The sequence below is a fragment of the Scyliorhinus torazame genome, chromosome 11 (genome assembly GCF_047496885.1).
Source record: "Scyliorhinus torazame isolate Kashiwa2021f chromosome 11, sScyTor2.1, whole genome shotgun sequence".
In the NCBI taxonomy this organism is placed as follows: Eukaryota; Metazoa; Chordata; class Chondrichthyes; order Carcharhiniformes; family Scyliorhinidae; genus Scyliorhinus; species Scyliorhinus torazame.
The window spans coordinates 23,752,293-23,824,381 of NC_092717.1; positions in this window are offsets into that span (position 1 = coordinate 23,752,293).

Consider the following 72,089-nt stretch of genomic DNA (forward strand, 5'->3'; position numbering starts at 1 on the left):
TGAAGCCATTCTTTACCTACAAGAAAGAATTGAGTTGTCAGGGTGACATCGCACTCTGGGGAGCGAGAGTAGGCGTTCCTATACCAGGTAGAGAGCTGCTCCTAACTGAATTAAACAGCGCTCATCCCAGCATCCCGGGAATGAAGATGCTTGCCAGGGGTAATGCGCAGTGGCCTGGCATTGATGTTGATATTGAGCAGCTGGTCAAGCACTGTCAACGGTGCCAACTGCAACAAAGGTTGCCTGCTACAGCTTGACTGCACCCCGGGAATGACCTGGCCAGCCATGAGGACAAATCCAGATTGATTTGTTGGTCTATTCCTGGGCACAATGTCTTTGCTCGTGTTCGATGCACACTCTAAACGAATGAGCATTTTTGACGTGAAGTCACCCACAAAGCATTCTACAGTTGAAAGATTACGCCAATGCCTTTCAACTCACCGGTTACCTGAAGTTATGCTATCAGATAATGGAACCATATTCACCAGTGCTGAGTTCCAAAACATCATCGCTCTCAATGGTATCAAATATATTAACCCGAACCAAGGAGTTCCACCAGCAGAACTGTGAATGGAAGGTTGTCTCAGAACGAGACAGCGCCTCGTGGTTCCAAATTTGCCACGGAGGGTAGAAGCCAGCCAAAGTAATCGGAAAGCAAACCTCGATTCATATAGTACAATCATTTATGGTAAATGAAGCCTTATATTTGAGAAACTTCAGTTGTGGATCAAGTCCCCATAATCCCCAGAATTATTGTCTCTTTCATAACACGTGGATATGGAGGAACAGATCGTTCGTAAACACGTGGACCACTTGAGGAGTAGAGAGACGGTCCAGCAGTCAGCGTTGTCATCAAGAGCTTTTTCCAAACCCGTACGCACCAATTGACCTGTTGTCGACATAACTGATGTCTCCGTGGAAGCATATAGTGATGAATTGCCTGTGCAAGAAGAGGAACCCATTATTACAGATCCTGTTAATGTTGATCCTATGGAAGCATCTCAGAATTAAGCCGCTCGACAAGAATCAGAAAAACGCCTCAAAGACTCGCTTATAATTGTCCAACACCACATTCTCCCCGTGTTTCCGTGAGTTCCGTCGCCACAACCCAAAGATGTGCAGGGTAGGTGGATTGGCCACACTAAATTGCCCCTTAATTGTAAAAGATTAATTGGGTACTCTGAATTTTTTTTTTTAATTTTCCAACTCCCATACGTAATGGTTAGTTAACATTTAGGACAGAGTGAATTTGTTATTGATGATTGTCTGAAGGAGTTAAAGGGGGAGGATTATGGTGATTGTCACTTTAAGAGCAACACAGCAGAGTATGGGTCAGCCAGACCAGGTGACCCTTACTCTGCTGTGTTTCTCTTAAAGGGACACTAGCCAACTTCACACTAATCTCCAAGGAAAGAGCCTGAAGAAGAGAGAAAAAAACCATGAACATGGAGCTCCAGTACTGGTTAAAGATCAGGGAAAGGTGTGTGTTCACTGCTGAACAATTGTTATCAAACTCAAGCTACCAGTGCTGTCAAGCATGTCGTAATGCTTTAAAGGTATTTTAAACATTTATGGCCATCCACCAGGTCTATCACAAACACTGGGCACTGTCCCCAAAGAGCAAGGTTTGCATCAGTTGTTGTTTGATTTGAAGTAGTGGTTGGGGTTAACCTGCCCTGTACATATGCGTCTATGACGTGCCCCTTCTCAGGTGCCCTCCTTTCAAGTCTAAAGAGGCTTGGTTTTTCCTAAATGCTAGGGATAAGCCTCACTGCTGTTTGCCAAGGCTTGACTATTTCTCCTGTCTCAGCATCATGGTCCTACAAACAGAACACTGTACAGTTCAAGCATTACTTCCTCCAACGTATATTCTAATCTGCAAAATGATATTTTGCTCCCAATTTTGATTCTTCCTGCTGCGATTAATAAGTGATGGACTCCTTGGGTAGTCTTCATAATCCCCTGAGATGGATTTTGTGATTGATCACATGTCTGAGAACTAAGTGAACTTCACAAATCACTTCAAGTATTCAATCGAACCTGCCCGCTCCTCTAATGACAATTGCTGTTCGAGAACCATTTTCAGCCAGCTTATAAAATCAGACGTTGGTTATTGATTCTTTTCAACAGCTTATAAGTCATTTTGAGTTTTTATAATTGACATGGGAAGCATGGTTCAATAGATTTAAACAATAATATACAGTCCATAGAAATATGAGCACACAGAGTCTCCACTCTTGGAACAGGTAGGAACACGGAGCAACCCTTCAACACCCTTGAGCGTGTTCCACTATTCAATTAGATCAAGGCTGATCTGTATCTGAACTTCACCTATTTGTCTTGCCTTCATCACCCTGCCTAATAAAAACCCATCAGTTTGGAAATTGTCAATTGATTGCGACAGCTTTTTGATGGAGGGAGCTTTAGGCTTCCAATGCCCTATGTGTGAAGAAATGGTACCATCTGAATGGGTTAGCTCCAATTTCAAGGTTCTGACTTGTCCTAGACTTGTCCACCAGAGGAAATAGTTTTTCTCTTGCTATCTTATCAAATCCTTTAATCATCTTAAATTCCTCTGTTAGAGTAATCCTTAATCTTCTACACTCAAAGGAACACAAAGGAGTGACACATAATAATGGAATACAATGTGGAAAAGTGGGACTTTAGTCAGAAGAATGGAGGGATAGACTATTTTCTAAATAGGAAAAGGCATCAGAAATCAGAAGCACACAGGGACTTAGGATGCTTAGTTCAAGATTCTGTTAAATTTAGCAGGTTCAGTCGGCAGTTAGGAAGGCAAATGCATTGATAGCATTCAAGTCGAGAGGGCTTCTGAGGCTGTATAAGGCTCTGGTCAGACCCCATTTGGAGTATTGTGAGCAGTTTTGGGCCCCGTCTTTAAGAAAGAATGTGCTGGCCTTGGAAAGGGTCCAGAGGATGTTCACAAGAATGATCCCTGGAATGAAGAACTTGTTATATGAAGAGCGGTTGAGGACTCTGAGTCTGTACTTATTGGAGTTTAGAAGGATGAGGGGGGGATTATTGAAACTTAGAGGATATTGAGAGACCTAGATCGAGTGAACGTGGAGAGGATGTTTCCACTAGTAGGAGAAACTAGAACCTGAGGGCACAATCTCAGACTAAAGGGACGATCCTTTAAAACTGAGACGAAGAGGAATTTCTTCAGCCAGACGGTGGTGAATCTGTGGAACTCTTTGCCTCAGACGGCTGTGGAGGCCAAATCACTGAGTGTCTTTAAGACAGAGATAGATAGGTTCTTGATTAATAAGGGGATCAGGGATTATGGGGAGAAGGCAGGAGAATGGGGATGAGAAACATATCAGCCATGATTGAGCGGCAGAGCAGACTCAATGGGCCGAGTGGCCTAATTTAAGATAGGATCTTTTTTGTTTGGAAAGTAAAAACCCAAACTTCTCTCCGAGCTGCTCCTGCACCTCCACCGTAACTTCGAAAACGCCAAAGGAAGCTTGCCAAGGAAAGATGCTCAATTAACTCGGGTCAGTGAACGTTCAATAGTCAGGAGTTGCTTTAGGATCATGAGACCGACAACACCTGCTCAGTTAATGCCAAAAAACACAGGCACTACACCTGGATGCACATTCAGCATGAACACTACCAAGAACAGGCAGCAAATGTTCACCAAGCTGTTTCCCGGGACACAGTACAAAATTGGGACTTGGACCTGAAAAGGCCAGGATTATCCATTAGTAACAATCTCTTTGATTTGTACGAGTGCCAGGAAAAAGCTAGTTGGAACAGATTCAGAGGTACACTTAATTAGGATGGTATCCTTCTTAGTGCATTACACAGTTTAATGACCTCAGGCTTCCCTGTCACAATGTGGTCAGTTGCCTACTCATTCCAATGAGTTACTTTTGACATTACAACATAAAACCCAGGCCAGTGTGTAGTCAGGCAGTCAATAGATCTACACCCGTGACAATCGGAGAAATATAGGAACAACGTTACTGTTATAACCTTTAAGAAGACCACAGGGGGTCCCTGATTTATCTCCCCGTGGGCTTCGTAGAATATGGCTTCCTGTATTGAACGGGCAGAGGCCCGATCAATAGGAGATCACCAGCGGGGCCTTAAATATCGGCCTCCAGGGCAGCACGACGGCACAGTGGTTAGCACCGCTGCCTCACGGCGCCGAGGTCCCAGATTCGATCACGGCTCTGGGTCACCATCCGTGTGGAGTTTGCACATTCTCCCCGTGTTTGCGTGGGTTTCGCCCCCACAACCCAAAGATGTGCAGGGTCGGTGGATTGGCCACGCTAAATTGCCCCTTAATTGGAAAAAATGAATTGGGCACTCTAAATTAAAAAAAAAAAAATATCGGCCTCCAGATCCGGGCCGGCAGCTCCTGATAGTGCTGGGCTGGGACACCTGTTTAGTATGCCATGGCTGCTTATTTGTGTTGGAGAATAAACCCGCTATGCCTTTTAGCCTGCTCCTCTTGGGATTATTACATTGGCGATGAGGATCAAGCATGGGATTCTGAGCAGCTTTTTTTTAAACTTCAGAAGACAATGGTAGACGGCACAGTGGTTAGCACGGCTGCCTCGCAGCTTTAGGGACCTGGGTTTGATTCCAGGCTTGCATGACTGTCTGTGTGGAGCTTGCAAATTCCCCCCATGTCTACGTGGGTTTCCCACGGGTGCTCCGGTTTCCTCCCACAATCCAAAGATGCGCAAGCTAGGGGAATTGGCCATGCTAAACTGCCCTTTAGTGTTCAAAGGTTAGGTGGGGTTACGGGGATAGGGTGGGGAAGTGGGCCCGGGGGGGGTGCTTTTTCAGACGGTCGGTGTAGACGCGATGGGCCAAATAGCCTCCTTCTGCACTTTGTAGGTATTCTAGTGAGAAAAACAAACAAATCCAGAAATGTATATTTTTGAAAGACTTGACACGTATGATGCAAACGTAGGGGACTGGGACCAGTTTATTTTTTGTTCAAAGAACAAAGAAAAGTACAGCTCAGGAACAGGCCCTTCGGCCCTCCAGCCTGCGCCGACCATGCTGGCCGTCTAAACTAAAATCTTCTACATTTGCGGGGTCTGTATCCCTCCATTCACATCCTATTCATGTATTTGTCAAGATGTCCCAAACGTCACTACCGTCCCTGCTTCCACCACCTCCTCCGGCAGCGAGTTCCAGGCACCCACTACCCTCTGTGTAAAAAACTTGCCTCGTACATCTCCTCTAAACCTTGCCCCTCGCACCTTAAACTGCTGCCCCCTAGCAATTGATCCCTCTACCCTGGGAAAAAGTCTCTGACTATCCACTCTGTCTATGCCCCTCATAATTTTGTGGACCTCTATCAGGTCGCCCCTCAACCTCTGTCGTTCCAGTGAGAAAAAATGAGTTCATTCAACCTCTCCAACAAGATGGCACTGGTTGCGCTGGAACATACCCATCCCACTGATGGGTCATCTGGGGCCAGAGGGCACCTAGGGGGTGGCGTGGGGAGACACCTATGTGACCCATGGCCCTAAGCTCACAGTGGGCAGTCAGTGGTATGCGCAGCTGCATGGCTGCCTTGCCAACTGCGGCAATGATGTTTCTTGCCCGTCCACCCTGACCCCACAGCCCACCTCCAGCCACCCCCTGCTACTCCCCCGGGGCCTGCCAGAAGCCCCCCTGGCCAGCGGCACAACTGTCAGCAAATTCTGGCAATGTTGGACACTTTCCTCAGCATGGTAGCACAAGTGGATAGCACTGTGGCTTCACAGCGCCAGGGTCCCAGGTTCGATTCCCCGCTGGGTCACTGTCTGTGCGGAGTCTGCACGTTCTCCCCATGTGTGCGTGGGTTTCCTCCGGAGGCTCCGGTTTCCTCCCACATTCCAAAGACGTGCAGGTTAGGTGGTTTGGCCATGCTAAATTGCCCTTAGTGTCCAAAAAAGGTTAGGAGGGGTTATTGGGTTATGGGGATAGGGTGGAAGGGAGGGCTTAAGTGGGTTGGTGCAGACCTGATGGGCCGAATGGCCTCCTTCTGCACTGTATGTTCTATGTTCTCTGTTTCCGTAACCCCCCCCCCCACCTCTCTCCCTCAGAAGCCACAGCGCCTGTTTCCCAATTTTTTAAAGCACAAGTGAACCTCACTGCCGGGAATTCGCCCCAGTGGAAGCAGATAATCGCGGAGGCCCCGGAGAATACCTGGTCAAGCCCGTTAATGATATGCCAATCTCGTTTACTGTGCGTACAGAGTGGAATACATTGACGCCGCTGTCGAGGCAACGGAGAATGGCGATTTGGCGTGAAACCGGCACCCGCAACGATTTTGGCATGGGAACCAATCGCGTTTCCTGATTCCGGCATTGGCCGATGGAGAATCACTCCCATTGTATTTCAGTCCCCCAGTTATAATAGAAGTCAAATATAAAGCCACGTGTATAATGTGAGCACAGTATCCCTTCGCGCGGCAATCACTGCTGTTTCAGAGGTTACTTTTGGACATCTATAAAACAAACAAATGTTAATGCCCTCTGGGAGACAATCAGCAAGTAAGATAACAATGTTTTGTCCAATTCCTCCCCTCTTCCCTCCCTTCTAATAAAAACTCAACACTGCAAACACTATTTTTGTTCTTCTTGGCAATACATGGGATAGAATAGCACAGTAAATTAAACGAGACATCCTACAGCCTTGCTCCCATGAATTTCCAATACCATCATCATACATTCAGTTGAAATGCCCAGTCCAAACCACACAAGCATGTACATGTCTAACCAACACCCATTTTCGTTTTGTTTATACTGTGCTTTGAATACTGCGAAGTTCATGGTTTATCTTGTTGCCATTCCAAACATTACACACTGCAGCCTTTTATTTGAAAGAATTGACTCCCTTCTTGAGCCATGGTTCCATAAGTTCCGACAAATCCCTTGTGTGTTCTTCATGTGTGAGGCCACACGTTGAGTGCTGACAAACTATTGAACTGTGGAAGGCTAAAATTGAGCCCTCTCCTGTCCTCGCCACCCCTCCCCAAACCTTCTGTGCACTTGTTAGTCAGTCATTTGTTAGCAGTTGATAGCAGGATTGAGCGGATCTTTCCCATCCCCAGGTCAGAGCTGCTGGAGTTATTGCAAACCCCCAGGACCTTCCTGTTCAGTCCAGCAGAGGTCCAGACGGTGTATTTACTCACTGAACCACCTGGGGAAGATTATCATAACCGTTTACAAGACGTTTATCATTGTACTGAACAAATATGACCAAACAGGTTTTAATGCATCTTTGTGAAGATGGAGCGGGTGAAATCGGTCTTGGCCTGTACTGCCATTCCTGTCAGATAGAGCCTCAGTAGAACATGTTTCACCCAGTCCCAAATTTCTTTCTAATGGAACAAAACTCAGGAACTTCAGCACTTTACCCCCTCTCAGTCAGGGGCGCAAAGGCCTGGCACACTCGTCTAGACTGCGATCAGCAAACTCTATGCAGACCAGGGGATAAAACCTGCCTCTCCTCTGGTTTGCATGATATTTCTAACATTGGAAAAACCAGCTGAAACATTGGGCAACCTGAGAATGACAATTAGCTAGATCTTGCTGGGAATTATGGCTTGTTCAAAATGCATAACATTATTAGTGTGCAAATTGGCAAGCAATTTAAGACCGTTGATGCGACACACTGCATTGCAAATCTTCGAAGCATCTAGTCAATTTATACCCCTCCACTACTTATTTGGCACACACCCTTTGGCCTCCCGGCGGCATGGCTGCACAGTGGTTAGCACTGCTGCTTCACAGCGCCAGGGTCCAGGATTCGATTCCCGTCTTGGGTCACAGTCTGTGCGGAGTCTACACATTCTCCCCATGTCTGGATTTCCTCGCACAAGTCCCAAAAGACGTGCTTGTTGTTAGACGTTTTAGTTGCTGTGATATGAAGAGTCTAAAGTTCTGTTTCTTCTTCACAAACACACATTTATTTCATTCCAACAGCCTTTGCACAAACCTCTGACTACACATCACCTGGCAGAGGCCACCTGAAGCCCCTTTACATAATCAGTGTCAATTAATGGATACTTAAACATAAATGAAACAACTAATTGCAATGTCTCTTAACCCATTACTTAACAGTCTCCCCTTCCTTGGAGAAAAAAAAAATTAGGTGAAAACAAAATTTCAAGAAACTCAAAAACACACACATGATTTCCCCCCCTTTTTTTTTGTTTGGACGAGAACGAAAAAAAAAAACAGTCACAGAAACAAGTGCCCTTCATTAACAATATCCAAAAGTTTCCGTGAACTCGCCCTCTTTTCGTAAAACAGTCTGACAGTTGATAGCTCCTGTCGGCCCATTTAATTTTTGTTATTTCCCCTCTGTCCAACATCTGCTTCATACTTGCGATGCCTATCCGTAACCTCTTTTCATTGACACTTTTTGTAGAGTGCACATTTTCCCACAGGGATTTATGGTCAATGTGACAGTCAATAGGTCTATTACCCAAATCCCCTAATCCCAAAATTTCTGTCAATATCTGACTGATATAAAAGGCCATATCCACCGCCTCTACAAGGCTTAATGTCTCAGCAGCCAAAGTGCTTTTTACCACTCTCCTTATTTTCTTTGTTTCCCACACAAGCGGGCAACATTTACCATTGTTCCCCAAAATGAAAATTATAAAGCCTCCTGCGCTTGAAACCCCATTACTAAATGGGCTTTCTGCAGCCGTATTCATAACTCTGATATTCATGTTTTCACACATCTCCCTAAACTCATCATGAGCAAATTCTCCCCCATTGTCCGTAAGGAATTTTGCCGGTGGACCCATTCCTGTCCCGATCCATTTTACCACGATTTGATCCAAATTTACTCTCTTTTCTTGACTTCGTACAATCGTTGATTGACTAAATCTGGTTGCTAAATCTACAAAATGCAAAATAAATATATTATTTGCTTTTTCCCAGATCTTAAGGTCCATGGCCACAATGTTATTAAAATCCCTGGCCAAAGGTAGGGTTACCATCGGTCATGCTGGTGTCCTTCTGTACTTCCTACAAACTTCACAGCGGTCACTAACCTGTTCTATCAGTTTTGTATAGTCGTCATCCCTTACCCCTGCATCCTATAATAAATTTGTCAGCCTCCGAGGAGACGGATGTGCAAATTGCCTATGCAGTTTTAATACCACAAGCTTTTTATCAGCTAATGTCCCATTTTCAACTGCCATTAACACATCTTTAACCACTCTACTTGAAATATTATTTGTCAGTAATGGAATACAATAGTGTCCCGACTGTGTAAATTATAAGTCCACCGTCTTCCCAAAAACTGTTGCCTTATCCTGTTCCATATCCAGTTTCATGTGTGCTTTCTTCATCGACGGTCTGCTCAGAAGCAAAGGTATCTCACTTGATACAACATCCGTGCTAATGAAATGATTCACTCCGGCGATATTGCAAGGGATCACCACTCTTTTCAGCGACTTCAGAGTATTATCATCCCCAAACCTGAAACTTGTGGAACTTTCAAATTCCTTAACCTTGTTACGATTTTCAGCATTCAAAGAGTCCAGGTAACATTTTAACCAGCCAATTCCACACACAGTAGATGTGCAGCCACTGTCCAATACAGCACAGTTGAAGGATTCTGCAACTAACACCCTCATTACCGGCATAAAACTGCTTGACAATAGGACAATGCCTTCTTTCTGGTCACTATCCTTTTCCTCTTCTTTCTCTTCCATGTCATGTGTCGCTTCAAACACTCTATCATAATGGTATTGAGCGTCACATCGAAAACATCGATTTATCATGCCCCGTGCATTTCTGGGGTTCATCTTCCTATTGTAGGTTCTAACTGGGTTTCTGTCTTCATAATTTCCTTGTCTCGGTCTCCTTCTATAGTCTTGAGCCCTGTTCGTAGCCATACGATTTCGCCACCCTGTTAGTAGTGTATCTTCCATATTCTGCCTTATTGCAAGCTGACTTATTTGGGTCATCAGAGCCATCGGAATCGAATGTTTCCCCAGAAACTTTTGTACAGCTTTTGTCATCTGTTCGAATAAGGTATCCTTATCAGTAAACTGAACTCCTGTCAAAACCAGGAGTCTATACATGTTGCTCACTCGAGCACAGTCAAGTAATTTAAAGACCAACACAGACTGTGGAAATTCCAGGTTGTGTTTCTGCAGCCTTTTATATAGTCTGCCAAATTCCATTATATAGTCTTCTATGGAGATATCCTCCATTTTCCGGAACTTATCAAAATCCGACCATGCTTCATACGCACTTAACAAGTCATCTTTCTTATCAATCTTATCCATATAATGTAATAAAATCTCCAGATCTTCTGAGTCTAAATCTTCCAATTCCAGCTCAGAAAGCACTTTGTTTCGGATTTTACTGCCATATGGTAGAAAACGAGCCAATACCATACCTTGTTTTCTCTTTCCCAAAGCAGTTACCTTAGTCCACATAACTACTGCACTTCTCCATTGGTCGTACGATTCCCTTTTTTTTTCTCACTCAATCCTTGGTTTGATCTGGAAAAGTTGTATCTTTCAACCCTTCACATTTACACAGCAAACATCCTCTGTTACCAATTGTTAGACATTTTAGTTGCTGTGATATGAAGAGTCTAAAGTTCTGTTCCTTCTTCACAAACACACATTTATTTCATTCCAACAGCCTTTGCACAAAACTCAAACTATACACCACCTGACAGGGGCCACCTGAAGCCCCTTTACATAATCAGTGTCAATTAATGGATACTTAACATAAATGAAACAACTAATTGCAATGTCTCTTAACCCATTACTTAACACTTGTTAGGTAATTTGGACATTCTAAATTCTCCCTCAGTGTAACCAAATGTGGCAACTAGGGGCTTTTCACAGTGTTAATGTAAGCCCACTTGTGACGATAATAAAGATTATTATTATTTTTTAATATTTGTAGGATGCACCGATTGAATGCCCCACAGAAAGTTAACTCTGCAATTAATAAGTATCCTTTTAACAATGTCATCGTTGTTAATGATTGTCAATCAACCTCTCTGGCCCAGAATGGGAACAATTTAAAGTATGGGGTCTCATTCCTTCTGGTACTGAATTACTCTTTTTTAAATGTTGAGTTGTTTCCTTACCGTTTCTTTTTTCTCGCTTTTCCTGTATTCAATCTTTTGTTCCCTCTCTTTGGCCACAATTTTCTAGTCCCAACAGCGGCGGGCATAGTCCCAGGCAAGACGGGAAAACTTGGAGAGTCATTCAAATTTTAGAGCTCTTCACATTTCCTGTCCTGCCACGGCTCTGTTGGGCCAGAAAATCCTGCCCTTTATTTCCGATTTGACTCTAATTCGTCCACTCCATTCACTCTCCATCTCAGTCTTACCTCTGTTTTTTTTTCAAATCTTAAATTCCCTTGGTTAAGCAGACACACTGTTGGTCTCGCCTTTCATTGAGGTTCCAGCTATCCCGTTGCCTTCCCCATGTCAGTGTAAACTCGCAATCCCAGAAGATTAACGCAACAATTGCTTGAGCTGAAGGATGCACAAAAGAAGGCTGCTGGACGTGGGTGATTTTACTTGTTTCTTAAATTCAGACATTGAGAATTACCATTGACACAATCTCGCGCTAAATCCAACAACTTTATTGAGAATTTCAAACAAGATTGTTTCAATTAAATGTTAATGTTACCCCTCAGATGGTCAATATGAGATGACTGAAGATTGCTGAGATGTGATTTTTTTTTTCCGGAGCTCTTCCTGATTGGTTCACTGGGATCCTATCTATATCAACCTTCCGTCATCTTTGTTGAGGAGAACTGCTTTGCAAGACTTTTTTCCAGGGGTTTGCATACAGAATAGAGTTTTGAAAGGCCTCATGTACAATCCTCTTCTGGATGCAGATTGGTTAGTTGGGTGCATGATCAGCTGTTGGTGGTTCATCTATTCCCAAATTGTCTTCTATTGACTTAGTCCGGCTGTGACTAACTACCTGGTTTCAATCAGCCTCCACTGTTTTCAACCAGTTTGCTGTGAATAAGAGTTCTTCCCAATTAAAATTGTTGTGTTCAATTCAGCAGTACTACCTCAATTAACAAGCATCGGTCTAATTAGCAAGTGTTGCACCCATCAAGTTTCTACATTACAAACATTGCTCTGAGCTTGCAGCCATTCCATTAATCCATTACTTACAATAATGAGAGATTCCCCACACCAGAAAGTTCATTTTGAGAGGGCTGGAATACAAAAGCAGGGATGTACTCCTGAGGCTGATTAAGGCTCTGGTCAGACACCATTTGGAGCATTGTGAGCAGTTTTGAGTCGCGTATCTAAGGAAGGATGTGTTGGCCTTGGAAACGGTCCAGAGGAGGTTCAAAAGAATGATCCCTGGAATGAAGAGCTTGTCATATGAGGAGCGGCTGAGGACTCTGGGTCTGGACTCATTGGAGTTTCGAAGGATGAGGGGGGCTCTTATTGAGTGATTTTTCCACTAGTAGGAAAAACTAGAAGCAGAGGACACAATCTCAGACTAAAGGGACAATCCTTTAAAACTGAGATAAGGAGGAATTCCAAAAGCCAGAGGGTGGTGAATCTGTGGAACTCTTTGCCGCAGAAGGCTGTGGACGCCAAGTCACTGAGGGTCTTTAAGACAGAGACAGATAGGTTCTTGATTAATAAGGAGATTAGAGGTTATGGGGAGAGGGCAGGAGAATGGGGATGAGAAACATATCAGCCATGATTGAATGGTGGAGCAGACGCGATGGGCCAAGTGGCCTAATTCTGCTCCTATGTCTCATGGTCTTAATACATCACTGGTATATCAAAGTAACTTACTGACTTTATGATAATGACTTCATCGCATTTATAAGTAAACAATTTATGTCAAAAAAAACCATATATCCTGAGAGTAAACACATTCACAGTTGCTATCATATTTTGGCCACAGTTACTTATTTCAAGTGAATGTATCTGTGTCTCAGGCCAGTTTTCTGCATCCCTATACATAATGATCAGTGTCAGCATCTTCAATAATAGATACATTTCAATTGATTACTGCTTTGCCTTCCTTCCTTCCATTACTCTTCAAAAGGCAATTTGAACAAAATGAAAGGTTTATTTTGCCTTTGAGAATATTCTGGCTCGCATTAATGATTCACAGAATATTCGGCCTGCCCAGGCTGTCATTCATAATTTATTATAAAGAAGGGGTTTCGAGTAACTGCGATTTTAAGCACAGGTAGCTATGACTGCCTTAAGTCTGAGGAACTCTGCGCAGTTATAATAAATTAAATGCACGGGCGCATTGTGGTTTGCACAGTTGCTTCACAGCTCCAGGGTCCCAGGCTCGATTCCCGGCTTGGGTCACTGTCTGTGCGGAGTCTGCACGTTCTCCCCGTGTCTGCGTGGGTTTCCTCCGGGTGCTCCGGTTTCCTCCCACAGTCCAAAGATGTGCAGGTTAGGTGGATTGGCCATGCTAAATTGCCCTTCGTGTCACAAAAGGTTAGGTGGGGGTTACTGGGTTACGGGGATAGGGTAGAGACGCAGGCTTGAGTCAGGTGCTCCTTGTAAGTGTCGGTGCAGACTTGATGGGTCAAATGGCCTCCTTCTGCATGTAAATTCTATGATTCTATGATAAATCTCCACTTCCAATGTTGCTTAAAACCTGTCCTGCCCAAAGTAACACCATTGTATATGAGGACAAAATGTGAGTGGATGTTGGAATACATTCAGGCAAAAAACAAAATCACTTCCACTCTTTGATATCCGTTTCCAAAACGTCTTTTTCCAAGTTTAAATGAATGCAATATGATCTGGGCTGAATGGACACATTCTGATTTCATTTTTAAAAATAACAAATAAAATGAATGGGTTTTGCTGAAACATTGTGCTAATATTGCACTCAAAATTTGCACAGCAGCCATTGGGACCGGGTAGTTCTTTCAGAATGCATCCCATAGGATAGCAGTGGGTAGTTTTTATAGGATTTTGTGTGCTTTCTAGGATGTGATTAAGTTTTATAGGGCACTTTCAGAATCTTACAGGATTTTAATAACTGACTGTACATGGCAAGGCTGGACTGAATGAAGTCCTTTGGGGCATAGCCATGTTTAACCTGGGAACGGGGCCTCAAGCACACAACAACAACCGAGGGTAAGAGATGTGCATGTAAACTCACCTGCAGTCACGGCGCTGGAAGCATCCATTCAAAGTGTGGGGATCGTCCTCAGCCAAATGAGCGATTGGAGGAAATGAGGCACCTTTTTCATTCAGCAGCAGGTGAAGGACGCACAGTTATATCTGCACACATCTTCAGTGCTGGCTTTAGTGCGTCCACAGCAAATTAATCACAGGGTTCTCTTGCCCACTTTATACCATTCCTCTATGATGCTCAAGTACTTGCTGGCACTTTACACAAGGTCAAAGAGGAGTGGTGCGCTGTACGTTGCTGTTACACATGTCCTTGATGCTGAAGTACAAGGGGAACTATATGTACTTATATTAAATCCCCACTTTGTGCTGAATGTAAATATTTGGCAAAAATCTAAATCGCTTTCTCAGACACTCATTTTGATGGGTGATGATCACCCTTATGGTTTGGTATTGAGGCATGGAACGGTGGGATAGTCCACTTGATTGCTACCCCTTCCGCAAATATTTACTCCCTCTACCACCGACGAACAGTGGCAGCCGTGCGTACCATCTACAAGATGCACTGCAGGAACTCACCAAGGCTCCTTAGGCAGAACCTTCCAAATCCAAGGCCACTACCACCTGGAAGGACAAGAGAAGCAGACACCTGGGAACCCCAACATTCAGCCCATCGGATCTGCACCGACCCTCTGTCAGAGAACCCTACCAGGCCCACTTCCTCATCCCATCCCCGTAACCCCACCTAACCTACACATCTTTGGACACGAAGGGGCAATATATTAGCATGGCCAATCCACCTAACCTGCACATCTTTGGACTATGGGAGGAAATTGGAGCACCCGGAGGAAACCCACGCACACACGGGGAGAATGTGCAAACTCCACACGGGCAGTCACCCAAGACCGGAATTGAACCCGGGTCGCTGGCGCTGTGGGGCAACAGTGTTAACCACTGTGCCACCGTGCCGCCAACCCCGTAAATTAATAAAAGAAAATATACAGAGTTAGCTCAATCCTGAATTATGGCAGGTCAAACCTTCAAATGCATTCATATCATTTGCTGGCCTCCACAACACAAAGTTCAAAGGTGAAGGCTCCACCAGCACTAATCAGCTGTCAGAATGAGGTCAAGTCACCATTATGGACACAGAGTATCTGCGGATCAGTCTGAAATGCCTGGTATTCTTTCACCATCCACCCCCCACCCCCCCATTCTTCTCTTGTGACTCAGTGGTCACAATCCCACTCTCTGAAACTTAACAGCAACACGCAGCAGATGCATCACTGCAGGAGCAACTTCACCAAACCGACTACAGCGGCTCAAGATGAACGCTTACTAGGTCCTTGGCAAGGGGAGATGGACAATGAATATGAGCCTTCTTGACATCCAGAGAATTAATTTTTTTATACTTCATGATGGTTCATTATTTGTTTCTGCAAGTACAGACTTGTACTCAGAGTACTATAGCTGCTGATCTGATGTTCCGGTCATCATTTCACATTAACGAGTGCATACTCACATCTGGGTTGCATCCATTGCAATGGAAAAAGAGAGAGAATGTCCCTTAAAGGAGAAAGTTGCCCAGAACCAATAGTTGGGCATGAACCATCCGCCCCCACTGCTTCAGCTTCAACCTCCCACCTTATACAGTAAGGAAACAACATAGAGCAGACATACGAGGGAAGGAACTAGGGGCGCAGAGGCTAGACAATGGCAGAAGCAGATGGATAGCTTCAAAATCTTGAGTTCAGCTGGCAGACATATCCTCTGGTCAATATTATTAACCTCACGTCATATCCTGTACTGAAAGTGGGATGACGAGTGTGCAATTGACCTACTCGTTCTTAGTCCATTAATTGCAACAACAGCGCTGTGACAGACATCTGTACAGCACTAATGTCAACCCTGGAGCAACTCCAGAATCTCCTTCATTCTCAGCCTCCATTGACAGGGAAACTAAAAAAAAGCAGTTGTATCTTTTGACTGGAAGTTGTTGACTCCTGTTAGAGATGCCCTGGTTAAGACAATTGTCTCTTCCTAAGTCAAAGTGACAAAATCCAGGGAAACATCCCTCGGGACTTCAGCGGTCTATAATTCAGCTATGTAATCATTAGGCCGGTCGCACTGGCCATTCCACTCTCTTGTGGAGCAGAATGTTATTGACAATTGGAAATTCTGTTCAACGAGTCGCTTTCCAAATATTCACCTCAAATTCTGGCCAGGACAACTCCTGCTGTGCCCAAAGAGATTTTCAGAGTGGTCTAAATCATATCAATAGGGTAGTTTTCCAGCATTAGAATATTTGATTCCGGATCCAATGGAATGGAAGGATCACCTGATTTTTCAAAGGAATTCTATGGTATGTTGTTGGCTCGGCCAGCATTTATTGCCCATCCCTAATTGTCCTCAAGAAGGTGATGGTGAGCTGACTTCTTGTAACGCTGCAGTCCAAGTGGTGTAGGTACACCCACAGTGCAGTTAGGAAGGGAATTCCATGATTTTGACCCATTCTTTCTAGATGGTGGTGGTTGTGGGTTTGGAGGGTGCTGCCTAAGGATCCATGGTGAGTTCCTTGTCGATGGTACACACGGCTGCCACAGTGCGCGGTGGTGGAGGGTTTCAATGTTTGTGGAAGGGGTGCTACTCAAGTTGGCCGTTTTGTCCTGGATGGTGTTGAGATTCATGAGTGTTGTTGGAGCTGCACTCATCCAGGTAGGAGAGTATTCCATCATACTCCGGACTTGTGCTTTGTAGATGGTGGACTGACAAGTCAAGAGGTGAGCTACTTACTGCAGGACTCCTGGCTTCTGACCTGCTCTTCTAAGTGCAATATTTATGTTAGTCCAATTGAGTGCCGGGTCAATAGTAATCCACACAATGTTGATATGGGGGATTCAGCTAAGGTAATCCCAGTGAATGTAATGATAGCTCTATATTTTCTATTTGTGATCAAAATATTAAAGCTTCTATTCATACTTTATTAAAGATCTCGAACAATGACTCCTCATAATCATTTTTCTATATTTGTCAAACTAAGCCTGGTAGCAGTCATGTGGTTCTTGTTAATTAACTCAGTACCCAAGGATGGCACGGTGGTGCAGGGCTTAGCACTGCTGCCTCACAGTGCTGAGGACCCGGGTTGGACCCTGGCCCCGGGTCACTGTCCGCGTGGCATTCGCACATTCTCCCCGTGTCTGCGGGGGTCTCACTCCCACAACCCAAAGATGGGCAGGGTCGGTGGATTGGCCACGTTAAAATTGCTCTTTCGTTGAAAAAATTAAAAGTAAATTAAAAATTAACTCAGTATCCAATAACCAGTATTGGGAGACCGACCTATTAATTGGGGCAGTAAAGGACAAATCAGATTTGTTGACATATGAATCATGAAGTGATCCTTTGATAATAGATAAATGAAAGAAAAAATAACGTCACAACAAGTAGATATTAATTTTGCTGTATCATTGGAACATTGACTCATTACGCGACATCATAACTCCCGTACTGTTGAAGTATCGTCTGTCCTCCTTCCACTAAAATAATCATTTTAGATATCTGGCTGGTACGTTGAAATTGGTACTAAAATTACATGTCGAACAGTGCCCCCTGCCCACTGCCTAATGATATTGTGGGAGTAATCCTAGAACTGGCACAACATTAAAAAGATTTTCCCCCTGTCTGCCCTCAGCAGTCTCGCTATCAATCACTAATGATTTTCATCCTATAATACAATAAGATGAAAACATCCTTTCATGTGATGTAGGCATCACTGGCAAGGCCAGCATTTGCTGCCCTTCCCTCATTGCCCTTGAGGAGGTGGTAGTGAGCCGCCTACTTGAATCACTTCAGTCCGTGTGATGGACGTACGCTCACAGTCCTGTCAGGAAGGGGGTGACAGGATTTAGAACATAGAACATAGAACATAGAACAATACAGCGCAGTACAGGCCCTTCGGCCCACGCTGTTGCACCGAAACAAAAGCCATCTAACCTACACTATGCCATTATCATCCATATGTTTATCCAATAAACTTTTAAATGCCCTCAATGTTGGCGAGTTCACTACTGTAGCAGGTAGGGCATTCCACGGCCTCACTACTCTTTGCGTAAAGAACCTACCTCTGACCTCTGTCCTATATCTATTACCCCTCAGTTTAAAGTTATGTCCCCTCGTGCCAGCCATATCCATCCGCGGGAGAAGGCTCTCACTGTCCACCCTATCCAACCCCCTGATCATTTTGTATGCCTCTATTAAGTCTCCTCTTAACCTTCTTCTCTCCAACGAAAACAACCTCAAGTCCATCAGCCTTTCCTCATAAGATTTTCCCTCCATACCAGGCAACATCCTGGTAAATCTCCTCTGCACCCGCTCCAAAGCCTCCACGTCCTTCCTATAATGCGGTGACTAGAACTGTACGCAATACTCCAAATGCGGCCGTACCAGAGTTCTGTACAGCTGCAACATGACCTCCCGACTCCGGAACTCAATCCCTCTACCAATAAAGGCCAACACTCCATAGGCCTTCTTCACAGCCCTATCAACCTGGGTGGCAACTTTCAGGGATCTATGTACATGGACACCTAGATCCCTCTGCTCATCCACACTTTCAAGAACTTTACCATTAGCCAAATATTCCGCATTCCTGTTATTCCTTCCAAAGTGAATCACCTCACACTTCTCTACATTAAACTCCATTTGCCACCTCTCAGCCCAGCTCTGCAGCTTATCTATATCCCTCTGTAACCTGCTACATCCTTCCACACTATCGACAACACCACCGACTTTAGTATCGTCTGCAAATTTACTCACCCACCCTTCTGCGCCTTCCTCTAGGTCATTGATAAAAATGACAAACAGCAACGGCCCCAGAACAGATCCTTGTGGTACTCCACTTGTGACTGTACTCCATTCTGAACATTTCCCATCAACCACCACCCTCTGTCTTCTTTCAGCTAGCCAATTTCTGATCCACATCTCTAAATCACCCTCAATCCCCAGCCTCCGTATTTTTTGCAATAGCCTACCGTGGGGAACCTTATCAAACGCTTTGCTGAAATCCATATACACCACATCAACTGCTCTACCCTCGTCTACCTGTTCAGTCACCTTCTCAAAGAACTCAATAAAGTTTGTGAGGCATGACCTACCCTTCACAAAGCCATGCTGACTATCCCTGATCATATTATTCCTATCTAGATGATTATAAATCTTGTCTCTTATAATCCCCTCCAAGACTTTACCCACTACAGACGTGAGGCTCACCGGTCTATAGTTGCCGGGGTTGTCTCTGCTCCCCTTTTTGAACAAAGGGACCACATTTGCTGTCCTCCAGTCCTCTGGCACTATTCCTGTAGCCAATGATGACATAAAAATCAAAGCCAAAGGTCCAGCAATCTCTTCCCTGGCCTCCCAGAGAATCCTAGGAGAAATCCCATCAGGTCCCGGGGACTTATCTATTTTCAGCCTGTCCAGAATTGCCAACACCTCTTCCCTACGTACCTCAATGCCATCTATTCTATTAGCCTGGGGCTCAGCATTCTCCTCCACAACATTATCTTTTTCCTGAGTGAATACTGACGAAAAATATTCATTTAGTATCTCGCCTATCTCTTCAGACTCCACACACAATTTCCCATCCCTGTCCTTGACTGGTCCTACTCTTTCCCTAGTCATTCGCTTATTCCTGACATACCTATAGAAAGCTTTTGGGTTTTCCTTGATCCTTCCTGCCAAATACTTCTCATGTCCCCTCCTTGCTCGTCTTAGCTCTCTCTTTAGATCCTTCCTCGCTACCTTGTAACTATCCATCGCCCCAACCGAAACTTCACACTTCATCTTCACATAGGCCTCCTTCTTCCTCTTAACAAGAGATTCCACTTCCTTGGTAAACCACGGTTCCCTCACTCGACGCCTTCCTCCCTGTCTGACCGGTACATACTTATCAAGAACACGCAGTAGCTGATCCTTGAACAAGCCCCACTTATCCAGTGTGCCCAACACTTGCAGCCTACTTCTCCACCTTATCCCCCCCAAGTCACGTCAAATGGCATCATAATTGCCCTTCCCCCAGCTATAACTCTTGCCCTGCGGTGTATACTTATCCCTTTCCATCATTAACGTAAACGTCACCGAATTGTGGTCACTGTCCCCAAAGTGCTCTCCTACCTCCAAATCCAACACCTGGCCTGGTTCATTACCCAAAACCAAATCCAACGTGGCCTCGCCTCTTGTTGGCCTGTCAACATATTGTTTCAGGAAACCCTCCTGCACACACTGTACAAAAAACGACCCATCTATTGTACTCGAACTATATCTTTTCCAGTCAATATTTGGAAAGTTAAAGTCTCCCATAATAACTACCCTGTTACTTTCGCTCCTATCCAGAATCATCTTCGCCATCCTTTCCTCTACATCCCTAGAACCTTAGGAGGCCTATAAAAAACTCCCAACAGGGTGACCTCTCCTTTCCTGTTTCTAACTTCAGCCCATACTACCTCGGAAGAAGAGTCCGCCACCGTAATACTGCTCTTGACTAGCAGCGCCACACCTCCCCCTCTTTTGCCTCCTTCTCTGAGCTTACTAAAACACCTAAACCCCGGAACCTGCAACATCCATTCCTGTCCCTGCTCTATCCATGTCTCCGAAATGGCCACAACATCGAAGTCCCAGGTACCAACCCATGCTGCCAGTTCCCCTACCTTGTTTCGTATACTCCTGGCATTGAAGTAGACACACTTCAAACCACCTACCTGAACACTGGCCCCCTCCTGCGACATCAAATCTGTGCTCCTGACCTCTATACTCTCATTCTCCCTTACCCAAAAACTACAATCCAGGTTCCCATGCCCCTGCTGCATTAGTTTAAAATTTAGCCCCAAAGAGCACTAACAAATCTCCCCCCCAGGATATTTGTGCCCCTCAGGTTCAGATGTAGACCATCCTGTCTGTAGAGGTCCCACCTTCCCCAGAAAGAGCCCCAGTTATCCAGAAATCTGAATCCCTCCCGCCTGTACCATCCCTGTAGCCACGTGTTTAAATGCTCTCTCTCCCTATTCCTCATCTCACTATCACGTGGCACGGGCAACAACCCAGAGATAACAACTCTGTTTGTTCTAGTTCTGAGCTTCCATCCTAGCTCCCTGAAAGCCTGCCTGACATCCTTGTCCCTTTTCCTACCTATGTCGTTACTGCCAATGTGGACCATGACTTGGGGCTGCTCCCCCTCCCCCTAAAGACCCGGAAAACACGATCCGAGACATCACGTACCCTTGCACCTGGGAGGCAACATACCAAACGTGAGTCTCTCACGCTCCCACAAAATCTCCTATCTGTGCCCCTGACTATAGAGTCCCCAATTACTAATGCTCTGCTCCTCTCCCCCCTTCCCTTCTGAGCAACAGGGACAGACTCCGTGCCAGAGGCCCGTACCCCATGGCTTTCCCCTGGTAAGTCTCCCCCCCCCCCCCCCCCCCCCCACAAGTATCCAAAGCAGTATACTTGTTTCTCAGGGGAACGACCGCAGGGGACCCCTGCACTGACTGCTTTTTCCCAGTCCCTCTTACAGTTACCCACCTATCTCCAATCTTTGGTGTAACTAATTCCCTGAAGCTGCTATCTATGACCCCTTCTGCCTCCCGAATGATCCAAAGTTCTTCCAACTCCAGCTCCAGTTCCCTAACTCGGTCTTGGAGGAGCTGGAGATGGCAGCACTTCCTGCAGGTAAAATCAGCAGGGACACTAACTGCATCCCTCACCTCAAACATCCTGCAGGAGGAACATTGCACTCCCTTCCCTGCCATTCCTCTACCTTTCTACCAAGATCTGGCTAACAACTGAATTAAATTTTTATAAAAAATAATAATAATATAATAAAATATGGTACTTACCTCAGGCCAATGGGTTTTATTATTAGGTTAGAGGAGGAGGGCGGGTGGGAGACACTACACGTGTAGTGTCTCGGGTTTCCTCTCCACCAGAATTTATTGGTGAGGGTCTTCCCAGATGTCCGCGGGTCGACTTCCTGTTCCCGCCTAAAAAACTAATTTAAAAAAAGAAAAATTCTCAGCTCCTGCTGAAATTGACTAACCAGCCAGCTCCACTCCCGCCGAAATCGACTGGCCTGCCCCTGCAAAGACAAGTGCTTTTAAAGGACAGACTTACCTCCCAGCAACCACTTCCGCAATGCTCCCGCTGAAACTGACTCACCAGCTGTTCTCACGCCGAAATCGACTGGCCTGCCCCTGCAAAGACAAGTGCTTTTAAAGGTTGACTTACCTCCCAGCAGCCACTTCCGCAATGCTCCCGCTGAAACTGACTCACCAGCTGATTCTCCCGCCGAAATCGACTGGCCTGCCCCTGCAAAGACAAGTGCTTTTAAAGGTTGACTTACCTCCCAGCAGCCACTTCCGCAATGCTCCCGCTGAAACTGACTCACCAGCTGTTCTCACGCCGAAATCGACTGGCCTGCCCCTGCAAAGACAAGTGCTTTTAAAGGTTGGCTTACCTCCCAGCAGCCACTTCCGCAATGCTCCCGCTGAAACTGACTCACCAGCTGATTCTCCCGCCGAAATCGACTGGCCTGCCTCTGACGTTTAGACCCAGGGTTCCCTGAAAGAACAGTGAAACAGTTCTAAGTCAGGATGATACATGGTTTGGAGGAGACATCGCAGATGATGGTTTTCTCATAGGTCTGCCGCCCTTGCACCCTGAGGTGGTAAAGGTCACAGGTTTGGCACCTTGTAGATTTTTAAAATTTTTTTCCAATTCAGGAGCAATTTAGCGTGGCCAATCCACCTACCCTGCACATCTTTGGGTTGTGTGGGGGTGAGACCCACGCAGACACGGGGAGAACGTGCAAACTCCACATGGGCAGTGACCCGGGGGCGGGATCGATCCCGGGTCCTCAGCGCTGTGAGCAGCAGTGCTAACCACTGCGCCACCATGCTGCCCATCTTGTAGATGATATACTCTGTCGCCATTGTCCGCTAGTGGTGGATTGAATGAATGTTAAAGGTGCCAACCAATTTGCATGGTGGATATACACCAGGTAGTGTGGTCGAGACCCACACAAGACCAAAAACAGTGCCAGGTTCAAGCTAGCTGACCTTAGCCAAACCATACTACAACTAGTCTCAACTTTCCTGCCATCGAAGTAAGAAACAGAAAATTGGGCATTATTTCCTGTTCCATATTGCAACCCAGTCACGACTGGTGGAAAGTGCAAATGTCATGCAAAGGTCGGATTAGGTTCGACTAGAATGACTAGTAATGCCCCGGCCTTCCTCCACCCCCCAGCCCTCATGATCAAATAGGCCGATGATACTTACATGCTACAATTCCGGAAATCCCAGTCTGCCACTGGGAGCACGTCACTGTGGGAACTACATCTGTCTCCTGGATAAGCCCATTCATGGCATTCCAAATCCCAGGAAAGGTGCCATTTTGAATCTTGGGGCAGGTGTCCCACAGTGTGAAGAATAACTGAATTGTCCACCTTGGTCATTAGCCAGGAAATCCAATCAGCACCCTGCCTGTCGAATGGAGGAAAAGAAAGAAAGATTTGTAATACAAGTGGAGTCTTTCATGCTTGGGGGGCATTGCAAAGAGCTACACAACAAATAAATTAACTCTTGTAATGTAGGTAAATGCTGTTGGGTCTGTCCATGTAATTGTCCCTTTTTGTAAGAGGGACAATGTCATAATTTGTTTTTTGTTTTTTAAATTTTCGAGTACCCAATTCATTTTTTCCAATTAAGGGGCAATTTAGCGTGACCAATCCACCTACCCTGCATATTTTTGGGTTGTGGGGGCGAAACCCCTGCAAACGCAGGGAGAATGTGCAAACTCCAGACGGTCAGTGACCTAGCGCCGGGATCGAACCTGGGAGCTCAGCGCCGTGAGGCCGCAGTGCTAACCCACTGCACCACCACGCCGCCCCTATGTCATAATTTGTTAAGCTTCAATATTGGGGAGTACTTTCACCTGGAGGCCCCAGTGTCTGTGCACTTACGGAGCTGAACATGAATTGTTTTTCCATTGTCCAGATAGCTTTTTGTAGAACATGGAACATAGCACAGTACAGGCCCTTCAACCAATGATGTTGTGCCGACCATTTATCCTAATCTAAGATCAACCTAACCTACCCCTTCAATTTACTGCTGTCCATGTGCCTGTCCAAGAGTTGCTTAAATGTCCCTAATGACTCTGACTCCACCACCTCCGCTGGCAGTGCATTCCACACACCCACCACTCTCTGTGTAAAGAACCTACCTCTGACATCTCCCCTATACCTTCCTCCAATCACCTTAAAATTATGTCCCCTCGTGACAGCCATTTCCGCCTTGGGGAAAAGTCTCTAACTATCCACTCTATCCATGCCTCTCATCACCTTGTACACCTCTATCATGCCACCTCTCTTCCTTCGTCACTCCAGTGAGAAAAGCCCTAACTCCCTCAACCTTTCTTCATAAGACATGCCCTCCGGTCCAGGCAGCATCTTGGTAAATCTCCTCTGCACTCTCTCCAAAGCATCCACATCCTTCCTGTGATGGTGCGACCAGAACTGGACACAATATTCCAAGTGTGGTCTAACCAGGGTTAAAGCTGCAGCAAAACCTCGCGGCTCTTAAATTCAATCCTCTGTTAATGAAAGCCAACACACCGTATGCCATCTTAACAACCCTATCAACCTGGGTGGCAACTTTCAGGGATCTATGTACGTGGACCCCAAGATCCCTCTGTTCCTCCACACTTCCAAGAATCCTGCCTTTGATTTGTGATGAATGTTGTCATCACAACATTCCATGTTGTGTCGTGAATGGAGGCATGGCATTACAGTGGTTAGCACTGTTGCTTCACAGCACCAGAGTCCCAGGTTCAATTCCAGCTTGGGTCACTGTCTGTGTGGAGTCTGTATGTTCTCCCCCGTGTCTGTGCAGGTTTCCTCCGGGTGCTCCGGTTTCCTCCCACAAATACCAAAAGACATGTTGTTAGGTAATTTGGACATTCTGAATTCTCCCTCTGTGTACCCGAACAGGCGCCGGAGTGTGGCGACTAGGATCTTTTCACAGTAACTTCATTGCAGTGTTAATGTAAGCCTATTTGTGACACTAATAAAGATTATTATTATTTAACCCTGTATTCAGCAATCAAATTCGACCTTCCAAAATGAATCACTTCACATTTTTTAGGAAAGGAAGGCTTGGAAATTGCGGCCTGGGAGCCCGTTCCCACCAGCCCATCTTCTTTCTCCATCATTGACCTTGAATGGGACGGGCTGCAAGTTTACCTGTCCCAGTGGGAATTGCCAATACTGCATCTCCAGGATCCAGACCGAACACTTAACAGGTCCCACCCGATTCTTCAGCCCTGCTGGATCCCTTTCCACCCCTTTTGCTCCAATGTTACTTTGAGGCCACGAGGAAATTTGGCAACATTCATCACAAATCAATGGGCTGATATTTACAGGGATGCCATGGTCCCCACCTGTCCCGCTAAAATATTGGCAGGGAGTGTGGGAGTGGGGGGTGAGGGGGCGTGGGGGTGGGGGGTGGGGGGGGGGGGGGGGAGATGCCTTCCCATAGCACCAGGAGCACCGTTAATTGTTTGAAGGCAAGATTTCTTTCCCCCTTCTCACAAGGAAGTTCCGCCGAAGAGAACTGGCCGCCAATCAGGTGGCCGGTAGTTCTGCAGTCTCAGTAGCGCCAGCTGGCACACGATGGAACCACAGGCAGTCCTGCCAAGCCTCGGAGCCCAGGGAAGTCTAGAGTCAGGATGACCTTGGGGTGGGGGTGCCTTCAAAGAACAAACAAAGAACAAAGAAATGTACAGCACAGGAACAGGCCCTTCGGCCCTCCAAGCCCGTGCCGACCATGCTGCCCGACTAAACTACAATCTTCTACACTTCCTGGGTCCGTATCCCTCTATTCCCATCCTATTCATGTATTTGTCAAGATGCCCCTTAAATGTCACTATCGTCCCTGCTTCCACCACCTCCTCCGATAGCGAATTCCAGGCACACACTACCCTCTGCGTAAAAAACTTGCCTCGTACATCTACTCTAAACCTTGCCCCTCTCACCTTAAACCTATGCCCCCTAGTAATTGACCCCTCTACCCTGGAGAAAAGCCTCTGACTATCCACTCTGTCTATGCCCCTCATAATTTTGTATACCTCTATCAGGTCTCCACTCAACCTCCTTCGTTCCAGTGAGAACAAACCGAGTTTATTCAACCGCTCCTCATAGCTAATGCCCTCCATACCAGGCAACATTCTGGTAAATCTCTTCTGCACCCTCTCTAAAGCCTCCACATCCTTCTGGTAGTGTGGCGACCAGAATTGAACACTATACTCCAAGTGTGGCCTAACTATGGTTCTATACAGCTGCAACATGACTTGCCAATTCTTATACTCAATGCCCCGGCCAATGAAGGTGTAGCGCACAAAGAATCCGTGAGACGAATAGAGTGAAGTCGATGAGGCTTTATTAAGCGTGTCTGTTCCCCCGCAGCTCGATAGTAAACTGGCCTGCGGGGGAAGACACCGGCTTCTTATACTCCGCCTTCAGGGCGGAGCTAGAGGTCAACGGCCAACCAGGACCTGGGATCTGTCAGCCAATGACATTAGGTCTTCCAGTCCCACATGACCCCAATACATACTACCACATTCACCCCTTGTCAAAAATGAACCCGGCGGGGTGATGACTCGTATGGTGGTAAGGGTTTACAGGGCTGGTCCTGGGAGCAAAAAAAACATTCACAAGGCAATACAGTATTGGACAATTTTGTCCTGTTGCAACTATTTACAGAGGGTATGGGAAGAAAAGCAAAATGTTCTTGTGAAAAGTCCATATTTAGTTTTAGATCGACGCCACGAGTCGGTCGGGTGGTCTGGTCGCCCGTGTCGATCGCCTCGGCCCCGGTGGTGGTGGTGGTGCTTGTACCGGTGTTGTCGCCTCCAGGAGCCTTACGGTTTCAGCTTGGGCTTTATTCTTGGTCGGTGCTGAGGGGAGGGGAACCGATCCTCCTGGGAAGGGGGTGGTCGTGGGGTGCGGTGGTGGCAGGAAGGGGGGGGTTGGGTTGATGGTGTCGGGGGGGTGTGCGTGTTGCCGACGGGCGCCAGATCCCGCAGGGAGACCGTGTCCTGTCGGCCGTCGGGGTACTCCACGTAGGCGTACTGGGGGTTCGCGTGGAGGAGGTGAACCCTTTCGACCAACGGGTCCGCCTTATGTGCCCGCACATGCTTTCGGAGCAGGATGGGTCCTGGGGCCGCCAGCCAGGTCGGCAGCGACGTTCCAGAGGAGGACCTCCTAGGGAAAACAAGGAGACGCTCATGAGGCGTCTGATTAGTGCTCGTACATAATAACGACCGGATGGAATGGAGAGCGTCCGGGAGGACCTCCTGCCACCGTGAAACTGGGAGGTCCCTGGACCGTAGGGCCAGTAGGACGGCCTTCCAGACCGTGCCGTTCTCCTTCTCTACTTGCCCGTTCCCCCGGGGGTTGTAGCTGGTCGTCCTGCTTGAGGCTATGCCCTTGCTGAGCAGGAACTGGCGCAGCTCGTCACTCATGAAAGAGGACCCCCTGTCGCTGTGGATGTATGCGGGGTAACCGAACAGTGTGAAGATGCTGTTCAGGGCTTTAATGACTGTGGCCGCGGTCATGTCAGAACAGGGAATGGCAAAAGGGAAGCGGGAGTATTTGTCCACCACATTAAGAAAATATGCGTTGCGGTCGGTGGAGGGGAGGGGCCCTTTGAAATCGAGACTGAGGCGTTCAAAGGGGCGGGAAGCCTTAATCAGGTGCGCACTATCCGGCCTGAAAAAATGCGGCTTGCATTCCGCGCAGATGTGGCAGTCCCTTGTGACTGTATGGACCTCCTCTAAAGAGTATGGGAGATTGCGGGACTTGATGAAGTGGTAAAACCGAGTGACCCCCGGGTGGCAGAGGTCCTCGTGGAGGGTTTGGAGGCGGTTAATTTGTGCATTGGCACATGTGCCGCGGGATAGGGCATCGGACGGCTCGTTCAGCTTTCCGGGACGATACAAAATCTCATAGTTGAAGGTGGAGAGCTCGATCCTCCACCTTAAGATCTTGTCGTTTTTGATTTTGCCCCGCTGTGCATTATCGAACATGAAGGCTACCGACCGTTGGTCCGTGAGGAGAGTGAATCTCCTGCTGGCCAGGTAATGCCTCCAATGTCGCACAGCTTCCACTATGGCTTGGGCTTCCTTTTTTACTGAAGAGTGGCGGATTTCTGAGGCGTGGAGGGTCCGGGAGAAAAAGGCCACGGGTCTGCCCGCTTGGTTAAGGGTGGCCGCTAGAGCTATGTCGGAGGAGTCGCTCTTGACCTGGAAGGGGAGGGACTCGTCGATGGCGCGCATCGTGGCCTTTGCGATATCCGCTTTGATGCGGCTGAAGGCCTGGCAAGCCTCTGTCGACAGAGGGAAGGTCGTGGTCTGTATTAGGGGGCGGGCCTTGTCTGCGTACTGGGGGACCCACTGGGCGTAGTATGAAAAGAACCCCAGGCAGCGTTTCAGGGCTTTTGGGCAGTGCGGGAGGGGAAATTCCATGAGTGCGCGCATACGTTCGGGGTCGGGGCCTATTATCCCATTGCGCACTACGTAGCCCAGAATGGCTAGCCGATCGGTGCTAAAAACGCACTTGTCCTCGTTGTACGTGAGGTTCAAGGCTTTGGCGGTCTGGAGGAATTTTTGGAGGTTGGCGTCGTGGTCCTGCTGATCGTGGCCGCAGATGGTTACATTGTCGAGATACGGGAACGTGGCCCGCAACCCATGTTGATCAACCATTCGGTCCATCTCCCACTGGAAGACCGAGACCCCGTTTGTGACGCCAAAAGGGACCCATAGGAAATGGTATAATCGCCCGTCTGCCTCGAAGGCTGTGTACTTGCGGTCACTTGGGCGGATGGGGAGCTGATGGTAGGCGGACTTGAGGTCCACAGTGGAGAAGACTTTATATTGGGCAATCCGGTTGACCATGTCGGATATGCGGGGGAGAGGGTACGCGTCTAGTTGTGTGTACCTGTTGATGGTCTGGCTATAGTCAATGACCATCCTTTGTTTCTCCCCTGTCTTCACTACTACCACCTGCGCTCTCCAGGGACTATTGCTGGCCTGGATTATGCCCTCCTTTAGTAGCCGCTGGACTTCGGACCGAATGAAGGTCCGGTCCTGGGTGCTGTACCGTCTGCTCCTAGTGGCGACGGGTTTGCAATCCGGGGTGAGGTTCGCAAACAAGGACGGGGGTTGCACCTTGAGGGTTGCGAGGCCGCAGATAGTGAGTGGGGGTATTGGGCCGCCAAATTTGAACGTAAGGCTCTGTAGATTGCATTGGAAATCTAATCCCAGCAAGGTGGGGGCACAGAGTTGTGGAAGGACGTTTAGTTTGTAGTTTTTGAACTCCCTCCCCTGCACCGTTAGGGTAACTATGCAGAATCCCTGGATCTGTACGGAGTGGGATCCTGCAGCTAGGCAAATCTTTTGTGCGCTGGGCTAGGTGGTCAAGGAACAGCGTCTTACCGTGTCGGGGTGTATAAAACTTTCCGTGCTCCCGGAGTCGGATCCTGCAGCTAGGGAAATCTTTTGTGCGCTGGGATAGGTGGTCAAGGAACAGCGTCTTACCGTGTCGGGGTGTACAAAGCTCTCCGTGCTCCCGGAGTCGACTCGGCATGGCGTCTCGTGGCCGTTTATTAGCACCGTTGTCGTCGTCGTCTGGAGTGTCCAGGGCCGAGCTTGATCGAGCGTGATTGAAGCGAGACGTGGTTGTAGTAGTGGAGTGGGGTCCGTTGTTGCCGTCCAAGATGGCGTCGGGGATGGACAAAATGGCCACCCCCATACATCGCACGTGGCTGGGGGGTCACAAGATGGCGGCGGGGGTGGACAAAATGGCCGCCCCCACGCGTCGTACAGGTCTGGGGCGGTCCAAGATGGCGGTGCCCCTCCTCCCCTCGTGGTGGCCGGGACCCAAAATGGCGGCGTCTGCGGGTCGCACATGATGCGCTGGGGGGGCTGGGGAGCGCTAGGACCGCGAGCGCTAGGACCGCGAGCGCTAGGACCGCGCGGAGCTCTCACACCGGGGACAGCGGTGGTCGGGGCCCAAGTAGGTGGCGCCGGCGGGTCAGGCGTGGGGCGCGGGGTGGGGGTTAGGGGGGCGTTAGGGACGCGCAAAACTCCCTCCTCTCCGTGGAGCGTGTTGGCCGGGACCCAAAGCGGTAGCGCTGGCGGCGGGTCATACATGGGCTGCGGGGAGGGGTGTTGGGGAGCGTAAGCGGCGTGCAGGGCTCCCTGTTCTCCCGGGACCACAGTGGTCGGGACCCAGAGCGGCTGCGCCTGTGGGTCGTACATGGCGTGCTGGGGGGGGGTTGGGGCGCGTAAACGGCTTGCAGGGCTCCCTGTTCTCCCGGGACAGCGGCGACCTTGCGGGACCGGCACACAACCGCATAATGGCCCTTTTTCCCGCAGCTTTTGCAGATAGCTGCGCGGGCCAGGCAGCGCTGTCGGGGGTGTCTCGCCTGGCCGCAGAAATAACAGAGGGCGCCCCCGGTGCGACTCGGCGTTTGGACCGCGCAAGCCTGTGGGGTGTCCGGGGGGGGTAGGGGGTTTGCCGCGACGGGTACGTACGGGGCCCAATGGGCTGCCGCGCGGTCGGGGCCGTAGGCGCGGGTATTACGCGCGGCCACGTCTAGGGAGGCTGCTAGGGCCCGTGCCTCTGAGAGTCCTAGCGACTCTTTTTCTAGAAGTCTTTGGCGGATTTGGGAGGATTGCATACCTGCCACAAAAGCATCGCGCATTAACATGTCCGTGTGTTCGTTTGCGTTCACCGACGGGCAGCTGCAGGCTCGTCCCAAAATCAGCAGCGCGGCGTAGAATTCGTCCATCGATTCTCCGGGAGCTTGCTGTCTCGTCGCGAGCTGGTAGCGAGCGTAGATTTGGTTAACTGGGCGGACATAGAGACTTTTCAGTGCTGCGAACGCCGTCTGGAAATCCTCCGCGTCTTCGATGAGGGAGAAAATCTCCGTGCTCACCCTCGAGTGCAGGACCTGCAGTTTTTGGTCTTCTGTGACCCGGCCGGTGGTCGTTCTGAGGTAGGCATCGAAGCAAGTCTGCCAGTGCTTGAAGGCTGCTGCCGCGTTCACTGCGTGGGGGCAGATCCTCAGGCATTCCGGAATGATCCTGAGCTCCATAGTCCTTTTTAGGCACGCTTAATAAATTGTAGCGCACAAAGACTCCGTGAGACGAATAGAGTGAAGTCGATGAGGCTTTATTAAGCGTGTCTGTTCCCCCGCAGCTCGATAGTAAACTGGCCTGCGGGGGAAGACTCCGGCTTCTAATACTCCGCCTTCAGGGCGGAGCTTGAGGTCAACGGCCAACCAGGACCCGGGATCTGTCAGCCAATGACATTAGGGCTTCCAGTCCCACATGACCCCCAATACATACTACCACAGAAGGCAAGCATGCCTTATGCCTTCTTGACTACCTTCTCCACCTGTGTTGCCCTTTTCAATGACCTGTGGTCCTGTACTCCTAGATCTCTTTGACTTTCAATACTCTTGAGGGTTCTACCATTCACTGTATATTCCCTACCTGCATTAAACCTTCCAAAATGCATTACCTCACATTTGTCCGGATTAAACTCCATCTGCCATCTCTCTGCCCAAGTCTCCAAACAATCTAAATCCTGCTGTATCCTCTGACAGTCCTCATCGCTATCCGCAATTCCACCAACCTTTGTGTCGTCTGCAAACTTACTAATCAGACCAGTTACATTTTCCTCCAACTCATTTATATATACTACAAAGAGCAAAGGTCCCAGCACTGATCCCTGTGGAACACCACCGGTCACAGCCCTCCAATTAGAAAAGCATCCTTCCATTGCTACTCTCTGCCTTCTATGGCCTAGCCAGTTCTGTATCCACCTTGCCAGCTCACCCCTGATCCCGTGTGACTTCACCTTTTGTACTAGTCTACCATGAGGGACCTTGTCAAAGGCCTTACTGAAGTCCATATAGACAACATCCAATGCCCTACCTGCATCAATCATCTTAGTGACCTCCTCGAAAAAGTTAGTGAGACACGACCTTCCCTTCACAAAACGGTGCTGCCTCTCACTAATACGTCCATTTGCTTCCAAATGGGAGTAGATCCTGTCTCAAAGAATTCTCTCCAGTAATTTCCCTACCACTGAAGTAAGGCTCACCGGCCTGTAGTTCCCGGGATTATCCTTGCTACCCTTCTTAGACAGAGGAACAACATTGGCTATTCTCCAGTCCTCCGGGACATCCCCTGAAGACAGCGAGGATCCAAAGATTTCTGTCAAGGCCTCAGCAATTTCCTCTCCAGCCTCCTTCAGTATTCTGGGGTAGATCCCTATTTTTTAAGACACCCAACACCTCGTCTTTTTGGATCTCAATGTGACCCAGGCTATCTACACACCCTTCTCCAGACTCAACATCTACCAATTTCTTCTCTTTGGTGAATACTGATGCAAAGTATTCATTTAGTACCTCGCCCATTTCCTCTGGCTCCACACATAGATTCCCTTGCCTATTCTTCAGTGGGCCAACCCTTTCCCTGGCTACCCTCTTGCTTTTTATGTACGTGTAAAAAGCCTTGGGATTTTCTTAACCCTATTTGCCAATGACTTTTCGGGACCCCTTCTAGCCCTCCTGACTCCTTGCTTAAGTTCCTTCCTACTTTCCTTATATTCCACGCAGGCTTCGTCTGTTCCCAGCCTTTTAGCCCTGACAAATGCCTCCTTTTACTTTTTGACGAGGCCTACAATATCTCTCGTCATCCTAGGTTCCCGAAAATTGCCGTATTTATCCTTCTTCCTCACAGGAACATGCCGGTCCTGAATTCCTTTCAACTGCCACTTGAAAGCCTCCCACATGTCAGATGTTGATTTGCCCTCAAACATCCGCCCCCAATCTATGTTCTTCAGTTCCCGCCTAATATTGTTATAATTAGCCTTCCCCCAATTTAGCACATTCATCCTAGGACCACTCTTATCCTTGTCCACCAGTATTTTAAAACTTACTGAATTGTGGTCACTGTTACCGAAATGCTCCCCTACTGAAACATCTACCACCTGGCCGGGCTCATTCCCCAATACCAGGTCCAGTACCGCCCCTTCCCTAGTTGGACTGTCTACATATTGTTTCAAGAAGCCCTCCTGGATGCTCCTTACAAACTCCGCCCCGTCTAAGCCCCGGCACTAAGTGAGTCCCAGTCAATATTGGGGAAGTTGAAGTTTCCCATCACCACAACCCTGTTGTTTTTACTCTTTTCCAAAATCTGTCTACCTATCTGCTCCTCTATCTCCCGCTGGCTGTTGGGAGGCCTGTAGTATACCCCCAACATTGTGACTGCACCCTTCTTATTCCTGATCTCTACCCATATAGCCTCACTGCCCTCTGAGGTGTCCTCCCGCAGTACAGCTGTGATATTCTCCCGAACCAGTAGCGCAACTCCGCCTCCCCTTTTACATCCCCCTCTATCCCGCCTGAAACATCTAAATCCTGGAACGTTTAGCTGCCAATCCTGCCCTTCCCTCAACCAGGTCTCTGTAATGGCAACAACATCATAGTTCCAAGTACTAATCCAAGCTCTAAGTTCATCTGCCTTACCCGTAATACTTCTTGCATTAAAACATATGCACTTCAGGCCACCAGACCCGCTGTGTTCAGCAACTTCTCCCTGTCTGCTCTGCCTCAGAGCCACACTGTCCCTATTCCCTAGTTCTCCCTCAATGCTCTCACCTTCTGACCTATTGCTCCCGTGCCCACCCCCCTGCCATACTAGTTTAAACCCTCCCGTGTGACACTAGCAAACCTCGCGGCCAGGATATTTATGCTTCTCCGGTTTAGATGCAACCCGTCCTTCTTATACAGGTCACACCTGCCCCGGAAGAGCTCCCAGTGGTCCAGATAACGGAAACCCTCCCTCCTACACCAGCTGTTTAGCCACGTGTTTAGCTGCTCTATCTTCCTATTTCTAGCCTCACTGGCTCGTGGCACAGGGAGTAATCCCGAGTTTACAACCCTCGAGGTCCTGTCTTTTAACTTTCTGCCTAGCTCCCTGAACTCCTGCTGCAGGACCTCATGCCCCTTCCTGCCTATGTCGTTAGTACCAATATGTACAATGACCTCTGCCTGTTTGCCCTCCCCCTTCAGGATGCCCTCTACCCGTTCGGAGACATCCTGGACCCTGGCACCAGGGAGGCAACATACCATCCTGGAGTCTCTTTCACGTCCACAGAAGCGCCTATCTGTGCCCCTGACTATAGAGTCCCCTATTACTATTACTCTTCTGCGCTTTGACCCTCCCTTCTGAACATCAGAGCCAGCCGTGGTGCCACTGCTCTGGCTGCTGCTGTTTTCCCCTGATAGGCTATCCCCCCCGACAGTATCCAAAGGGGTATACCTGTTCGAGAGGGGGACAACCACAGGGGATTCCTGCACTGACTGCCTGCCCTTTCTGGTGGTCACCCATTTCTCTGCCTGCACCTTGGGTGTGACCACATTTACATAACTGCGATCTATGACGCTTTCCGCCACCTGCATGCTCCTAAGTGCATCCAATTGCTGCTCCAACCGAACCATGCGGTCTGTGAGGAGCTCCAGTTGGGTGCACTTTCTGCAGATGAAGCCATCTGGGACGTTGGAAGCCTCCCGGACCTGCCACATCTCACTGTCAGAGCACTGCACCCCTCTAACTGACATTGCGTCAATTAATTAAAATTTAAATTTAAATTTTTTTTAAATATTTTTTTTTAAATTTCAAAGTTAATGTTAACTATCTGTATCCTAGCACTAGATTTCTAATAGAAATGCGAAAGCTAAATACAGTACTCTCCGATCTCTGGCTTAGATATCCCTCTAAATTATAATTAAGTAATTATGTTTAATTAGTTACCAATGCTTAATTTTTTTAATTTAGTTACCAATGCTTAATTTTTTAAATTTAGTGTAGATTCCCAACCAGCCACTCAGGCCACAGCTTTTCTGTGATGTCACTTCAGTTTCCCCCGACACACACAATTTGAAAAAGGTATGAAAGTAAAAATGAGTAAAAATCACTTACTTACCTTCTTACCCTCTGAGTGTCTTCGATGTTCTCAGGTTCTCTCCCTGACAGAGACTGCTCCTCCTCCTCCGAACGGCTCCCGAAACTAGGCCGCGATCTTTTAAAATCTCCGCTCCGACTCGCAGCTCCTTCGCTGGGCCCAGGAGGCTCGCAAAAGGTGCCCCCCCCCACCACCCACTGACACCAGCCTGCACAGCTAAAGCTGACAGGCTTCCCAGGTGGCAAGGACCTCTCCCTGCCATAGATAAGATAGCAACGTGGATGAGACGAGCCCCTTAACGTGGCCAGTAGTTGGCCACTTGAGAGCCTCACTAGGTCCAACGGTGTGCCCGCTGCCTCCCTCGGATAATATCAGGCAGGTTGGCAGGGGGGTGGGTAAGGGGATGGGACGGCTAGCCATGCGATTAAATAGGCTCTCCCCCGCCCCCACCCCCACCCTCCACACCCGCTAGCAAGGGAGCAGATAATCCAGAAATGATAGGAGATCATTCAGGTGGAATGAACATCACAAAATTGCAAAGGAAATAAAAACCTCTGCTAAACACTAATCTGAAGATTCAGCGCCTGATTTACCAACTGATCACTGAAATGAGATTGAAAGGAAGTCTGGAATAATAATAGCAATTCAACCAGAGGATAATGCACTTTAATTTATTTTCGAAGTTCACCATTAGACATTTAAAACGGCCCAGAAAAAGCAAACTGCACATTTGAACTGCGGCAAGATAAGATGGCTGGCAAAAGATACGTTTTTATTAATATTTGATGTTGTCCACTGTTCACTGCAATGTTACTGATGAAGACTTTAATAGAACGGAATCTAATTACACATATACTCCTGAGAGAAATGAAATTTGGCATGCATCGGTTCTGCCTGATAATATTACATTGAAATCAATCAGATTCTGGCAAGCTGCGTCAAAAGGAAGTATTTGATGATATAATTGTGATTCTGGAGCTTATTGTAAATGGTACACACACCCTCAATCGAAATGCCATGGCTCCATCATTTTCCAGGTTGACTACATTCCATGAAGGGGCTGAGAAAGGGGCAGAATGGGGTTGGACTTGGAGAGCTGCTGGATGATCCTGACCATATGGACGTTACAATTTTTGACCAGATGCCCTAAAAGGCAGGTCGAGTGGATTATTCACTTGAATGATTCAAATGAACATACGAAGTAGGAGCAGGAAGTAGGCCACTCGGCCCCTCGAGCCTGCTCATCCGTTCAATGAGGTCATGGCCGGTCTGATCGCGGCCTCAACCCCACATTCCCTCCGATAACCTTTCACCTCTTTGCTTTGTCAAGGATCTATCCAGCCCAGCCTTAAAGATATGCAAAGCCAGTGACCCTTTCGAGGAACAGAGTTCCAGAGACTCACGACTCTCTGAGGGAAAAAACATTCTCCTCGTCTCCGTCTTAAATGGGCGATCCCCTATTTTTAAACAGTGACCCAGTTAAAAATAAACTGGTTTTTTGCAATTTCCCTGTAAGTGCCATCCAAATACGAAGCTCAAGGAATGCACTCCTGTCATAAATTCACTCACTTTGTTGAGTTTGAGTTATTGTTGGCAACAGCTGACGCTGGTGTATTAACTGACAACTTGGCTGCGCAAGTAAGACTCTTGTCTCTAAGTTAGCGAGGTTGTGGTTTTTCTATGCAGAGGATAGCTGGAGTGTGGAATTCTTTGCCAAAGAGTCTGCTTGAAGCTGGCACTACAGCATCTGTTAAAGGGAAACAGGGGAAATAACCAATGAGGAGGCAGAAGTGGATGATAGTGAGAGACCATAAACCATAAGCACGGGCAGCACAGTTGTTTCACAGCTCCCGGGTCCCAGGTTCGATTCCCGGCTGGGCCACTGTCTGTGCGGAGTCTGCACGTTCTCCCAGTGTGTGCGTGGGTTTCCTCCGGGTGCTCCAGTGTCCTCCCACAGTCCAAAGATGTGCGGGTTAGGTGGATTGGCCGTGCTAAATTGCCCTTAGTGTCCGAAACATGTCAAGTGGGGGTTACTGGGTTATGGGGATAGGGTAGATACGTGGGCTTCAGTAGGGTGCTCTTTGTAAGGGCTGATGCAGTCTCGATGGGCCGAATGGCCTCCTTCTGCACTGTAAATTCTATGATTCTATGATCTATAAGACCATTCGGGTCATCGAGTCTGCTCCAAGGTTGATCTGATATAATCCTCAACTTTCTCACCCTTTCCCCATAACCTTTAATGATGAAAAATGTATCTATCGCAGCCTTGAACATATTTAATAAATAATAATCTTTATTGTCACAAGTAGGCTTACATTAACACTGCAATGACATTACTGTGACAAGCTCTTCGTCGCTACATTCCGGCGCACGCGGAGGGAGAATTCAGAATGTCAGAATTGATGTGTTGGGTGCTCTGGATCCGTGGAACACATACAAGCCACCAACACTTAAAATAGTACAAAACTATTTTATTAAGTTAGAAACTGTTGAACATACTTTCACTGTGGGTTAACACAATGTTAGATTAAACTAAAGACCTATGCCTGTCCGAACCAGTCTATGCACTCAGCACATGGTGAAGATCTGTGCTGTAAGCTGTAAGCTCTGTCCTTCTGAGAGGCTGCATCCCGAATGAGCGGGAACTCTGATGCCCTCTGTCTATATAGTGAGTGTGCTCTAGCTGGTGATTGGCTGCGGTGTTGTGTGTGTTGATTGGTCTTGCTGTGTGTCCATCAGTGTGTGTGTCTGCACCATGATATACTGGTGTTTATTTTGACATCCCCCCTTTTATTTAAAAAATGTACATGTGTGTGGCAATAAATAATGCGTGGTGAGAATGTTCCTAACTACGTGTGGGGTGCGAAGACATATTTAAAGGACTACGTACATGGGAACTAAGCTATTTAAATGGGAAGGTGCCTGGTGCAGAGAAGCAGTATGCAACAAGAATAACGAGATTAACACTATATACAAACCAGGGAAACGATCAAACAAAGCAACGAAACAATTCAGAGAGTCCATAAATTCGAAAAGTTCATAAATTTAGTCTCCGAGGTGGGCGACGAATTCTGGTTGACCGCCTCAAGGGTGGGTCGAGAGCCGTCGGTTCAAGAGCGGGCTGGACTGCGTAAAAGTCAGGGGGAGGCAGAGTGACAGGGAGCTCTGCATAGTCCGTGCCAGGGTCAGCAGGAGGGCAAGGCGACACTGGAGGATCACGTGGCGAGCGTGGAACAAGACGAAGGGCGCGTCGATTGCGGTGCAGAATACCGCGGCGAAGGACCAGAACGTGGTCGAGGTCTGGGATATGGATGGACGGCACCGTCGTCCTCAGGGTGTGACTCATGAGTAACTGGGCTGGCGACATGCCAGTGGACAGTGGGGCGGAGCGATAGGCCAGCAAGGCAAGGTAGAAATCAGACCCAGCTCGGCAGCCTTGCATAGGAGCTGTTTGACGATATGTACTCCCTTCTCTGCTTTGCCGTTGGATTGGGGGTACAGGGGAGTGGATGTCACATGGGCAAAATTGTACCGCCTGGCAAAGTTGGACCATTCTTGGCTGGCGAAGCAGGGGCCATTGTCCGACATAACCGTGAGCGGGATGCCGTGTCGAGCAAAGGTTTCTTTACATGCACGAATGACTGCAGACGAGGTGAGGTCGTGCAACCGTATCACCTCCGGGTAATTTGAAAAGTAGTCCACGATCAGGACATAGTCTCTACCCAGCGCGTGGAACAGGTCGATGCCCACCTTGGTCCATGGTGACGTGACCAACTCATGGGGCTGCAGGGTCTCACGTGGTTGGGTCGGCTGGAAGCGCTGACAAGTGGGGCAGTTGAGCACTGTGTTGGCTATGTCCTCATTAATGCCAGGCCAGTACACTGCCTCTCAGGCCCGTCGGCAGCACTTTTCCACGCCAAGGTTGCCCTCGTGTAGTTGTTCCAGGACAAGCTGGCGCATGCTATGCGGGGTGACAATGCGGTCCAGTTTTAGAAGAACCCCGTCTACTACCGCCAGATCATCTCTGACATTATAGAATTGAGGGCATTGGCCCTTGATCCACCCGTCCGTTAGGTGGCGCATGACACGCTGTAGCAAGGGGTCAGCCGCCGTCTTGCGGCAAATTTGGACGAGGCGTTCATCCGTGGCAGGTAGATTGGAGGCCGTAAATGCCACATGGGCGCCAACCGGGCAGACAAATCCCGCTGGGTCACATGGAGTGTTGACAGCCCTGGAGAGAGCGTCAGCAATGATGAGGTCCTTGCTTGGGGTGTATACCAGCTGGAAGTCGTATCGCCGGAGCTTGAGAAGAATACGCTGGAGGCGAGGCGTCATGTATTTCAAGTCTTTCTGTATTATATTGACCAGCGGGTGATGGTCGGTCTCGACGGTGAATTGAGGAAGTCCGTAGACATAATCGTGAAACTTAACAACACCGGTCAGAAGGCCCAGGCACTCCTTTTCTATCTGCCCGTAGCGCTGTTCCCTGGGGGTCATGGCGCGTGACACATATGCAATGGGGGCCCATGATGAGGCCTCATCGCATTGCAGGAACACTGTCCCAATGCCGGATTGACTGGCATCGGTCGAAATTTTGATCTCTTTTGCTGGATCAAAGAAAGCTAAGACCGGGGCCGTGGTCAGTTTTGCCTTGAGTTCTCTCCATTCGCGCTCGTGGACAGGGAGCCATTGGAAGTCTGTCGTCTTCCTGACCAGGTTCCTGAGAGCCGTGGTATGGGAGGTGAGGTTAGGGATGAATTTCCAACGACTTCCGGGTGCGGCTATGCAGAGCTAGGTCGCATATTCGGCAGCTCCTGCTTGGAACGGACTTTTGGGCTCTTTTACAGGGCCCCCACGGCATTTGTTTGACATTTCCCAGTGTGGGAAGAAGGCTGCAATATTCCCCCGACAGTGTCCCCCAGGAAGGGTATGTCTCTGGGTTGCCAGACACGGCAGAAACAGTAAAAAATTTGGCTGCAACTGCAGGATAAACAGGGCCTCTTCCAGCATGCAGGCGGGGGAAGGGCAAGCTTAAAGCTGCAAGCTGACCTGAGGGCCTGTATCAAAGGTGAATTCTAGCAGCAGAGGGAACAACTGTGAAAAGACCTCATCAAGGCCACTGAAGGGACTTCCGGTTGAGGTGATGCCTAGCTAGCCGCACGCTTCGGCGGCTCCAGCTCCGACGGACCTTCGGGCTCTTTTAAGAGCCCCAACGGGGAATTTTTTGACGACGCAACCCGGTGTGGGGTGTGTGAGAAGGGAGTCCTCCCCAAACGAAGGAGGAAAAAACCGGCGGCGGCGGCTGCAGCACGAGGAATCGTCGACCAAAGGGTCAGAAAGAGAGAAGTACAAGATGGCGGCGGAGAAAGCGCAGGCGACATGGGGGCCTGAGCAGGATGAAATTGTGAGACGGTGCGTGGAGCTGCTGAAGAGGGAGGTGCTGACCCCGTTGCTACAGGCAATTGAGGGGCTCAAGGAGACATTAAAGACCCAGGAGACAGAGCTCCGCGTGGTGGAGCAGAAGGTGACAGATATTGAGGACGAGATCCTGGGCCTGGCGCTTAAGACACAGACGCACGAGGCACTTCATAAAAAGTGTACTGAAAGGATCGAAGCCCTAGAAAATGGAGCGCGAAGGAAGAACCTTCGGATACTGGGTCTCCCTGAGGGTGTGGAAGGAGTGGACTGTGGAGCGTACACAAGTACGATGCTGAGCTCACTGATGGGTGCTGAGGCCCCTACGGGCCCCTTGGAGGTGGAGTGGGCAAATCGGATTCCGGCGAGAAGACCAAAAGCGGGAGAACCACCCAGGGCGATAATCGTGCGATTTTACCGCCTTAAGGATAGAGAAGAGGTCCTGAGATGGGCTAAAAAGGTGCGGAGTAGCAGATGGGAGAATGCAGTGGTACGGGTATACCAGGATTGGAGTGCGGAGGTGGCGAGAAGGAGGGCGAGCTTCAACCGAGCCAAAGAGGTGTTGCATAAAAGGAAGGTGAAGTTCGGGATGCTGCAGCCGGCAAGACTATGGGTCACGTATCAGGAGAGACACCATTATTTCGAGACGGCGGAGGAAGCATGGACCTTCATCAAAGAAGAGAAATTGGATCGGAACTGAGGGACTGATGCTGCAGGAAATGTTATTGTTAATGTTATGGTTGAAGTTAATTGAGAAGTAAATTGGGAAGGGGGGAGACATTGGGGAAATGTGGGCGCCGGTGAGGGGGGAAAGACGGGACATAGTTGGAGAATGGGGAAGGGGAGGGGGAGGGGAAAGGGAGCTGCGCCATAAGAGGCGGGTCAGGTAAAGGGATGTTCCCGCGCCAGAAAGAATAAGGCGGGAAGACAGGCGCAAGGCGGATGGGAGTTCCCAACACGGGGGGGTCAAGGAGTGAGCAGGAGTAGCCGGGGTCAGTTGAAGTCAGCTGACTTATGGAAGTAATATGGGGGAGCAATCATGCTAGAAAGAGATCTAGCGGGGAGGAGGGGAGGGAGGGGGGGGGGTGGGGGGGACAACTGGGTTGCTGCTGCGGAAATCCAAAAGGAAATGGCTAAAGAGTGGGTGGGCGGGGATGGTGTGCGACGCTGGGGGAGCGAGCGGGAGCGCGGAGGCGGGATATGGGACTGGCCTAGAGAAGGTAATGGCTAGTCGACACGGGAGGGGGGCAGGTAGCCCCCTAGTGAGGTTGATCACGTGGAACGTGAGAGGCCTGAATGGACCGATAAAAAGGGCCCGAGTGCTCGCGCATTTGAAAGGACTAAGGGCAGACGTGGTTATGCTCCAAGAGACGCACCTAAAGGTGGCGGACCAAGTTAGGCTAAGGAAAGGATGGGTGGGACAGGTGTTCCACTCAGGACTGGACGCAAAGAATAGAGGGGTGGCCATTTTGGTGGGGAAACGGGTAGCATTTGAAGCAAAGAACATTGTAGCAGATAGCGGAGGTAGATATGTAATGGTGAGTGGCAGGCTGGAGGGAATGGAGGTCGTGTTGGTTAATGTGTATGCCCCAAACTGGGACGATGCGGGATTTATGAGACGGATGCTGGGGCGTATACCGGACCTGGAGGTAGGAAACTTGATTTTAGGAGGGGACTTTAATACGGTGCTGGACCCGGGGCTGGATAGATCCAGCTCAAGGACTGGAAGAAGGCCGGCAGCGGCCAAGGTACTTAAGGGGTTTATGGACCAAATGGGGGGAGTGGATCCATGGCGATTTCTTAGACCTAGGGCTAGGGAGTTTTCCTTCTTCTCCCATGTCCATAAAGTGTACTCCTGGATAGATTTTTTTTGTTTTGGGAAGGTCGTTGATCTCTAGGGTGGAAGAAGCTGAGTACTCAGCCATAGCGGTTTTGGATCATGCCCCACATTGGGTGGACCTGGAATTAGGAGAGGAAAGGGAGCAGAGAACACTCTGGCGATTAGATGTGGGACTGATGGCGGATGAGGGAGTGTGTGCAAGAGTGCGGGGGTGTATTGAGAGATACCTGGAAGTCAATGACGACGGCGAGGTCCCTGTGGGAGTGGTATGGGAAGCACTAAAAGCGGTGGTCAGAGGAGAGCTGATCTCCATTGGGGCCCACAAAAGGAAAACAGAGGCCAAGGAAAGGGAAAGATTACTGGGGGAGATTTTAAGGGTGGATAGGGAATTTGCAGAGACCCCGGAGGAGGAATTGTACAGGGAGAGGAGACGACTCCAGACGGAATTTGACCTTCTGACCACCAGAAAGGCGGAGGTACTGTGGAGGAAGGCACAGGGGAGGAGGTATGAATATGGGGAAAAGGCTAGTCGCCTGTTGGCTCATCAATTGCGAAAGAGGGCAGCAGCGAGGGAGTTAGGAGGAATTAGAGACGAAAGGGGAGACACGGTGCGAAGGGCAGGAAAGATAAATGAGGTGTTCAAGACCTTCTATGAGGAACTGTATAGGTCTCAACCCCCAGAGGGAGAGGAGGTGATGCGGCAGTTCCTGGACCAATTGAGGTTCCCGAAAGTGGAGGAGCGGGGGGTGGTAGGCCTGGGGGCACCGATTGGGGTGGACGAGGTTATTAAGGGACTGGGAAGCATGCAAGCAGGGAAGGCCCCAGGACCAGACGGGTTCCCGGTGGAGTATTACAGAAAATATGTGGACTTGTTGGCCCCGTTGATGGCGAGGACGTTCAATGAGGCCAGGGAAGGGGGGACTCTACCCCCGATGATGTCGGAGGCGACGATATCGCTAATTTTGAAGAGGGTCAAAGATCCGTTGCAGTGCGGGTCCTATAGACCTATTTCATTATTGAACGTGGACACCAAATTGCTGGCAAAGGTACTGGCATCGAGGATAGAGGACTGTGTCCCAGGGGTGGTGCACGAAGACCAGACAGGGTTCGTAAAAGGGAGACAACTGAATGTTAACGTGCGACGACTATTAGGGGTGATAATGATGCCCCCAGTGGAGCGGGAGGCAGAGATAGTGGCGGCAATGGACGCAGAGAAGGCATTTGATAGGGTGGAGTGGGAGTATTTATGGGAAGTGTTAAGGAGGTTTGGGTTTGGGAACGGGTTTATTAGCTGGGTTAGACTTCTTTATGGGGCTCCAACGGCAAGCATAGTTACAGGTCGACATAGATCGGAGTATTTCCGACTATATAGGGGAACAAGACAGGGATGCCCGCTGTCTCCATTGTTGTTCACGTTGGCAATTGAACCTCTGGCCATGGCGTTGAGAGACTCCAGGAAATGGAGAGGGGTGATTAGAGGGGGAGAAGAACACCGAGTCTCGTTATACGCGGATGACCTATTGTTATACGTGTCGGACCCAGCGGGGGGGATGATAGAGGTTATGCGAATTTTGAGGGGGTTCGGGGATTTCTCGGGGTATAGGCTAAACATGGGGAAGAGTGAATTATTTGTGATACATCCAGGGGACCAGAGTAGAGAGATAGAAGGCTTGCCTCTAAGGAAAGTGGAAAGAAACTTCCGATACCTGGGGATTCAGATCGCTAGGAGCTGGGGAACCTTGCACAGACTTAATCTGACATGGTTGGTAGAACAAATGGAGGAGGACTTCAAGAGGTGGGACATGCAGCCTCTATCGCTGGCGGGCAGGGTGCAAGCAATTAAGATGATGGTCCTCCCGAGGTTCTTATTTGTATTTCAATGTCTCCCTATACTAATCACCAAGACCTTTTTTAATAAAATAGACAGGAGCATCACGAGCTTCGTGTGGGCAGGGAAAGTTCCGAGAGTAAGGAGGGGGTTCCTTTAGCGTAGTAGGGACAGAGGAGGATTGGCACTACCGAACTTGGGCGATTATTATTGGGCCGCCAATGTGGCAATGATACGTAAATGGATGATGGAGGATGAGGGAGCGGTGTGGAAAAGACTGGAGAGAAAGTCCTGTAAAGGGACGAGTTTAGAGGCGTTGGTGACGGCGCCGCTACCGATCTCACCTAAAAAGTTTACCACGAACCCGGTGGTGGCGGCAACATTGAATATCTGGGGACAGTGGAGGCGACAGAGAGGGGTGCGGGGAGCCCTGGTGGGGTCCCCAATCAGGAACAACCATAGGTTTGCCCCAGGAAGAATGGATGGAGGATTTCAGAGCTGGTACCAGTTGGGAATTAGGAGGGTGGGAGATTTATTTATAGATGGGACTTTTGCGAGCTTGGGAGCATTGGAGGAAAAGTATAAGTTGCCCCGGGGAAATTTCTTGAGATATATGCAGGTGAGGGCGTTTACTAGACAACAGGTGAGGGAATTTCCGTTGCTCCCGACACAGGGGATACAGGACAGGGTGCTTTCAGGGGTGTGGGTCGGAGAGGGCAAGGTGTCAGAGATTTACCGAGAGATGAGGGAAGAGGGGGAGGAGTCGGTGGGCGAACTAAAAGGAAAGTGGGAAGAAGAACTAGGGGAGGAGATAGAGGAGGGTATGTGGGCTGATGCCCTAAGCAGGGTAAATTCCTCTTCCTCATGCGCCAGGCTTAGCCTGATTCAATTTAAGGTGCTACATAGAGCACACATAATGGGAGCAAGATTGAGCAGGTTCTTTGGAGTGGAGGACAAATGTGGGAGGTGTGGCGGGAGCCCGGCAAACCACGCACATATGTTTTGGGCATGCCCAGCACTGGAAGGGTATTGGAAGGGAGTGACGGGAGTGATTTCGCGGGTGGTGAAGGCCCGGGTCAAACCAGGCTGGGGGTTAGCTCTATTTGGAGTTGCGGAAGAGCCGGGAGTGCAGGAGGCGAAAGAGGCCGACGTTGTGGCCTTTGCGTCCCCAGTAGCCCGGCGCAGGATCCTACTCATGTGGAAGGAGGCGAAACCCCCCGGACTGGAGGCCTGGGTAAATGATATGGCGGGGTTCATTAAACTGGAGCAGATAAAGTTTGCCCTGAGAGGATCGGCTCAAGGGTTCACCAGGCGGTGGCAGCCATTTCTCGACTACCTAGGGGAACGTTAGAGGGAAGACAGATGACCAGCAGCAGCAACCCAGGGGGGGGGGGGGGGGGGGGGGGAGGGGGGAGGGGGGGGTTAGTTTAGTTTAGGTCAAAGATAAAGGGGTTTTGTTACTTGTGTATTGTTAAAAATTTCTGTATTGTTATTGTTGCGTTTGCTTTGTAAGAGGGGAAAAATTGTTGTTTGGGAAAAAAGTTTCAATAAAACATATTTTTTTTAAAAGGGATGAATTTCCCTAAAAAATTGACCATGCCCAGAAATCGGAGGACCGCCTTCTTGTCCTCTGGTGTTTTCATAGCTGTGATGGCAGCTACCTTGTCCGCATCTGGCTGCACACCCAATTGGGAGATGTGGTCCCTGAGGAACTTAAGTTCTGTCTGACCAAAAGAGCATTTGGCCCTGTTGAGGCGGAGGCCATGCTCATGTATACGTCTGAATACACGCTGGAGGCGATTAACATGCTCCTGCGGGGTGGTGGACCAAATGATTATGTCATCGACATAGACGTGAACACCTTCAATACCTTCCATCATTTGTTCCATAATCCTATGGAACACTTCTGATGCAGAGATGATCCCAAACGCCATCCTGTTGTAACAATATCTTCCAAAGGGGGAGTTAAACGTGCAGAGTTTCCTGCTGGATTCATCGAGCTGGATTTGCCAGAATCCTTTTGAGGCGTTGAGTTTGGTAAAGAGCTTGGCACGAGCCATCTCACATGTGAGCTCTTCGCACTTGGGAATTGGATAGTGTTCTCTCATAATATTGCGATTTAGATCCTTGGGATCAATGCAAATTCTCAATTCGCCGGAAGGCTTTTTTACACATACCATGGAACTGACCCATTCGGTCGGTTCCCTGACTTTGGAAATCACTCCTTGGTTCTGGAGGTCCTGCAGCTGCTGCTTGAGGCAGCCCTTAAGGGGTGCTGGGACCCTGTGAGGAGCGTGCACCACAGGCGTGGCATTCGGTTTTAATAAAATCTTGTAGATGTACGGGAGCGTGCCCATGCCCTCGAAGACGTTGTGGTACTGGCTGATGATGGCGTTGAGCTGCGCCCTGAAGTCAGTGTCCTCAAAGGCAGATGCGTCAGCAGGAGAGAGAGTGAACTCTCTGAACTAGGTTCAACAGCTTGCATGCCTGCGTGCCAAGCAAGGAGGCTTTCGAGGAGCCCACGATTTCAAAGGGAAGGATGGCTTTGCGTGACCTGTGCATCACTTCAAGTTGGCATGAGCCGCTGGCAGCAATGGCATTGCCATTATAATCTAATAGCTGGAAGGCTGATGCAGGATGGCTGGTTTAACCCGAAGGCTGACCCGACTGAGATTGGCGGAGGCACCAGTGTCCAGGCGGAATCGTATTTGTGACCAGTTGACCGTAAGGGTGGCACACCACTCATCGTCCGGATCGATGCTGTATACCGATAGAGGCTGGATTCTTTGCTTCGGGGACACCCTGTTTTTTGTAATGATACCGACTCGAAAAGGCACCTTCGGGTCCTCGGTGTCAATATCGGGTAGAAGGTCCGAATCGGGCTCGGTGACAGTGGGTTGAATGGCCTGGACATTCCTGCGAGGTTGGCTGGAGCGACGAGAGTTGGCAGGCTGAGCTGATCTGCAGAAAGCAGCATAGTGGCCAAGCTTGCCACATCGCAGGCATCGTCGGGTTTTGGCAGGACATTGCCACTTTAAGTGGGCGGAGCCACAGTTGCTGTACGTTGTAGCGCCAGTACGTTTGCTGCGCCACCACGCATGCGCGGTGCGGTCGTACGTGGTACGCGCCTGCGCAGTACGTTCATTGACTTCGCCGTCCCCTCGTTCGGTGCGCACAAGCGCGGGAGTCCGCGAAAAGCGCGCGAAATGGACGCCCTCATCCAGGCTGCGGCCCTGGAGTTGTTCGATTGCTTGGACCCGTTCTGCCTCGTGGGGACCTTGCCGCGCCGTTTCAGCCGCTTGGATGTGGGAATACTGACTAGTGGTGTGTTCATGTAGCACGCAGGTCTCGATGGCGGTCGCTAGGGTGAGCTGCTTTACCTTGAGGAGCTGCTGGCGTAGGGGGTCCGACTGAACACCGAAAACTATCTGGTCGCGTATCATGGAGTCGGAGGTGGGCCCGTAATTACAGGACTGCGCAAGGATGCAGAGGTGGGTGAGAAAGGACTGGAAAGGTTCATCCTTACCCTGCAAACGCTGTTGGAATACATAACGCTCTAAACTTTCATTCACCTCGATGTCGCAGTGACTGTCAAACTTAAGGAGGACCGTCTTGAATTTTGATTTATCTTCACCATCAGCAAAGGTGAGAGAGTAGAAAATGTGGATGGCATGTTCCCCGGCCGTGGATAGCAAGAGAGCGATCTTCCTGGTGTCTGAGGCAGCTTCCCGGTCTGTGGCTTCAAGGTAGAGCTGGAAGCGTTGTTTGAATATCTTCCAGTTGGCCCCCAGGTTACCGGTGATGCGGAGCGGCGGCGGCGGGCGGACGCTGTCCATTTTGCAGGATGGCTGTCTGCTGGTGGAAGGCAGATCACTTGCAGGTAGGTCTAAGAAGTTCTAACATCCCTCAAATACTGGTACCATGATGTGTTGGGTGCTCTGGATCCGTGGAACACATACAGGCCACCAACACTTAAAATAGAACAACACTATTTTATTAAGTTAGAAACTGTTGAACATACTTTCACTGTGGGTTAACACGATGTTAGATTAAACTAAAGACCTATGCCTGTCCTAACCAGTCTATGCACTCAGCACATGGTGAAGATCTGTGCTGTAAGCTGTAAGCTCTGTCCTTGTAGGAGGCTGCATCCCGAATGAGCGGGAACTCTGATGCCCTCTGTCTATATAGTGAGTGTGCTCTAACTGGTGATTGGCTGTGGTGTTGTGTGTGTTGATTGGTCTTGCTGTGTGTCCATCAGTGTGTGTGTCTGCACCATGATATACTGGTGTATATTATGACAAGAATTATGGAACAGCACGTCTTTTGGGACTTGTGGGAGGAAACCGGAGCACCCGGTGGAAACCCAGACATGGGGAGAATGTGCAGACTCCGCACAGACAGTGATCCAATCCGGGAATTGAACCTGGGACCCTGGCGCTGAGAAGCAACAGCGCTAGCCATTGTGCTACCATGCCGCCCATTTAGTGATCCAGCCTCTACTACCCTCTAACAGTAAAGACTTCCACAGATTCATTGTCCTCGGAGAGAGAAAGAATTCCACCATATCTCTGTTTTAAATGGACGACCCCTTACTCTGAGATTCTGCCCTCTGGTCCTAGACGCTCCCACAAGAGGAAACATCCTCTCAGCAACTACCCAGTCAAGCCCCCTGAGAATCCTATATGTCTCAATAAGCTCACCTCTCATTCTTCTAATCTGCAATGCGTACAGGCCCAACTTACCTCATAATGAAACCCCTCCATACCTGGGACCAACCTAGTGAACCTTCTCCGGACTTCCTCCAAAGCCAGTCTATCTTCCCTTAGACAGGGGGACCAAAACTGTTCACAGTATTCCAGGTGTGGTTTAACTACTGCCTTGCTTAGTTTTCGCTGGATTTCCCTATTTTTATACTCCATTCCCTTTGAAAGAAAGGCCAACATTAAATTTGCCTTCCCAATTATCTGCTGAAGATGCATGCTAGCTTTTTGTGATTGATGAACGAGGACCCCCCAATCCTCCTGTGCTGCAGTTTTCTGCAGTCTTTATTTAAATAACATTCAGCTCCTTTGTTCCGAAAAGAAAAGTGCACAACCTCACATTTTCTTATGTTATATTCCATGTGTCAAGTTTTTACCCACTCACCTAACCTGTCTATATCCCTCTGTAGACTTTGTCTCAGCCTCACCATTTGCCTTCCCACCTATTTTTGTGTCGCCCACAAACTTGTCAATAGTGCATTCACTTGCCTCATTCCAGCCCCAGTTTAGCTCACTTGGCTGGACAGCTGGTTCGTGATGCAAAGCCAGGCCAGCAGCGTGGATTCAATTCCCAGATCAGATAAGGTTATTCATGAAGACCCTGCCTTCTCAATCTCGCCTGAGGTGTGGTGGTCCTCTGGTTAAGTCGCCACCAGTCAGCTCTCCCCCTCAAAGGTAAATCAGCCTGTGGTCACCTGGGACTATGGCGGATTTACCTTTACCTTATATATTGTGAACAATTGTGGCGCTCAGCACAGATCCCTGTGGCATTTCACTAGTTACCTGTTGCCATCCTGAAGATGCTCCTCTTAACCAAACTCTGTCTTCTATCAGTTAGCCAATAATCTATCCATGCTAATATACCACCCCCAACACCATGGGCTCTGATCTTATTTTTTTTTTTAAATATGTTTTATTGAAATGTTTTTCCCAAACAACAATTTTTCCCCTCTTACAAAGCAAACGCAACAATAACAATACAGAAAATTTTAACAATACACAAGTAACAAAACCCCATTATCTTTGACCTAAACTAAATTAAACCCCCCCCCCCCCATCCCCCCCCCCCCCCCCCCCCCCCTTCCCCCTGGGTTGCTGCTGCTGGTCATCTGTCTTCCCTCTAACGTTCCCCTAGGTAGTCGAGAAATGGCTGCCACCGCCTGGTGAACCCTTGAGCCGATCCTCTCAGGGCAAACTTTATCTGCTCCAGTTTAATGAACCCCGCCATATCATTTACCCAGGCCTCCAGTCCGGGGGGTTTCGCCTCCTTCCACATGAGTAGGATCCTGCGCCGGGCTACTAGGGACGCAAAGGCCACAACGTCAGCCTCTTTCGCCTCCTGCACTCCCGGCTCTTCCGCAACTCCAAATAGAGCTAACCCCCAGCCTGGTTTGACCCGGGCCTTCACCACCCACGAAATCACTCCCGTCACTCCCTTCCAATACCCTTCCAGTGCCTGGCTCTGATCTTATTAAGTAGCCTTTTGTGTGGTATCTCATCGAACGCTTTTTGGAAATTCAAGTGTATTCAGCCGGATTCTCCTCTCCTGACACGAAGTGTTGATGTGGGGCAGGATTAGTGGAGTTCTACAACAGCAAAACTAGCGCCGCACCTGGACCGGTTCACTGATCATTAAGGAGTTAGCACCGGTGCCACGTGGATCACATCGACTTCCGATGGGAAACGGTGCCGGATTCACCAAGTTTGAGATTGACAAGCTGCAAACTGGATAAATAGTGGGAAAGTGAAGGGAATAAACTCAACAGAGTCACTGATCACAAAGAGGTATTTCATGTATTGAGTGCGCTGTTGAGGCTGGGTAGGCACAATTCTGAAAGGGCTTGATAGGGTAGGTACACCCACAGTGCTGTTAGGAAGGGGGTTTCAAGATTCTGACCCAGCTGCAGTGAAGGAACGGGGATATATTTCCAAGTCAGGATGGTGAGTGACTCGTGGGAAAATATTCAGATGCTGGTGTTTCCATGTATCTGCATGTATCCCATGTTCCCATGTTTCTGCAGCACATGACGTGGCCTTTATTTTGTCCAGGGACAACAAAAGCAGGAGAAATGTAAAAAATAGGCAGAAACACCCCTAAGTGAGGACAAATGCTTTACTAACAAAAGTAAGTGGTTAGGTTTTAAGAGGTGCTGCCTAATTGGGTGGTGGATAGACTTAATAGCAGCTCAGGCTTTAGATCAACGCTTGAAGGAGAAAAAACACAGGAATCTCAGTTAATAATAAGAATAATCTTTATTGTCACAAGTAGGCTTACATTAATGCTGAAGTTACTATGAAAAGCCCCCAGTCGCCACACTCCGGCGCCTGTTTGGGTACATGGAGGGAGAATTCAGAATGTCCAATTCACCTAACAGCACGTCTGTCACGACTTTGTGGGAGGAAACCGGAGCACCTGGAGGAATCCCACGCAGACACGGGGAGAACGTGCAGACTCCGTGCAGACAGTGACCCAAGCCGGGAATCGAATCTGGGACCCTGGAGCTGTGAAGCAACAGTGCTAACCACTGTGCTACCGTGCTGCCCTAAGGGTGAGTGAATAGGATTGTTCTTTGAAGGAACCAACCCTTCCTATCCGAGATCTAACTCCTTATTTTCAGGTTTTCCTCACGGAGCTTCAAACTGCCTGCCAGCCGATACAATGAGACCGGGTCGGAAACTGTTGTACTTAAGTGGCGGATCTCAGCCAGGGCAAGGGTGAGCTTCCCATCCAAGGTCTTGTCAGACCCAGTATAAAATCACAACATGGTCGTGGTGGGCAGGAAGCTGGAGTGGATACTGTCCCTGCATTTTCATGCTGCCTACGCACCCCCCCCCCAAAACCACCTTTGGGATGTGGTGGAACGGATTTCAATGGAGGGAGTAATATGCTGAGGCTACACCCAACCCTGTCAGATCGCCCTGCAGGTAAGGCCAAATTAAAACTGCCCCCGCTGAATTTCAAATGGCTATCCTTCGGCAGAACGTTACTGGATTATTATTTGGAACAAAGGTGACTGAATTTCTTTGAATCGGTTCTCACGATTTCCTCGTGCCAGATTTCTGAGCATTTTATGACAGTTACAAAACCCTAATACTGACTTCCTTCATCCCCGGCTGAATATTAAACCCAGCCGCTGTCGGTAAATTGAGAATTGACTGTACAATTTTGTGGCTGCCTGTGATAGGTGACAAAGTCCTTATCCACGTGTAAAATCCCACGCGTCGCACATGTGCTGAAGAGCCTTATCGGGAAATATGTCCACTCCAACAGCCACCACATAGTTGTCGTGTACGTCATCGATATACCAGTTATTCCATCAGTTACGCTCAGAATTCCCTGGCATGCAGACGGATCAAATTAAGATGGATGTGTGATGTTGCTTGGCAGCACGCACACACACACACATACACACAGGGCAGGCTGTGAGGGGAAGGTCATTTCAGAGTATCCCACAGATAGACACACATGGGCTGCAATATGGCGTCTTCTAGTGCTCGAGCTCCGTAACAGCTAGATATGCTGCATGGTTCACATTTACATTATTGACCGTGAGTGTGTTTTATAGACATTGGTGTTGGGTGAGGTAGTGGTGAGGGGTGGGAAGGGGGAGGAAGGGGTGGTGGTGAGGGGGGGAGGGGGTTATAATTCTAACCTGAGCCCTCACCCACCCACAGTCAAAAGACTCCACGCCATTCCTGCCCTGACCTAGCCCAACCCCAATTTTAAATCTCAAACTCAGCCGGAGCTGGCGGAATCATCTTTAAATACACAGAGCCGGCTTGAGTTAAGTTATCGACTATTTTAGCCTGAGGCCCAGCTGTGATGGTTTTCCCAGCCGTCCACATCTCCTGGGATGGACAGCTGGGGTCGGACGTTCTCCAGTACAGTCGGTTTCTAATTTCCTTGTGGAGTAGGAAGAGTGGGAGCGGGGACGTCCTCAGTTGCCCCGCCAGGGAACCTCAGTCCTCCTCAGATTACTTAGCTTTGAAAAAGCAATTTGTATCACTCCTTATTTTACTCTTTCCTAGGACATGGGTATCACCCGCAAGGACAGCATTTGTTGCCCATTTCTAACTGCCCTTGAATTGAAGTTGTTTCTTAGGTTGGTTTCGAGTCAATCACGTCACTGTGGGTCTGGAGTCAGGTGTAAGCCAGATTAGACAAGAATAGCAGATAAGGGCATCAATGGATGGGTTTTTGCAACAATCAATGATTGTTTCAAGTCACCATTATTGAGACTAGCTTTCAATTCCAGATTTTTAAAATTATTTGTATTTAAATCCCACCGGCTGCTGTGTTGGGATTTTAGCCCAGGCCCTCAGAGGATTAGTCTGGGCCTATAACTCAACAATCTAGTGACATTACAGCTTCACTACTATCCTCCCTTTCTCACTAGCTCCTTGAAAGGGGAAACGATTGCATAACTGTGGGGTAAGGGCAGATATTAAATGGGATAGTTCCTGCATGATGGGTCTCCAGTGCTCTATAATTCAATATATAATTGACGGGTGCAAAATGAATCATGCCCCCCTCCCCTATTTTTTCTCTGCTTTTAACTTCCTTTTGCTCCTATAACCGCTGGCAATGTAGGCTGCCAACTCTTCACTATTCCCTGCTGGCACAGCCTTAAGGAAGCTTAGAGCAGTTGTCATCTCATCAATGTTGAAATAGATATCCTATGAGATAGATGATGTTGCACTTTCCAAGCCTGTTACCAGCATACACTCAAGGAGCAATTCCAACACGAATGTACACGGCGAGCGTGCCAGGAGCTCTCTCGCTGTGAAGGCGGCTCACTTCATTAATCATATCAATGTAATTGCTACAGTCAATTCTGGACAATTGGCCCAGTTGTAACAGAGCAAATCTGCATTTAGAAACGATTGGATTTCATTTTCACCATTCTTATTATTCCCCCGTCACTGGGGTTGGATCAGGCAAAGACAGGACAGGAAGAAGCAGATATTCAATGAGTAAGCGATTGTGGTCAGAGCACAGCTTGGGGTCAGTCTTGCTTTAGTGAGAACATGAGGAGTCCACACCGAGTTAAGATAAAATAACTGGTTCATTCACAGTTAAGTTACTGGTTCAATCCTGGCTCTGGGTCACTGTCAGTGTGGAGTTTGCACATTCTCCCCATGTTTGCATGGATTTCACCCCCACAACCCCAAGATGTGCAGGGTAGATGGATTGGCCATGCTAAATTGCCCCTTAATTAGAAAAAATGAATTGGGTGCGCTAAATTTATAAAAAATTAATTAATAAATGAATAAATAAATAAAGTTATACACAACAAGGGCAGCATGGTGGCGCAGTGGTTAGCACTGCAGCCTCACGGCTCCGAGGTCCCAGGTTCGATCCCGGCTCCGGGTCACTGTCCGTGTGGAGTTTGCCCATTCCCCCCGTGTTTGCGTGGGTTTCGCCCCCACAACCCAAAGATGTGCAGCGAAGGTGGATTGGCCGCGCTAAATTGCCCCTTAATTGGAAAAAATGAATTGGGTACACTAAACTTATTTTTTTTTAAATTTTAAAATAAAAAAATAAATAAAGTTATAAACAACAAGGGCAGCACGGTGCCGCAGTGGTTAGCACTGCTGCCTCACACGCCAAGGTCCCAGGTTCGATCCCGGCTCTTGGTCACTGTCAGTGTGCAGTTTGCACATTCTCCCCGTGTTTGCGTGGGCTTTGCTTCCACAACCCAAAGATGTGCAAGGTAGGTAGATTGGCCATGCTAAATTGCCCCTCAATTGGAAAACAATGAATTGGGTGCCCAATACATGGAACCTCCCAGGCTGCTCGCTTTTCCAATGCTGCCACAGCACTGTAACATTGTAAAACACCGGAGGTGCAGCATTGGAGCGTTATTGGCACCAAGCCTCATGGAGGAATATTCACTTGCCTGCAAACTTGCTCAATTGTCCAACAATTAAGAAGTGGATTCCTGCTGAATCTTTCCACCACGGCTGGGAGTCCGTGTAGAGTGTGCACCTTATCCAGATACAATGGACACACCCTGGACCTGGCCTGCTCACGTAAGAACATAGGAACGTAAGAGCAGGCCAATCAGTCCACTGAACCTGCTCCACCACTCAAACAGATCATGGTCCATCCTCTCCCCCTGGGTTGTTTAAAGGGAGGTGACAACCAAAAGCAGGGTTTTTTTTCTGTGATGACGTTTTTACTTTTATTTTGCCCCGTGTTTAATGCCAGGCATTCCGCCATTTTTGGATTTGTTTTCCTGATTTTTCTCTCTTTGGCTATACTTGGTCGCAGCAGGCATTTGAATTGCATTGTGGTGAGGACAGCTTTTCCTTTGGAACTTCCGAACCCACTGCGTGATTCAGATGGGCAAGAAAAGATGCCAGGAGCCCCACAAGTACAGATGATGCAGTCACGCCCTCGAGATTTGACCCACGCCCGTTCCCGCCGCAAGACCTGCATTTATAGTTCCATCCACATTACAACTGGACATACCAGAGGAAACCCCTGCTCACCGCCTGTACAAGCTGCACAATCTGCTGGAGAATTTGGGCAGCGCGGTAGCACAAGTGGCGAGCACAGCGGCTTCACAGCGCCAGGGTCCCAGGTTCGATTCCTCGCTGGGTCACTGTCTGTGCGGAGTCTGCACGTTCTCCCCGTGTGTGCGTGGGTTTCCTCCGGGTGCTCCGGTTTCCTCCCACAGTCCAACGATGTGCAGGTTAGGTGGATTGGCCATGATAAATTGCCCTTAGTGACCAAAAAGGTTAGGACGGATTATTGGGTTATGGGGATAGGGTGGAAGTGAGGGCTTAAGTAGGTCAGTGCAGACTCGAATGGCCTCCTTCTACACTGTATGTTCTATGAGCAGCAGACACCATATGGTTCAGAGGCCTTCAGTAGGGAAGATTAGCACGGAATGAGGTTTTCACACTACTACTCCTTCCAATTAAGAACGTTTTTGCATTTGAAAACCCTTCAAAGGTTCCAACCTTTACAACCAGTGAGGTGCCGTTGAAGTGCAGTTCCTGTTGTAATGTAGGAAGTGTGACAGATGTTTTGCGCACAGGAAGATCCCACCATCAGCCATGTGGCACTGACCAGTTTGGCTGTTTCGAGCTATCCTTCGAGGGATAAACCAGGGAGAGCTCTTCTTCGAAATAGCACAATTTACCAGAGCCGTAGCCTGACGTCGCATTTATATTTCAGCTGCATCGGCAGCACGGCACCCCCTCGCTGAGGCACTTGAGTGTCAGCTCGGATTTAATGCTCGCAGTGCGACATGTACCCAAAATCTTCCGAACGGTGGGGCAGGAGTGTTGCCAGCTGGGCCACGGCTGGCACAACAGTGTCTGCTGCATCAGGCGGTTTGCTGTTAAGTAAGGAAGTGAGGTGGTAATAAACAGTTTTCCGTTCCAACGATGCCAGTGTGTACAAAAACCAGGGCAGTTTCTACAACAGCCAGACGACCCGCAGTGAGTTTTGTGCCCTATCCACAGAGCCACAAGCTGATAGTCTACCCCAATGTTTGCGATGGTGAACACTTCCAATCTTGAGAAAGCGGCGGTGAAAAGCCTTCAAGGTGGGGGGGGGGGGGGGGGGGGGGGGGAGGACTATAATTAAAATATGATCAGTATCACATGATCCATCATTCTGTTTTCCCCTGGACTCCCAAAGAATCCACATAGTTTTCTGCAAAAGAGAGGGATTTTATAGAAACATATAAAATTACGAAGGGAATAGATAGGATAGAAGCAGGGAGGTTGTTTCCACTGGTGGGTGAAACTAGAACTAGGGGACTGTGGTGATACACCACTGTACTTCCCTAGCATTGTACATAGTTATATAATAGTTGTGTGTAACGTGGCCCTGTAACCCTGTGTATTGTACTGTGTATTGTACTGTAGCTCTGTAGAGGTTCGGTCACCTGTATGTAACCTGACCTGGCCACGGAGAGCTCCGCCTTGGCCGCTCCCCCGGGAGTTAGGTATAAGACCCAGCTTCTGAGACCTGACCCATTGTCTGGGGTCGCCTGTGTCGGGTAAGCTTCCTATGTAGTGTATTAAAGCCTTGGATAAAGTCTCACATGTCTTTGTGGTTCTTGACGCTTAGTGCATCAGGGGCATAGCCTCAAAATAAGGGGGAGCACATTTGGGACCGAGTTGAGGAGGAACTTCTTCACCCAAAGGGTTGTGAATCTGTGGAATTCCTGCCCAGTGAAGCAGTTGAGGCTACCTTGTTAAATGTTTTTAAGGCAAAGGTAGATGGATATTTGAACAGTAAAGGAATAAAAGGTTATGGTGAGCGGGCGGATAAGTGGAGCTGATTCCACAAAAAGATCAGCCATGACCTCATTGAATGGCGGAGCAGGCTCGAGGGGCCAGGTGGCCTATTCCTGCTCCTAGTTCTTATGTTATTGCTCGGGTAATGAAATATCAGAAGGTGAGGACCACACCTGTTGCTTCATGTGCGTACCTAGAGTTTACTGGAACTCCCAGAGGTGGGCTACAGGTGGCTTCAAACACCGGATGACCTAATCTTCCTCCTGTCCCTAACAGTGGTTCAGCCAGCACTCCACATAAATGTTGGTAGAATACGGATGTTGGTCTGTGATGCTGACACAACTGAGGCAGGCTGGCAAGCCTGGAGTGTGGCGAGCTCCACCCCAGGTTTTGCCATGAATAGGAATTGAGCTGATAGTGTTCAATTCATTTTGACGCCTCTGTACCCGCGATAAGCCAAAACCAATTGGAATTGTGGCGCCCAGCCCATATCTATACGTGAGTTAGATAGGCCAGAGCGGCTCACCTCCTGCTTTGCTCTAAAATTGCCCATCGCAATAATTGGATGTGGCATCGGTGATTAGCGAGGAGGGGCAAATTGCACCCTCCCTCCGCTCCACCCCATTACTTCTCAGTGACTCCCCCCTTCCTCCCAGTGAGCGTTAGGTGAGGGCTGAGTCAAGTTTGGCTGCCTGGGTGGTCCTTATAAAAACCAGAAAGAGAAATGAATGGGGACAGCCATAGTAAAATCCTCGGTGAACCATATTCCAGCATGGGTCTTCAGGGAAAGGATGAAACGTTAAGGGCAAACTGGAAGTGAGGCTTAGGAAGGATAAGATTTTGTTCGTAGACGTTCAGTCTGTGTCCACAATTTCACTTCATTTAATCAGCCTCAAAACAAATTAGTATATTTGATGTTAAATTAATGTTATAAATCTACATATGTTTAAGGGTGGCCAACATTTCATATTTGCATTTAAAAGTAAATTTAGAGCTCAACTTCATAATAACCATCTCACCCTTTTATGTATTGGTGCCATTATTGCATTAAGCTCTGAGCCAGGATAAGTTGCCATCTGATCTCACTTACTGGGAAGTGGAGCAAGTCCTATTAATTTCTGCTAAAGCTATATTTATTTTCAGAGGCACCGTGCAGTGCAAGGTTTCCCTGCAGTGGCCCTTTGACTTCGTCTGGCACCCGTACAGGATCCAATTATGGTGCAAAAAACTCGGCTGTGTAGAAACAAAACTCCTGAACGTCCATTTCATGACTAAACAAGGACCTTCTGTCACCCGCAGCACGCGCCAGAAGAAAAACTGCCCAAGGCCACATGAGGCAATGTCAACAAGGATACAGCCCCTGAGAACCTCTCTTCCAATTCATGTCACCTCCATCCCAGGAACATGTTACTGTTTAACCCCAGTGTAAACACCGTGCAGATTAGTGCGGCAACATTTTACAAACACTTGGAAACCGCTTTACTTCAAAGGGTATTAAAAAAATCTTGCACCGCGGGAAGGCCGTGAAGAGGAAATAAAATTGGTTTCGATGTTAACCCTTTAACGACTGTCGGGCAGCTTTACTTCACTTGCTGTCCCTCTCGAAGCGCATTGGGCATTTTAACGCAAGATGTCATTGTGTCACAAACGAAGTTGCTGAGGCCAGTTGAGCAGGGTAAAAGCAAGGCCGAATTGAGTGAACGAGGAGATTAGGTAAATCCTAGAAGTTGTGGCTGGATTGGGTTTTAAAAAGTTATGAGCAACAATGGGCGGCGCGGAGGCACAGTGGTTAGCACTGCCGCCTCACAGCGCCAGGGACCCGGGGTCAATTCCGGCCTCGGGTCACTGTCTGTGTGGAGTCTGCATGTTCTCCTTCTGTCCTGCATGGGTTTCCTCCGGAGGCTCCGGTTTCATCCCACAGTCCAAAGATGTGCGGGTTAGGTGGATTGGCCATGTTAAAAAAAAAATGCCTCTTAGTGTTCAAGGATGTGCAGGTTGGGTGGGGTTGCGGGGAGGGGGCAGGGGAGCAGCCTGGGAGGGGGGCTCTTTCAGAGAGTCGCTGCAGACTCGATGGGCTGAATGGCCTCCTCCTGCACGGTAAGGATTCTATCGTAAATTGTCGTAAGGCGATTCACAGGAGCATTAAGCAAATATTTGTCGGCCCGTCCCATAAGGAGATGTCAGGACTTTTTTTTAAAATTTAGAGTGCCCAATTCTTTTTTTTTCCCAATTAAGGGGCAATTTAGCGTTGCCAATCCATCTACCCTGCACATCTTTTGGGTTGTGGGGGGTGAGACCCACGCAGACACTGGGAGAATGTGCAAACTCCACACGGACAGTGACCCGGAGCCGGGATCGAACCTGGGATCTCAGCGCCGTAGGCAGCAGTGCTAACCACTGCGCCACCCTGCCGCCCAGATGTTAGGACTCATGGCCAAGTCATTGAAGTATTTTTGAAGTATAGTGACTGTTGTAATGCGTGAAATGTGGCACCTGTTTTGTGCAGAGCAGGATACCACAAAGAGCATAATGATAAAGGCCGACTTATGTGTATTTGTGATGTTGACTGAGGGTTACAGATAGGTCAGGGCACCAAAGGCAGGTCACCCTGCTGTTCTTCAAAATAGGGATCGTTTTCATCCACCTGAGAGGGTAGACATTTGGTATCAGCTGTAACTCAGTGATGGCACTGTCATCTCTGTGTCTGGAGTTTGTGGATTCAGGCTCTCCTTCAATGACCTGAGCACAAAATCAGGGCTGACACTCCAGTGCAGCGTTGAGGAGGTGCTGCATCGCCACAGGAGTCCTCTCTCGATGAGATGTTAAACCCAGTGCCTGTCTGTTTTGTGCACCGTGAGAACGGGACGATATAAATGTAAGTCGTTCTTTCCTACCCGAGCCAAAATGCATGAGAGGAGTTTGAAAAGCCACCTGATGTTGTTGAGGACAAAACAGAAGATCTTGCCGCGAAACAGAAAATACAGGGAAGACCTTCCCCCTGAATGAGGTGTCTGCGGAGCCACGAGGTAATTTGGACGAACCAATTATGAGGCTTGCTTGTCTCAGAGGGATTACCATCGCTGAATCTCCCACAATCAACATCCTGGGGGTCACTATTGATCAGAAACTGAACAGGACTAGCCATATTAATACTGTGGCTACCAGAGCAGGTCAAAGGCTAGGAATCCTACGGCGAGTAACTCACCTCCTGACCCCCCCCAAAGCCTATCCACCACCTACAAGGCACAAGTCAGGAGTGTAATAGAATACTCTGCACTTGCCTGGATGAGTGCAGCTCCAACAACACTCAAAACGTTCGACACAGGCAGTACGGTGGCGCAGTGGTTAGCACTGCGGCCTCACGGCGCCGAGGTCCCAGGTTCGATCCCGGCTCTGGGTCACTGTCCGTGTGGAGTTTGCACATTCTCCCCGTGTTTGCGTGGGTTTTGCCCCCACAACCCAAAGATGTGCAGGCTAGGTGGATTGGCCACGCTAAATTGCTCCTTTATTGGAAATAATTAATTGGGTACTCTAAATTTAAAAAAGAAAGTTCGACATCATCCAGGTCCAAGCTGGATTGCTCCCCCACCCATAAATATTCAATCCCTCCACCACCGACGAACAGTGGCAGCCATGTGTACCATCCACAAGATGCACTGCAGGAACTCGCCAAGACTTCTTCGAAACCCACGACCACTACCATCTAGAAGGACATGAGCAGCAGATACCTGGGAATCCCACCCACTTGAAGGTCCCCCTCCAAATCCCTCACCACCACGGCTTGGAAATATATCGCTGTTCCTTCACTGTCGCTAGGGCAACATCCTGGAACTCCCTCCCTAAGGGCACTGCAGGTGTACCTACGCAACATGGACTGCAGCGGTTCAAGAAGAAAACTCACCACCCCCTTCTGATGGGCAACTAGGGATGGGCAATAAATGCTGGTCTAATCAGTGATGCCCACATCCTGTAACAACGAATCTTCAACCCAGCTCACATTCTGGTGGAGCTGTATTCTACCTCCTCCAAGGCCATTGTATCTTTCCTGCTTTCTGATTTGTTGCATCGCTCTCCCGTTACAGTCTGACTTGACACAGGCGGGATGGTGAGTGACTTGGAGCAAAAGGTCCAAGTGGTGGTGTTCCCATGTGTCTGCTGCCCTTCTCCTTCTGGATGGCAGTGGCCATGGGTTTGGAAGGTGCTGCCGAAGGAGACTTGGTGAGTTGCTGCAGTGCGTCTTGTAGATGGTACACACGGCTGCCACTGTGCATCAGTGGAGAAGGGAGTGAATGTTTGCGGAAGGGTTGCCAATCAAGTGGGTTGCTTTGTCCTGGATGGTGTTAAGCTTCTTAAGTGTTGTTTTAATTGGACTCATCCAGGCAAGTGGGGAGTATTCCATCACGCGCCTGACTTGTGCCTTGTAGGTGGTTGACGGGCTTTGGGGAGTCAGAAGGTGAGCTCCTCACTGCAGGATTCCTAGCCTCTGACCTGCTTTTGCAATACAGGATTCTCCCAACAGGCGGCTAAGTGCCGATGCCGAGGTAAAAACGGGAGTGTTTTACTCCGGCGTTGGCGCCTGTTCCGGGACCCCATTCTGCGGCCCACAGGGGGCTAGGATGGCGCTGCCGATCCCGGCCTGAACCCGGCACCGCGCGGTCCGCGCATGCGCAGTTGGGCCAGCGCCAACTGGCGCATGCGCAATGGCCTTCTCCCCCACGGAGGCCGTGACGCCAAATGGCGCACGGCTACAGGAGCCAGCGCGGAGGAAAGGAGGCCGGGGGGCAGAGAGGCCGGCCCGCCGATCGGAGGGCCCCGATCGTGGGCCAGGCCACTACGGAGGCGTCCCCCCCCCCCGGGGTCGGACCCCCCCCTCCTCCCCCACAGGATGCCCCCGGACCCTTCAACGCCGAGGTCCCTTCGGCTCAGGGGATGTTAGAACTGCGCCGGCGGTAATCGGCTTTTTGTTGACAGCCGCTCGGCCCATCCGGGATGGAGAGTCAGCGCATACCCGGACCGGCGCCGCGCCGACCATGCCGGCGCCAATGGCGCTAATTCGGAGAATCACGTCCCGGTGGCGGGGCGGCGAGGTGCGATTCGCGTGGCGCTGCACCGAATCTCCAACCCGATGGGGGGTCGGAGAATTCCGGCCAGTATTTATATGGCTTGGTGGTAATGGTCGAGTGGGGCACATGCCAGGTCATGAAGTTACAGATTCTGTTGCTGCTAATGGTCCACAGCGCCTCATGGATGCTCAGTATTGAGGTGCTAGATCTGTTCTGAATCTATCCCATTTAGCACAATGGTAGTGCCACACAATACGATGGCGGTATCAACAATGTAAAGATAGGACTTTGTCTCCACAGGGACAGTGTGGCAGTCCCTCCGACCGACACTGCCATGGACAGATATACCTGCGGCAGGCAGGTTGGCGAGGATGAGATCTAGTACGTTTTTCCCTCTTGTTGATTCCCGCACCACCTGTCAGAGAGCAGGGCCGGGGTTCTTCGAGCTCGCGCCGGGTCGGAGAATCGTCAGGGGCGCGGGAAATGCCCGCCACGCCGCTCCGATGCCAGGCCGCCGTTTCTCCGGCGACCGGAGAATCGGCACCAATCGCGCCCGGGCGGTCGTCGCGGCGCCGGTTGGAGGCCACTGAAATATGCCCCCGCGGCAATTCTCTACGGGCGACCAGCTGAACTCCCGCCGGCGTAGTTCACATCTGGTACCACCCGGCGGGAGCTCGGACCCACGGCCGCGGTTCTGGTGGAGGGTTGGGGGGCAATGATAATCTGACTCCGGGGCGGGAACACAGCGGTGGCCAGGTCCGCGACCGTGGGGCCACCGATCGGCAGGCCATCGCGATCTGGGAGGGCCTATCTTCCTCCGCTGTGTATGTCCACCACGTCGGGGACACACGCGCCAAAGTGGGCCGCCGCGCACATGCGCGGACCCGCTTGCGGGCCCCGCCGAGAGCCAGAGCCACGGGACGCCCGCCGGGGCCCTGCTAGTACCCTGGGAAATGGAGAATCATCCCGGACCTTCGAGGAAAAAGTCCAGAGTGATCCTCGCCCATTTTCCGGCGGGCATGGGGACTTACTCCCCAAAAGGGAGAATTCCGGCCCCAGTCTAGCAGCGATGTCGAAGTGTTAAACTACAAAGCTGGGTTGTATACATTTGGCTTGAATTTAGCACTTCAATGGGTGATCTAATCAAGGCCCTGAAACTAATGTAGGATTTCAATATGCTAGTTATACAGCGAAAGTATTTCCTCTGGCAGGCCAATCAAAAACAAGCAAGTATGTCATGAACATTAGAGTTATGGGTCGGGATTCTCCCCCAACCGGCGGGCGGCCCGTACCGGGGCCAAAGAGTGCCGTGTTCTGGCGCATGTGCAGACCCGCTGCCGTGATCCCTGCACATGCGCAGGGGGTTTCTTCTCCGTGACGGCCATGGCGGAGCTTTACAAAGGCCGGCGCGGAGGGAAAGAGTGCCCCCACGGAACAGGCCCGCCCGCAGATCGGTGGGCCCCGATGGCGGGCTAAGCCACCTTGGGGGCCCCCCCGGTGCCGGATCCCCCTGCGCCCCCTGAGCACTCCGCAGGCCGTCCTCAGAGCCAGGTCCCGCCGGTATAGACCTTGTGTATTTCACGCCGGCGGGCCCGGCCGAAAACAGGCGGCCGCTTGGCCCATCAGGGCCCGGAGAATCACCGGGGGGGGGGGTCACTGCCAACGGCCCCCAACCGGCGCAACGTGATACCCAACCCCGGCAAAAAAACGGCGCCGGAGAATTCGGCAGGGGCGGGTTTAACGCCCCCCCCCCCCCTCCCAGCGATTCTCCAACCCAGCAGGGGTCGGAGAATCCCGCCCATGGGCTTTCTGGAAATTAAATAAGGAAGAATTTATCCCACAAATAGAGGAAATCTAGAACTTGCTTCACCCAAAACTCTAAATGATTGAAATTTTCAAGACTGCCAGGATATTTTTGTTGGGTAAGGGTACCAAGGGAGGTCATGCGGAGCGACGGGCAGCATTCCTAGCCCCCTGGTTCAAGTCCCGGTTCAGGACTTGATGGCCAAGGGAGGTGTGTGCATAATGTGGCCAGACAGGGTGATTACCAGCCCGTAAATCCTTCCAATACTCCGGATGGCAGGCGGTAAGGGGGTGAGTGTTTCCTGGTCAGCCGTACCGCAGACGGCAACGGCAAAACACGACAGCACTTCGCCCAACAGAAACATGGACCGATGACATGCGATCTTATTCCATACAAATATCTAATGTAAAGAAGTAATGGGGTAGAAACTGAAACGAGTAAAACAGCCACAAACTGGGCCAATTGCAGGAGAGCGCAGGGCCGAAAGGTGGCTGAAAGATATCTGACCCAATTTTGAGTTACGCCAGGCCTCCTCCAGGCATTAATGTAAATAAGGGGACGAATACTTGGTTTCATTCCCCTTGCCAAAACGGGAGTGTGGTCATTTGAGCTGGGACTTAAACTTTTAAGACTGTTCAGCAGTCGCTGGTGCCTACGCAGTGGTCGTCAACAAAAGGTTTTATAGCCGAGAGGAGCAGCTCTGTACACTGCGCATCCCCACCCCCCCATCCCGCCTGAGCACCACCCGCCCCCCCACCCCTCACACTCACAATCGACCCCTTTCCCCTCTCACCCGCCCACCTCTTTTATCTTCCCACATGTTTTGCGACCACAGCCCACAAGCAGGGTTGACAACTATGAAGGAATGTATTCCTGGGGCTTACATCACATGATTTTCCCCGACGTTCCAGCCATCAGTCGGCCAACACATCCGTCCTTGTGACGCACTGCCTTCCCAGTCAATTGGAGAGCAAAAAGACTCATTATCCAATTGGGTGATGAGTGACTGTCAGTCAAACAGCCATTTTCCCCCCATGACCTGTCATGATATTCAGATAAACATCATGGTGCAAACATACATACACACTGATGGACAGATCAACAGACCAATCAATACACACACAACATCACAGCCAATCACAGGCAAGAGCATACACACTATAAAACGGGGAACACGACACTTCCCGCTCATTCCAGCAGGAGACAGCTCAGGGCACAGAGCTCACAGCGTGCCACTCAGACATACACCATGTGATGAGTGCTTCTCCACGATAGTGTTAGGGCTAGGTCCACAGGTTAGAGGGTAATGAACGAACCACAGTAACCAGTTTACAGATGTTGTTATTGTTAGTAATAAAACTGAGTTGTACCATCCGCAACCGTGTTGGTTCGTCTGTGTAGCAGAGCACCCAACACGACATAACCAAAATAAAACAGAGTCCGTTCTGGGTGGGATTAGAGGGGGTCGTTCCTGGTGCTTATAGCACTGGGAATGATCCTGCTATCTGACGGCATTCTGGGTCTTTTTTGGGCCTTAACGGGGAATGCCCTGCCGAGGCCGCACTCAGATGCATTTCCTGCACAGAGGAGTTTCCATGCGTCACAGCAGGAAGGGATTAATGGAGCCCTGATCGCTCAACGTCAACCCCGGATCACCCAACACCCAACTCACCTGTTGGAGGGTCCTTGAGTCCCCCGCGCCCCACCTCACACCCAGAGTCCGATCCCCGGCATGGGCAAAATGCCACATGGGCACCTTGGCAGTGCCCCAGCCAGCCTGGCAGTGCCAGCTGGACACCGCAGCATTCCCAAGCTAGAACCAGGTGGCACTGCCATGGTGCCAGGCTGGCAGTACCACTGTGCTATTGGGAGTGCCAGGGCACCCCCCTTCCCAGATACCAACTACCCAGGGGCTTTTGATTGCCTGGGAGACCACCTCCCCAAGGGCTGTTCCACCTGTTCCCCGTTTATGGGGACCATTGCTAAATAGTGCCCGGCTGGGGTCGCCTTGGCGAGGCCGTTGGATCTCGGGAGCAGCTTCGATCTGAGCTTCTAAACTCAGTTAACTTTGCAAGTCTGGGTTCCACACATTGTGGGCAGGATCTAGATCGCAAGGTCTCCGAGATCTTGCCGGATCTCGCGAGGTTTAACGACCGTGGGGAATCCAGGAAGAGGCCTCACGCGGGATTTACCGGCCGCATCCCGTCCCGATTCCGGCACGACGCGGCCGGTAAATCGCGCCCCCTGCCTTTTCTCATGTCCCTTGACACTTCTCCAAGGTCACATGCGTGGGGTTTCCTGGAGATCCAGGAGCAGCTTCCTGCAGATTGATCTTCAATTCCTGAAGGCTCTGGGCCTATTCTGGAGGGCTGGCAAGCCTACCCATGAATTAAGTGGCTCGACACTCCTCTTTTTAAGGGTGCCAGCAATCCTTCCAAGTAACATTAATGAGGCCTGAGACCTCCCAATTGGAGCATGAACGCTGCCCACTGCAGGCCCGAAAAGAAGCCTAAATGATTTCTCACCACAATAAGGCTCGGTCATGTTCTTGGAGCCTATTTTGTGTGTAGTGGAAAATCATACGCCTATCCGCAAAGGAGTTAAATAACAAATTTTCCTTGGCTGTAATCAGTGTGCTTTATGGTATCACAAAGATATATTGTTCTCCGATGAAAGAAACCCAGCAAGTCTGCGCAAAGAAAGAAAACAGTCCCCTCAACAAAACAGTCAGTTCTAGAAATTAAAGATTTCCCCACTCCTTATCCATGTGTGCCCATCAATAAGTTAAACTTTCCACTCATGTTTTATGGCTGCAGCCATATAATAGAAATATTGTTACAGCAGTAAAACATTACAGCGGATAAGTTTACTTTCTGTAAAAGAAACCAGGGTTTGCTTTTGGAGACAGTCTCCGTCTTGCCCCGTTCTCGGAGTCACCCACTGAAGCTCAAACCTCGAAATGCTTGTTATTGCTTTCAGCTGGAACACACACAGGAGAATTTGCAATGAAAGCATTTATTATGCTGACAGCCTTTATGTCACCCTGTGCAAAAGTCAGTTCATAGAAGGCCTGATTGCCTGCATTGTCCGGCCACGTGGCGTGGATCTGGACGGGGAGCAGGTCGTTGCACTGCGCACAGCCCGGTCTTCGAGTTGCAAAATAAGATTGTTAGGGTCTGGAGAGGGTGCCCAAAAAAAGATACACGTGAACGATACCAGATCGGAGCCGAAAGGTTGAACAGGCTGGGGCTCATTTCCCTATAAAAGAGAAGGTTGAGAAGAGAACTTATAGAGATGTTCAAATTTCGGAAGATTTTGATGAGGCAGATGTCGTAAGGATGCTTCCACTGACAGCAATAGATCAGACATGATCCTGTTGAATGGCGGTGTAGGCCCGAGGGGGCCGAATGGCCTACTCCAGTTCCTATTCCGGATGTTCATGCTTGCGGCTCAGTCCAAAACCACGGGCTATAAGATATTGGTCACAGATAAAGAGAATTCGGAAGAAATCCCTCCTCCCAGAGGGTAGGAAGAATGTGAAACCTGAAACCACTAGGAAAAGTTGAAGTAAGTAGGGTATGTCGTGTTATTGACCCTGGGGTAACACGGACTGCAACTGGGTGTAGTTGGACTGTAAAGCAGACACCAAACGTAGGCGTTGGTTCAATGGGATTTATTGAATTTCTGTAACAATGCACACAGCTTGCTGTGGGTTGACACGCTACTACTCTAAGTGTGCTAACTCTAACTAACTAGACCAGACTAGCTCTGAGCCACGTGTAGAAGGTGCTAACTGATATAGACACCCTGACTGTCACTACAGTTGTCACCAGTGGAAAGAGGCAGAGTGCTGATGCCTCGTGTGTTTTATAGTGGGAAACCACCATCTAGTGTTCTGTCTGGTGATTGGTTGTGTTCTGTCCTGTATGTTGATTGGCTAACCTGGGTGCCTGTCACTGCCTGTCTTTACCTCATGATGTGCATCAGTGCATATTATGACATCCCCCTTTTTAAAAATAAATGTGTTGGTTGCTTAGAGCATATACGACATATATACAAATATGACTATTTATAGCGAATGTCGAGTGAGTGCATATGTACATGGAAGGTGTCTAGCGTGCAGATACAGAACAATATGTACAAAAGAAATGTCTATAAGTCCAATCTTTGGGGCTGGCGTCGGATCCTTTTCGATCGCCTGAGAGGTGTAGGTGGGGACGGCGTTGCCTTGACAGGCGGGATTGCAGCCAGATTGGTGGCCTCGTGGAGCAAGGTGTCCAGAGAAGGCATAACGACAGCTGGGAACGTGAGATTCGGTGGTGGGCAGGCAAGTTTGCGTAGTGCCCTTCTGTTGCGCCTGACAATGGAGCTATCAACCATGCGAACCACGAACGACCAGGGAGCAGCCTGTCGAACAACAACAGCTGGAGCTGACCAGCCTCCATCAGGTAACTTGATGCGAACAGCATCTTCTGGAGATAGCACAGGCAGATCAGTAGCATGAGCATCGTACGTCAGCTTTTGCCGGTTCCTGAGTTGCTGCACCTTTTGCAGCACTGGGAGGTGATCCAGGTCTGGGAGGTGAATGGGCGGAACAGTCGCCTGCAGGTCACGATTCATGAGGAATTGTGCTGGAGACATAGCGGTGGACAGAGGGGTTGCCCTGTACGCCAACAGCGCAAGGTTAAAGTCAGAAGCCGAGTCCGCAGCCTTGCAGACCAGTTGCTTCATGATCTGGACCCCTTTTTCGACCTTCCCGTTAGATTGAGGATAATGTGGGCTCGAGGTGATGTGCTTGAACTGGTACAGCTTGGCAAAATTGGACCACTCTTGGCTGTGGAAGCAGGGACCGTTGTCACTCATGACAGTGAGTGGAATACCATGCCTGGCAAATGTCGCCTTGCAGGCCTTGATGACCGTCCTTGATGTGAGGTCGGACAGTTTCACCACTTCCGGGTAACTTGAAAAGTAATCGATAATGAGCACATAGTCACGCCCATTGGCGTGAAAAAGGTAAATTTCCACCTTAGAGCACGGAGAGGTCATGATCTCGTGTTGCTGGAGTGTTTCTTTGGGCTGAGCAGGCTGGAAATGCTGGCAGGTCGCACAATTGAGGACCGTGTTAGATATGTCCTGGTTGATGCCAGGCCAATAGACAGCCTGCCGGGCCCTGCGCCTGCATTTCTCGACACCGAGGTGTCCCTCGTGGATTTGTTTGAGCACTAAGCTCTGGACGCTGCGAGGAATAACAATACGATTTAGCTTGAGGAGGATCCTCTCGACGACTATCAGGTCGTCCTTAACATTAAAGAACTGAGGGCATTGCCCTTTCTGCCAACCATTTGCAAGGTGATGCATGACCCGCTGCAGAAGAGGGTCCTTGGCAGCCTCTTCTCCAATGTTGACCACTCTTTCATCTGAGGCCGGGAGGTTGCTGGCACACAGTTGCACCTGTGCCTCAATTTGGCGGATGAAGTCGACCTGTTTACAGGGCGAGGTGATGGCGCGTGACAGGGCATCCGCATTGACTAACTCCTTGCCTGGTGTGTATACCAGCTCAAAATCATACCTGCGGAGTCGAAGGAGAATGCGTTGGCACTCTTTTTCTATCTGAGCATACCTCTGCTCAGTGGGAGTCATGGCCCTTGACGCATTGGCCACTGGAGCCCCGGACAAGGAGTCATCCTCCTGGAGGAGCACCTCACCAATGCCGTCCTGGCTGGCGTCCGTGGAGATTTTTGTCTCCCTCTCCAGGTCAAAAAACACCAGTCGACCGGAGCAGTGGTAAGTTTTGCCTTTAACTCGAGCCACTCTGCTTGATGTGTGGGTATCCACTGGAATGCAGTGGACTTCTTCACCAGATGCCTGAGAGCCGTGGTGTGTGATGCGAGGTTGGGAATGAACTTTCCCAAGAACTTAACCATACCGAGGAAGTAATACCGCCATTTTGTCTTCCGGGGTCTTCATGCTGTTGATAGCCTTGACTTTGTCCGAATCTGGTCGCACACCTGCTGGGATATCTGATCGCCCAAAAACTTGATTGATGACTTGCCAAAGGAGCACTTGGCCTTGTTCAATTTGAGGTAGTTTGCATGGATGCGTCAAAAGACTTGTTTCAGACGAGATATGTGTTTCTCGGGGGTCATGGACCATATGATTACATCATCCACGTAGACACGCACACCCTCAATGCCCTCCAGCATCTGTTCCATGATCCTGTGAAAGATTTCAGGCTGAAACAATGCCGAACGGCATACGGTTATAACAGTACCTGCCAAATGGTGTGTTGAACGTGCAGAGCTTCCTGCTGGACTCGTCCAGTTGTATCTGCCAGAAACCACGAGATGCATCTAGCTTCGTGAAGAATTTGGCGTGTGCCATCTCACTGGTTAGCTCCTCCCGCTTTGGGATCAGGTACTGTTCCCGCATTATGTTCCGGTTAAGAATTTGGGATCTATGCATATCCGCAACTCTCCTGAGGGCTTCTTCACACAGACCATCGAGCTGACCCAGTCAGTCGGTTCCGTCACTTTGGAGATGATGCCCTGGTCTTGGAGCTCCTGCAGCTGCGCCTTTAAACGTTCCTTCAGAGGAGCCGGCACCCGGCGTGGTGCATGGATCACAGGCGTGGCATCAGGCCTGAGTAAGATTTTGTAGCAGTACAGCAGCGTGCCCATCCCACTGAACGCATCCGGGTATTGTGACAGGATTTCGTCATTGTCAGCCTGAAGATTCACATTGGCAGAGGACATGGCATGGACGCGCTGGACGAGATTGAGTAACTTGCATGCATGGGCGCCAAGCAGGGAAGCCTTGTCAGGCTTGACGATTTCAAATCGCAGTGTGGCATTGATGGTCTTGTTGGAGACATGCAGCTGACAAGACCCTAACGCAGTAATGGCATTGCCATTATAATCAAGAAGCTGGCAGGCCGGCAGAAGAATTTTTGGTTATCTTTAGATGCGATCAAGATCTGCTCGAGATATGAGATTGGCTGAAGCACCAGTATCCAGCTTGAACCTGATGCTGCATTGGTTGCGTTGCGCAGGTCAAAGAGACACAGCCTGAGTGAGACACATCCAGAGTGGGAATTTGGAACTTGGTAATTTGGTGCAGTGAGGTAATCAGGAAAGGTAAGTGGTAAGTCTAATTCTGCTGTTTTTCAGTCAAAAGTGCAGTGTGTAGATTAGTGTCTGATTGGCTGAAGCTGCCCCCACCCTAATTGCTGAGAGGCAGTTATCTGTCAGTCACCTGAGGCCTGTTTAGGGGCACAAAGGTACATACTGTATTCTTCTCTTTGAAGTTTAAGTAGTGTGAGTCATGCTGAAGTCTGTATAAAAGACAGACAGAAAGCGCACTCAGTAAGCTTTGCGCAGGTCAAAGAGACACAGCCTGAGTGAGACACATCCAGAGTATGAATTTGAAACTTGGTAATTTGGTGCAGTGAGGTAATTCGGTGCAGAGTGGGAGAAGGTGCTTTTTCCCTACTGTTTTGTTCTCTCTCTTTCTTCTGGCCTGTAACTTTTAACCTGCAGGGAGAGAACCAGAGTGCATCTGAGACCCTCAGAAGGTAAGTAAGTGATTTTTACTCATTTTTACTTTTTTTACTACCTTTTCAAATTGTGTGTGTGGAGGGGGGAAACTGAAGCGACATCACAGAAAAGCTGTGACCTGATTGGCTGGTTGGGAATCTACACTAAATTTAAAAAATTAAGCATTGGTAAACTAATTAAATATAATTACTTAATTATAATTTAGAGGGGTATCTAAGCCAGAGATCAGAGAGTACTGTATTTAGCTTTCACATTTATAGTAGAAATCTAGTGCTAGGAAACATATTGTTAACAGTAACTTTTTAAAAAACTTTTAAATTTAATTTACTAATTAATTGACGCAATGTCAATTGGAGGGGTGAGTGCTCTG